General features: G+C 45.0%; 2 protein-coding genes across 3 annotated transcripts; both read left to right on the top strand.

The window, feature by feature from the left end:
- Window positions 1–16,299: 16,299 nt before the first annotated feature.
- On the top strand, window positions 16,300–39,067 carry LOC133375419 (cytochrome P450 2C18-like). The gene is made up of 9 exons (XM_061606998.1): window positions 16,300–16,516; window positions 17,303–17,465; window positions 18,629–18,778; window positions 19,764–19,924; window positions 30,172–30,348; window positions 31,443–31,584; window positions 34,466–34,653; window positions 35,728–35,869; window positions 36,982–39,067. The coding sequence occupies exons 1-9, from the start codon at window positions 16,337–16,339 to the stop codon at window positions 37,161–37,163; spliced, it is 1,485 nt and encodes a 494-aa protein (XP_061462982.1). The 5' UTR covers window positions 16,300–16,336; the 3' UTR covers window positions 37,164–39,067.
- Window positions 39,068–53,714: 14,647 nt separating this feature from the next.
- LOC133375428 (cytochrome P450 2C18-like) lies at window positions 53,715–70,161 on the top strand. Of its 2 annotated transcripts, XM_061607004.1 has the most exons (9): window positions 53,715–53,931; window positions 54,717–54,879; window positions 56,043–56,192; window positions 57,212–57,372; window positions 59,426–59,602; window positions 61,019–61,160; window positions 63,800–63,987; window positions 65,157–65,298; window positions 67,249–70,161. In XM_061607004.1, the coding sequence occupies exons 1-9, from the start codon at window positions 53,752–53,754 to the stop codon at window positions 67,428–67,430; spliced, it is 1,485 nt and encodes a 494-aa protein (XP_061462988.1). In that variant the 5' UTR covers window positions 53,715–53,751; the 3' UTR covers window positions 67,431–70,161. The 2 variants fall into 2 exon arrangements, with proteins under 2 accessions (XP_061462988.1, XP_061462993.1); XM_061607009.1 differs by lacking the exon at window positions 65,157–65,298 and having other exon boundaries at window positions 67,249–67,380.
- Window positions 70,162–71,659: the final 1,498 nt, after the last annotated feature.

The following is a 71,659-nucleotide window of genomic DNA, read 5'->3' on the forward strand; positions in this document are numbered from 1 at the left end:
CAGAACTGTACACAGTATTCCAAATGCGGCCGCACCATAGATTTATACAACGGCATTATGATATCGGCTGTTTTATTTTCAATACCTTTCCTAATTATCGCTAGCATGGAATTTGCCTTTTTCACAGCTGCCGCACACTGGGTCGACATTTTCATCGTGCTGTCCACTACAACCCCGAGGTCTCTCTCCTGGTCGGTCACCACCAGTTCAGACCCCATGAGCGTATTTTAAGGTACTTACATTTTGATTATGAAGAGTTTTATGTGTGGTTTTATTGTAATAGAACCGACTGAACTGAAAGTCCAATTATTACAATGAGGCCTGCCTGGCACCTACATTAAAATGCTTTTCAGTGCCTGATGAAGATCTTCTCTGTTTTGTTTTGTTTTAATTCTCCCAGGCTTTTTACGGTTATCTTTCAACCCCAGGAACAGATCATCATGCTGGGTTTTTGTGCCACTTTGTGGCCTTTTATATGGACAATTGAATGGACTTCTATGTTTTGTTTTGTACTTTATTGATGGTATATTTTATTGTTTGAACTCTGTGTGAGCTGCCCAAGAAACCTGCTTAACTGGGTGGACAACAAATGTTCTAAATAAATAATAGACAACAACATGACATTTTGCTGAGCACATCTTACCATGTCAGGACGGGAAAAGCTCTAGGACAGTGGTCCCCAAATTTTATGGGTACAGGACCCCCTTTGTAAGCTCATAAAATTTCATGACCAACCCCCACCCCACACTAATTGTAATTATAGACTCTGTTAATTGAAAAAAAATGGTGCATACATCTCCAAATATCCCTTTCCATAAAACATTTCCTGCAGACAGGGAGGTGTTGCTTTCTTTTCTTAATGCAAAGGTCTGATCAAAATGATATACCCCTCCCCCTCATAATCTAAAGATGTACTGTCCTCTCTTCCAACACCAGTGGTTTACAATGTTGAGCAAAGATCTAGGTTCAAATCCCCACCCAGCCATGAAGCCCACAGGGCGATCTTGGGACAGACACAGTCTCTTAGCCTGACCTATCTCACAGGGTTGGTGTAAGGAGAAAATGGAAAGGGGGAGGGACCATGTGCACCACCTTGAGCAACTTGGAAGAAAGGCGGGATATAAATGCAATAATAATTAAATAAATAAATGCATTTCAGCTGCAGTATATGGAGCCTAGCCTCAGCCAACCTGCTGAGCTTTTTAAAAATATAATCCTAATCAAGAAGCAGCAATGTGGTAGTGCTGGGGATGCCAGATTGTGAAGGCGAAAGGGTGGATAGATTGAGGAGGGGAGTTAGTGCTTTTAGGCCTTAGGATGATCATCAGAACTGATGACTTGGTTAGTGTGCACTTGGGGAATGAGTGCGGAACAGAAGACAGATCAGTGCATGCACGAACACAAACACACCTGCCTCTCCTAGAAGCATCTGCAGGCATGCAGGAATCTGGGCACATGGGAGGGGGGAATCCCTCAACTGCCACAGCATCTTGGAGAGAGATTGTGGGGGTGGTGTAGGTGGAAGAAAGGGGGGCACTGGCATGCATACTTAGCCCCAGAGATAGGAGGGCTAGCAAATCCTAAGCTCCCTCACTGCTTCTTGGCTCCATCTGGGCTGAAGGCAAGATCTGGGTGGTCTTGCAAATAAGCATAATTTTTAAAAGGAGGTGGCAGCGAAGCAGGAGCCAAGAAAAGCAGGCAAGCAGGGTGCCAGGAACAAAGGGGGAAAAACAGCCTTTCCTTGAAGCTGCTTCTTTTTGCTTCATGAAAAGCCCTCTCCTCTCATTATGAGTAAGGGCGTCATGAGCAGCAGCAGTGCGAGGAGACGGGAGTCGGCAATAGTAATCCCCTCTTTTTCCTGGTAGCTCCACCTTCAGCCTCCTCTAGCACCTGTCATGTGTTTTATAGGCAGATGCCTGCCCTTGGCATGCCTGAAAGATGCTCTGCAGCTTCAGCAAAAGTCCTCTCCTCTCATTTGGAGGAAGGGGGAGGTGTCATCTCCAGCAGCAGTGGGGAGCAGATAACATCCAAGGAGTGAAGACTTTTTTAAAAATATTAATAAATAATTCATTTCTTTACTCTTTGTGCCCTATCTGGATTACTTCATGCCCCCCCTGGGAGTCATGGCCCCCAGGTTGGGAACCACTGCTCTAGGAATTCCCTTTTCTGTGCAGGAATGAAATGTGAAGGAGACCTGTCCTCTTTTGCATCTAGTCTACTGCATACAGAACTTATGATCAACCAAACCAATCGCACCCTCTCTGTGGCTGGCTAAAATGTCTTGCTTATGTTACCTGCCTAGGACTACAAAAACAGAGCTGAGAGGTAGCTTGAAGGCCACCTCCATGGCTTGTGGGCTATGCTCAATGTAGCAGGTGCCATGTTGGGCAGGCTACTTTGTTTATAAAAGGTATGGGAACTACTGCCCCCAAAGCATCCCATTTATGGATGTAAGAAGAGTAATCATGGATCGGATCAAATTCCATTTGGTCCAACATCCTGTTTCCAACAAGATGCCTGTAGGACAAATGTATGCCACTATATTTCTTTCAATAGCGTGATGCTAAGTCTGGGCACATGAAGATAGAAGTGGAGAGTGAGAGGAAGTTCTAGCTCTTATGAAATGGAAATTGACTGCCTTCAAGTCGATTCCAACTTATGGCAACCCTACAAATAGGGTTTTCATGGTAAGTGGTATTCAGAGGTGGTTTACCATTGCCTTCCTGTGAGGCTGAGAGGCAATGACTGGCCCCAGGTCACCCAGTAAGCTTCATGGCTATCTGGGGATTCGATCCCTGGTCTCCCAGGTTGTAGTCCAACACCTTAACCACTACACCACTCTGGCTCTCTTATGACAGGAAATATAGCTTGTTGCTAGGCTTGTGGTTGGGCCAAAGCAAGAATGGGAAAAGAGGAACAAGCAGATATATGTTCTATGTGAAATGCACAGATAGAAATGGGAAATGAATACCTAGGGACTTGCTGGAACATTTGACTCCTGGCAGTATCTTACACAAACCATAGATAATAGGCATGGAGGACCACATAGGCTAGCAATGTCCCTGACACGATTGTGTCAGTAGCCATGCTCCCCCTATATACACGCATTTGACATGCATTCCTCTTCGTGTGGAGGAGCTCTATGCGTGTACATCAGTCCAAGCACAGAATGGAATATGGCATGCGTATGTTGAGCTAGACCATTGGGGAAGCTAGCCTATGTGTCTTATTGCGGCTGCCATATTTCACCATTTTTGAAACCTTTCTCTGACAGATAGATTTCTGCCCTTCTAGTGTCTCACAAATGCTGCCCTTAAGTCATTTCCTATATCAGCGGTTTTTATACAGTTGAGACAGAGGTATGTCATTGGAATCCTCTTGATCTTATGTGCATCACAAGAATGGCATCTCGGCTATGGAGATTTATTCAAAAGCTCTGTAGCAACTGATTCTCCCATTGTTTGCTCTTGGTGCCATCAGCAGCTGTAGGGCTCACTGTGAATATGGATGCTTCAGATTTCTGCATTTTCCAGCAACACTTTACAATAAGTGACATGTTGCAATTGCTTCCTTTGCAAATCACTGTAAGGATGTTAATCACACTGAATTCATTTGCTCTGGGGATGTGGTGTGTAAAGGGGATTTTCTGAGTTTTTTTATAGAAGTGAATGCTCAGTGTGCAAATCATTCTATCAAGGTATTTGTCAAAACTGTTCCTTTAAAAAAACACTTGGCCTTCAATGAGCCCTTGGAAGGTTTTCCTTTGTAAAAAAGCTATCTGAACTCCATGATCTGGACTGTTATCCTACACTACCACATACGTTCTTGTTGTCAAAGCTGATAAACCAGAGCAGGTATCAGTCTGAGTGTAGGCTGGTCTTCTCTCCACCAATTACTTATTTATTCATTAAATTTATATCCAGCCATTCCTCCCAGAAGGATCCCAGAGCAGATTAGTTAGCAAGAATTAGGAACCAGGACAGAGTTCAAGGCTTTATAGTAGGTGTGGTGGCTAACCTATGGCCCTTGGGATGTTGTTGGACAACAACTCCCATGAGCCCCAGTCAACATAGTCGATAATCAGGCATGATGGGAGTTGAAGTCCAAGCACATCTGGAGGCACCACATCGGCTATTTCTGGAATAGGGAATTTGGCATATTTCTCAAGGAAGATCAGACAGCTCTTCACTTTATGAACGACTCTTCTGTTTATGAACTACATGGAGGCACAAAACTATCCTGTTCAGAAATTAGCTCTTGGGCACAGAGGGTTAACACTAGTGCTGTGCTGAAAATTTCTCCTGCATTTTTGCATCTGTGTTGGAATTGCTTTTTAAGATGTTTTTAAAGCTTTTTCTAAAAGATGCTTTTAAAGATAGCTTGTTTTTAAAGATGTTTTTAAAGACATTTTGTTTAAATATATTTTAAAGTCTGTTTTTAAGATGTTTTAGAGTGTTTTTAGTGTTTTTGTTTGCTGCCCTGGGCTCCTGTTGGGAAGAAGGGTGGGATATAAATGTAATTACTACTACTACTACTACTAATTATTATTATTAATTATTAGTATTATTATTATTTCAACTATTCTCCATCAATTAATGGGTAACCTGTGGCGCTCAGTATCTTGTTGAACTCCAGCTGCCATCAACCTTAGCCACCATGGCCACTGATCAAGGATGACGGGAGTTGGAGTCCAAAAATATCTGGAGGGCTACAGGCTAGCTACCCCTGGTGGAATTATATTGGCTGCTTTGTGTCACCTGATAACTGCTGAACTGGAAGCTGCAGTACTGGTCAACTGCTAGCGGTACCTAAAGGCATGCAAACTGCCATGACTCAGCAAGTAGAGTTCCTTTGACTGGTTGCCAGAAGTTTCTCATTTGGGATGATGGCACCCTTAGAACTGCGTGGATTCAACTGCTTCTGAAGTGAAGAGCAGCAAAGTGTTAATAGCAAAGGGATATCACCAGTGGAGAAAACTTTAGCAACACCTTTCAAAGAAGCAAGTTCATAGGATGTGGCATGATGACTGTTGCATCTGTGCAAGCTTGTACCATGTGAATCAATGATTTGTTTACTTCTTTTAAATGCCACCTTTCTGCCAATGCACTCAAGGCAATCTGTGTTTTATAATAATGGCTCACAGACTAAAAGAAAAAAGGTGTCTGGGAGGGGGGAGATCAGATGTATATCTCAACTCTTCTATATCGTGTAGCTCTGCACAAGGTTTTATTTGGTTTTTTCCCCTTTCTTTTCATAATTCCATCCCTTTTTGTTATTGAAGATTTCATTTGTTTAATTACTAGTTTGTCACATTCAGTTTTACTTTGCTGTTCATTTATTACATTCACCTTTCTGAATGTGTAACTCACATTTGTTGACTTTCTTTTGTGCTGCTGTAATTTCTGGGAGCAGCAGGGCAAATTTCAGTGACCACCTCCTAGAGGCTGCCATTTTCTTGTCCCAGAATGCCCTGGGCACTGCATCATTCTGTGGGAGGGGGGAGGGAATAATGGCAGGCACAATTTCTGGTGGCAGCTGCCATTTACCCCTCCCCCCATGCCACGGAACAGTGCAACATCTGGAACATTGGCGGGGGGAGGCCAATAGTTCTGCCTTTATATGCAGGTGAAAGGCAAATCAATCTGCTTGCCATCTCTGAGTCTCAGCAGTCCCTATAAACAGAAAAGTGGGGATGGGAGCTGCTGGCAGGCTAGTTGACCACTGTTATTCAGTTGAGGCTGATCTGTTAGGGTGAATGGGGCCCTGCCCCACCGACTTCAGCCTGCCCTCAGCCAGCCCCCACTTGTCTTCTTACTTACAACCAGTCAAAGGGGTGGCCCTGCCTGTCACCTTCCTCCGCCGTACTCTCAGCGTTTGTCCTTGTAGAACATGGCAGTGAGGAGGATGAGGACAAAACTAGAAGGAGTTGGCTCTCCCTATCATCAGTTGTAGCGCCCCCTGCTGTTGATCTCCCTGCTTTCTGCCCTAACTGTCCTGATGTGCACCAGCCACCACAGCTCTTATTTGAGCCCTTGCCTGTGTCCTGAGCTGTTTGGGGTTTTCTGCAGCTTCCTCCGCCTTGACCTGCTCTGGATCCTGCCAGGACTGTTTCCCTACCCCCGGTTCTTTGCCCTCAGCCTTCCTGATCTTGCCTGAACCTCACCTTTTACCTCCAATCCATCAACTCTTCCCATGTCTTAGCTTGCTTTAACAATATGCAGTTTTCAAAAGCTAGAAGCCAAGCATTTAATGCTGTTTAATCAGTAGTATAGTGGCAAATTCAGAAGTGCAGGGTCCCTTCATGATAGTCACAGCCCCTCCCCTCCCCCTCCTTTTTTGCCAATGGGTTGAGAATGAGATCCTTGTTAATGCCTTTGTCCACCACAACAGATGTTCCTAGGAGCCAATGAGCATGAAAGAAGAGTGTGTTAGCTGAAGAAAAGTCTTCTCAGTGGCTGACTCACCTCCTTTCACTCTGATTGGCTCCAATCAGCAGGAAACGACAAGAAAGCATGTTAGAAGACTCTTCTCAGTGGCTAACACTCTCCCTTTTCATGCTGATTGGCTCATAGGATGCTGGAGACATAGAGACCATTTTGGGACCCTGCTCCTAAAATGTAAGGGGTCTAAGACCCTCTGAGACCCTGGACAACTGTACCCCTGTGTTTAATACTATTAGGGTGTTCATACTTTATACTCAATGAGAGTATGATCAATCTGTGTAGCTGCGCACAAGCAGTGTACACTTGTACATTTATTCACATGCAGGACCGGTTCCAAGGGGCAGCCAGGTGGGGCACTGGCCTGAGGGCCCCTGAGGTTACAGGAGCCCCTGAGGGGCCCCTCTGCTCCCCTTCCACGATTTGCTGTAGGATCGCTGCCGCAGATCACTTGCCAAGAGCTCCAGGGCTCCGCCATTCCCTTGCTTAACTTACCTTTCTCTGTGGTTGCGCACACAGCAGTGCCCTTAAGAAAGATGGTGGCTGAGGTTTTCCTAAGGGGCTGAAGCTTCTGCCACCATCTTCACTGATGGCACGCATGTGCGCTGCACGCTCGCATCCCTGCCATGAAGCAAGATGGCGGCAGAGGCTTCATCTCCTTAGGGAAACCTCAGCTGCCATCTTTCTTAAGGGCAGCACCACGTGTGCAACCGCAGAACAAGGTAAGTTAAGCAAGGGAATGGTGGAGTCCCAAAGCTCTTGCCGTGCGCAAATCGTGGAAGGGGAGCGCTGGGGCCTGGGGCAGGCTTTTGCCCAAGGGCTCCAGCATGTCTGGGGCTGGTCCTGGGCGCACGCACGCATGTATGTGTCCATGAGCACATTCTTGCCAGGGCCCAGGGCAAGCTGGTGCCCAAGGGCCCCGGCATGTCTGGCGCCGGCCCTGTTCACATGTAACATTCAACAAGCGTGTAGCCTGTGGACCTGTGTACACAATAGTTAAGCTGTACAAATTGGAAAGTGTCCACTCTATCACATAACCACTTATTATTTATTTATTTATTTGATTCATATCCAGCCCTTCCTCCCAGTAGGCACGCAGGACGGCAAACAAAAGCATTAAAAACACTTTAAAACATCATAAAAGCAGACTTCAAAATATATTAAGACAACCATTAAAAATATTTAAACGAAACATCTTTAAAAACATTGTTAAAAGCCTTAAAAAAATTAAAAAAGGTTAAAAAATATATTAAAAACCACTTGTAGATGTGTAGAGACAACTCGTTCCTGTGTGTAGAGACAACATGTACCTGTAAAGTATGAACAAGCCTTTCATTGCAAACCGATGCAGAATGTTGGCCCGAGTGTGTACAGCTCAAAGGTTATTTTACTGATTAAACTTTGAATTTTGAACGCATTAAAAGTAACTCTTTATTTAGACAAATGAATAGCATTTGCAAGATATTTTCAACAGATGCTATCTTTGCTCTCTGTCTCTCACTTCAACTTGTTTGAAGGTCACATTTGCATATCACTTCCAATTGCCTGCTCATCCAATGAAGAGCAATTTCAATGGAAGTGATCACTTTATGGTGCCCAAAATCTCCCTCTACGCCTTATAAAAATATTAGCCAGAGGGATTTATTTTGACACTTAAAAATAAAGTGTGCCAACATTTATTGCTCCCCCCAGAATGAGGGCATGAGGTGCTTGATGGTTTCCAGGTATTAAGCGCAATGGGAAAACATCACTTGCTACTTCCCCTCCGCAATGAAGTTCAATAGAAAAATGGATGGAAATGATGCCATAAATTTATCTCAGGTCAAAGTGTGTAAAATACAGAAAGGCCTGTCCAGTGCATCTTCACCCTTCTTTCAACAACTGTGAAGGGCAAAAGTAGAGCCAGCGAATGAGCGAATGGGCAAAAACAGCGACTAACTACATTTCTTTCTCCCCCCCTTTTTTTGTTTTAAGAACTCATAAAATGTTTCTTCTTGATTGATTAGCAACTTTATATCTTATCCTTGTTGCATTCAATAACATGAAACCGGTCAATTTATCATTTGAATTAAATGTTCTGGCTCAAAGGATAAATAGCAGGAGCTCGGAGGAAGAAAGAAGATTCTCTACAGGAGGAATGAAAAGCTTTGTCAAAGCTGGGAGAGTGTTAAACATACTAAGACTTGCTGGGAGCTTTATCATCCAGTATCACCACCTTATAATACTGTATAAGACAGAGCAAAGCATAATTCTGCCTCGCAGCACAAAAGTAATGGGAACTGTTCAAACACAGATCTACCTGGTAAAAATTAATGGGCCGAATTTGTCCCTGAGATCACCCACTGACCTCCTTAAAACACACACACTCAACACTATTCACTGCTGGAGACAAAGAAGGAATGCAAGACCAACTAGGTAGAACAGCTCCAAATATTCTCCAGTCCGGTGTTGAGCCTCTGCTCCCCCACGAGGGTGAGGGGGGGGGAAGACATGAGTTTCAGGTTTCCCAGCTGTCAGAAGGCGCGGAAGACCCAGGAGTTGTTGAGTCTCAGCAAGACCTTGGGAGGGGGAGTGAGGTTGAGTCCAGGCCAGTTCCCACGGATGGCGCGGTCTCCAAAGAGGAGAGTGTGCCGCCCCCAGAAAGGTCGGATGAGTCGTTGGCAGATGTTTCAGAGCACGCGTTGACTCCCCCTTTACCAAGCAGCTCTTGGGATGTTTCAAATGCATCACCGCCCCATGACTTCGAGCCGGTTGCTAAGGAGACGGTTCTTTTGGACGAGCCATTAGAAGCGCGCTCCCTGTCACCCCGCTCTTGAGGCCATGAGAAACGGACGGGACAGAGGCAGGACTTGCGAAGAAGTCAGAGATTACGATCTAACACTTTTCCTACTTAAGACTGCAGCTGTCTGGTTTGAGCTGCTGAGTCAACTTTCTTCACACATTGCAGAGCATGTCTAGAGTGCAGTTAGGGAATTCTAGTGTGCTAGCTTAGAGGTTTCTATGAAGCGCAGTGCTTTTTATGTATCCATTACTTTAATAAAACAAGATTTAATTGCACCTGCATCTCAGCCTCGTGAATCCTGCTCTGAACAGGACATCCGGATGGTTTTATGTAAAAAGTTGAAACTAGTTTTTGTTTTTGTCTGAAGCTGATGAAAGGCATTCCTAGCCACCAAGGCCGCCTGTGCCTCAAATGCAGAGCTTGGAAAAGTTACTTTTTTGAACTACAACTCCCAACAGCCCCAGCCAGCACAGCCACTGGATTGGGCTGATGGGAGTTGTAGTTCAAAAAAGTAACTTTTCCAAGCTCTGCTCAAATGACAAAGATGGATCAACGAGCAACCCCAGACTTCATACCTGTCCCTTCAGAGGGAAGCAACCCTATCCAGAACAGGTAACTGACCTGTCTCTTGGATACAGCCATAGGTTCTCCATCTTGGGGTTTAAACACAGCTTACTGTCCTTCATCCAACCCGCCACTGTGCCCAGACATGGGTCTACAGCCTGCATAGCCACTCCTGATTCAGTTGTTATGGAACTGATTCAGTTGCACTTTACTCCATAGCTTCTAAGAAATGCTCCCAATGTCTTCATGTAGATGTTAATAACACTGGGGACAAAATAATGTCCTGGGTCACCCTGTAACATTAATGCCAAGCAGTCAAAGAACATTCCCCCGGTGCAGCTCTCTGGCATTGACCCTGCAGATAGGACTGATGGTATCAAAATCTGCAGAGAGATTGAGCAGAAGAAGCAAGGTCACACACCCCTTGTCCTTTTGCCAATAAAGGTCATCCATCAGGGCAACAAAGGCTGATTTGATTCCAAAAATATGTCTGAACCCAGACTGAAATGGATCTAGATAATCAGTTTCATCCAAGAATACCTGAAACTGCTCCACCACAACCCTTTCAATCACTTTCACAAGAAAAGGTGTATTAGCAACTGGTCTGTAATTATCACAGACTAAATGGGTCCAGGATGGGCTTTTTAAAGGATTGGACACACTGCTTCTTTCACTGCAGTGGACATCAACCCATCACATAATGATGCGTCACCACACTCTAGATGCATCCAGCCATGCCCTGCTGGCTAGATTTCATTAATCAGGAGGAAGAAGAATCAAGATAACATGTGGTTGGATGCACAGGTGAAAGCAATATGTCAATGTCCTCAGGCCACATCCACTTAAAGAGATCCCATAAAGCTTGGCCCGATGTGGCATTGGACACCCCAAATGCTTATGCACCAACGCCAGCATCATGATCACCAACCCAAATTGTGTTTGCATTTTAACACATTTGTAGGGCAGTACAATATCTCAGAGAAGTGGTCAGCTCTCCTGGTCCCCTAGTGCATTTACTATAGGTGCCCAATTTCCCTGTTTGTTAAAGTTTGATAGAACTATCTGTTGCCTATAGGTACACCCTTAAACTGCAAGGTTTTTTTGCCTGTTAATTTTTTGCCTATATGTATAAGAAATATGAAGTAATACAAACTTGAATAATGGAGCAAATACAAGGGATTTGAGTATAGCACATTCTATCATGCATTAACAAAAGGCATATTACTATTTCTCTTTTTTAAATATTTACCTAGGAAAAACTTCATTATAAGTAAGTAAAAAAGTAAGTAAGTAAAATTTAATTTTTGTGTCGCCTATCTGGCCGAAGCTACTCTAGGCAACGTACACATTAAAAATTGATAGAATACAATATAAATACAGAATAAAATACAATGCAGTCAACCATAACCATTTTAAATAGCAGCTGTATAGAACAATGTAGGGCAATCAATAAACAATTTAAAACAATCATAGAAAAATTGGCCCACCCCGGAGATCCCAAAGGCCTGTCCAAAGAGCCAAGTTTTTAAGGCTATGTGAAATGTATCCAGGGAAGGGGCATGGTGGAGATCGAATGGGAGGGAGTTCCAGAGAGTGGGGGCCGCCACTGAGAATGCCCTCTCTCTAGTCCCCACCTTTCAAAAACTTGTTTGGAGTTCCAGATACTGTCTGTATACCATTATTTACAACCAGGATGAAGCTGTGTCACAAATTCGAAAAGGTGTCCTTTTTTATTTATCCTCAACTCAGTCTTAATTTCGTTTATTTATTATTTGATTTATATCCTGCCCTTCCTCCCAGCAGGAGCCCAGGGTGGCAAACAAAAGCTCTAAAAACACATCAAAACATCATAAAAACAGACCTTAAAATACATTAAAACAAAACAACTTTAAAAACATTTTTTTAAAAAAAGCTTAAAAACTTCTTTAAAAAAGGTTTAAAACATATTGTTTGGAAGAAAAACATATTAAAAGCTATACCAACTCAGATGCAGACTGGGAGTCATTTTTCCCCACTACAGCAAAATACCATATTTGATTACAAGAAGGCTGTTTAGTCACTCCCACATAAATGGCCCCACTTTTTAGCAATAACCATTCCAGCTGCCACCAAGAGAAACCAAATCAGCTCTTTCTCTGTTCCATGTTCATTTAGCCCACCTTAGATATCCTGCAATGCTAGAGAAGGTATTGGCATGAGGAATCTAGTGATTCTGTGATTAATTTCCTGAAACACCATTTCCCCAAATTCTGCGATTGGGACCTCTGTGTAACCCTTGACATGACACCTTCAGTGTAAACTTTATAAACTTTTATAAACATTTACTATTTCTAAACATTTACTGTTCATGTTTTTTATAAACTTTTACTATTAATCTTCTTTAGTCAGAGTCTCTGGACTCACACAACAAAGGACCGAAGCCTAGACAAATGGCATTGAACTCACATACATCAAACAGCAACCTGTTTTAATCACAAATAATTGGGTGTTAGAACAAATTAAACCAGAACTGTCACTAGAAGCTAAAATGATGAAATGGAGGTTATCATACCTTGGGCACATCATGAGAAGACATGATTCCCTAGAAAAGACAATAATGCTGGGAAAAACAGAAGGGAGTAGAAAAAAGGAAGACCAAACAAGAGATGGATTGATTCCATAAAGGAAGCCACAGACCTGAACTTACAAGATCTGAGCAGGGTGGTTCTTGACAGATGCTCTTGGAGGTCACTGATTCAGAGGGTTGCCACAAGTCGTAATCGACTTGAAGGCACATAACAACAAATAAATATAGAGTGCCACAATACAATGATGAAGCATTTGAGTACTGTGCCAGCTGGTCTTCCCTAGCAGTCTGACTGACGTTGAGGCCAGGAAGGGGTGAGGGACACCAGCTGTGACTTATGGCCATTCTCTTTTTTCTTCTGTGTTTGTTTTTTGCTCTGTTCTTAATTTGGAGAAGGAGTGGGAAGTTTTTCTGTGGGTGCCTGTGGGCAACAATGCATACCACTCAGGGTGAGAGCCTGCATGGGTTGAAAGGTGGGGCTGAAAGGCGTTAAGTTGCTCAAAAGCCACAGAACGGGGACTTCTTTGTGTGAGAGACAGAGCAGGAGTGAAAGGGCCGCCATAGCTGAAAAATGGAATGAGAGCTGTTGTTAAGACCACTGAGTTGTTTAAACCGTTTGAATATCCTGTGCTTGTTTTTACCCAGTTTAAATTGGAAGCTTTAGTTTTTGTCCTTATTGCAGTTTTGCTTTTCTGCCTTCTGACAGAATTGTCAGGTGGTTTACTGGACCTGATTTTGTAATTGTTTTGCATATGTTTTCAGTTTATTATTTTGTTCCCCGCTCTGGGATTGAAATTATTCAATGAAGAGCGGGCTATAAATACTGTAAATAAATAAGCAAAATTAAGTACTGTTCTTTGACAGTTCTTTCTTCATTCTTACCACAGAATAGGGATGGGTGAGAAATTCAATTCAGTTCACATTTAAAGCCAAATTGATCAAACTTGCACTTCCCAGAACAATATGAGAACTGAAACACAGCCATCCTTCAAAATTCACATTTATCTGAATTTTGCAATGCAGTTTCCACTCAAACAATGTTAATAAAAATGAATATATATAATCTCAGATTGCTGCAGAAATGTGGGAAACTGAGTTTAAGCCTGGAAAAATGAGACACGCTCTGAGAGAACGGAAATGGGCAGATCTTTCCATCCCTAGCACAGAATCTCTGTACTTGGTTTGCTCTCAGTATCAAAAGTTCTCTTTTGAAGCTGGGTCTTGCTGGCCACAAAGAGGGAAAACTGTCTGACTTTCACTGGCTGCCTTTCCAAGCAGTCATCTTAAACTGGCTACAAGTGCCAATAGCTCCATGGAAACTTAGAAGCCCCTTTAAAACAGATAAGGAACTTGTAATGTTAGGAACTTCAGCACTCCTTTTAGAACTTGTCAAGAAAACTTCAATGCCAGCTTGTTCCTTGGGGGCTCAAGGCTTTACAGAAAGGAGGTAACGGGACATCCCTCTTGTCTAACCACCAATTTCTAGCAGCACTGTAGAGCTAAATGATCTCCGTTTCTTACTCTAGACTCATCATGGTGGCTGCTGAGCAATGGTGACAATTCTCTACAGAGCATGAGCCGAAATATTGACCCTCTAGAAGTCTTGATAAAACATACACAAGTGGGTTACACAGGCACTCCCCATTTACACGCAAAATACCGGTTATCCACAAGTACAGCAGCAGGCATTTAGCCTTTTACTCATTCTGTGGACCGGCGTCCTTGTCTCTTTCTGCTGTGGACTAAAGTAACTGCGAATGGCTTAGTCTCTAGATCACAGTCTGAAGTGGAGTGCATGAACTCACCAACTGTCCTGGCAATAACACTGAGTTGGATGCATGATTGGACTGGAAAGAAACCAAGAAGTTCAAGCCACAAAAACTCAAAGGTGTGCAAAGTCCATGCAATTCATCTGAGTTCAAGCAAAGAGCTTTGGGTGTTTACAAACGGATGCCAGATCTGCAACCCACACCCGTTTATCGGGGAGAAAGCTCCACTGACCATAAAGCACAGGATTGCAATAGGATTCCAAGCCATGTATAGGACTGCACGGCAAAATGCTTTCTCCACATCCTCCCCCCCCCTTTCTTTTGCATTCCCAGCAGAGCTTGGAAAAGTTACTTTTTTGAACTACAACTCCCATCAGCCCAATCCAGTGGCCATGTAACTTTTCCAAGCTCTGATTCCCATATTCGGTAATGCCCTACTGGCTCGCTGGGTGGGGTAGGGTTGCTGTGCTAGCTTCCCAGCAGGCGGTCCCTGTTGCATACAGGGAGGGAGAACAAGGGAAGCAAGGCATTGGGGGCTTGGCACGGTGCCAATTTGGCGCTCCTGCTGGTGTGTTTGCAGCATGCCTAGGCTGGCATAGGGTGGTTCTTTAAAAAATGTAATATACAGTGTCTGTGAATATAGTTTTATGTTCTTTTAAGGGCCATGTTTAGGACAGGAAGATCTGGGTGGAGGTGGCATGGATGAATGGAAAAAACCCTGTGCTTGAAATAACATTTATTCTAGACCCTATGCATTTTGGAAGAAAGCATTCCTTGAATTTATGTATTTCAAAGCATTTGTAAACTGCTTAAACATTTGAAAAATCCCTAAGTGGAGTACTATAAAAAACAATATAGGGTTTCAGTAAAGCAAAAATGCATCATAAATGAGCAGTATAGCTGAAGCAACTCACAGGAGCATGGGAAGAGCATCCTTATACTGAGCTAGACCATTAGCCCACCTAGTGCAGTAGGTGTCTACCCTGACAGGCAGTGGCTCTCTAGGGGTCTCTCTCAGCCTTACCTGGGATTGAACCTTCTGCATGCCAAACAGATGTGCTAGCTATGACAGTACAGAGTATTTGAAAAAAGAAGGGCCCGGGGCCAGTGGGGGGGTCTCCCTAAAGATCCCAGCTCAGCTCCACAGGCAGTGGGTGGAACAGGTCCCACTTATGGGGAAGAAAGAACAGATGGGGGCACACACCTGTCCTGTGATTGGCCAATTGGACTGTTCATTCTGGCTTGAAGGGCGAGGTAGGCGGGGGGGGAACTCTCCCGCTGCCGAAGCACAGTATGTAAAAAGTCCATCCTCCTGCCAGTGCTCAGGGAACCCACATGAAAAGCTGAACTATTTGAGGACGGGCAGTGGCTCAGCAGTAGAGCAACTACTTGGCATGCAGAAGGTCCTTAGTTCAGCCCCCGGCATCTCCAAGTAGGACTGGGAAAGGCTCCTTCCTGAAACCTGGGAGAGCCACTGCCAGTCAGTGCCAACTAGGGTTGCCAGGATCAGGGCCTGAGACTGATCCTGTATCTTTAGGAGAAGAGAAAGTCAGCCAAGTGCAGGTGTTCTGGCAACCCTGTAATGGGAAAAACCACAAGGTGGAATTCTCCCTTCTCCCTGCACAACTTTTAAAGATACAGAAGACCTCTTGGAGGCTGGGCCTGGCAACCATGAGGTCTTCTGTATCTTTAAAAGTTGTGCAGGTGGAAGGGAGAATTCCAACTTGTGGTTTTTCCCATTACAGGGTTGCAAGAACACCTGCACTTGGCTGACTTTCCCTTCTCCTAAAGTACAGGATCAGTCTCAGGCCCTGAACCTGGCAACTCTAGTGCCAAAGTACTAAGCTAGGTGGACTGATTCAGTATAAGTCAGCACCCTGCGTCCCTCTCTGCCAGCAGTCCTTGGCAGCTTGTCACCTCAAAGCTGCCATGCAAAGTTTCTCAGAACAAACAGGTCATGCACTTTCCCCCCTGAGTTTGTACATCAGAATGTGGGCAACTGGTCATTTGCAAATAAGAGACATGGAGTTCAGAAAAGTTCATACTGAATGACCTGAGCTACTTAATGGCTCATCTTGTTTACTCAGAGAAATCTAGGATCCTCATTGGTTCACTTGCACATGTAGCTGGGCTATAAAAGGTTCACATCGTGGATCGTTGATTAAATCCATCGCATTTCAGCCCAGAGAAGCTGCGCTCACGGGTGGCCGCTGCTATGGAGCCTCTGGGAACAGCAACCATTTTCCTGGCAATCTGCTTCTCCTGCCTTGTCTTCTTTGTGATCAGGCGCAGCAGGCCAGGGGATAAGAAGCTGCCCCCTGGCCCAGTTCCTCTGCCCATTATAGGGAATGCTCTGCAGTTGAAGATGAACAGCTTGCCTCAGACTCTCCACAAGGTAAGCTGAATTCCCCCCTCAAAGGCTCTTTGTGATATGGCTTACAGATATTAGCTGGCGGCTAGTTTGCTTTCATTTGGCTGTTTGGGCCAGAGGTGATCCATGGAGCAGTCCTGCTCTTCAATCACGAAGGGCTAGCAGTGTAACTTACAGATACAAAAAAGGTAGTCCCTGCCCTCAAGTTTACAATCTAAACAGACATGACACGTAAGGAACATGAATGGGGATGGCAGAGGAGATAAGCAAACTCAGATACAAGTTCTTAGTTACAAGCACTCAACAACAGGGCAGAGCAGGGCTTGTGAAAGGTGCGTTCCGGAGAGGGGTATGGCTGGAGGAGAGTCCCAAGGGCCAGAGAGAGGACTGGGGGGTTGCTTTTGGCCCCTGGGTCTGAGTTTCTCTGTCCTTGTATTATACAGGGTCAGAGGCAGCATATCTCTGAAAATCAGCCACTGGGGAACAACAGCAGCAGGAGAATATTTCCTGTCCTGCTTGGGAGCATCGTATCGGCATCTGCTTGGCCACTGTGGAAAACAGGGTGCTGAGCTAGATAGGCCTCTGATCTGATCCAGCAGGGCTCCTCTTATGTTCTTAGGGTACACTTTATGCACCCCTTTATCTTGAATAGCTGATCAACTGGATGCAGAAGCCAGGTAGAAGATACTCCATGAGTCACCCAGTCCACCTGCCTGCTGGGAACCTGGAGAGTTCTCTGCACCAACGACATGACCATCTCAGAGCCTGCAGACCCACCTAAACGCATCTCCTTCTTTTATCTTTCACCAGCTCAGTGAAAAGTACGGCCCTGTCTTCACGCTGTATTTTGGAGCGGAACGTGTCGTGGCTCTGTACGGCTATGAAGCAGTCAAAGAAGCCCTAATTGACCACGCAGATGAATTTGCTGCAAGGGGAAGCCTGCCATTTTTTGAAAAAATCAATAAGGGGCAAGGTATTTTTTTCATACTGGTTCACTGTACTGGGGGGATGGGGAAGCAGCCATTTTTCTTCTAATGAAAAGGAGAACCACTGAGATAAAGTTGGGGAATAGATTAGCTTTGGGAGAATGGTGTGCAAGGGAGGACGTTAGTGCCAATGAAGAAAGCCATAATATGGTCATTTATAGTGGCGGTTGGTGGTTCCATATCAGTGGGGCAGTGGAATCTGCTCTGGGTTTTAGTCTGAACTTTCAAGGAGCTGTCGAAGGTGGAAGCACTGACATGGAGCCACCACTGATGTTGGAGCCACCAGCCACGGCTGGTCACATACCAAAGTCCCCCTCTCACCCCCACTCCCCCAAAATCTTGCTTGGATACCTTGGATAAAAATAACATTTTTGAATTAACCATCTCTGGACAAGGTGACAGAACAAGTGGTGGCAGGTCTAGAAGATAGTGATTTTCTGGACCTATTTCAATCTCCTTTTAGGCCAATTTTGGTGAAATGAACTTTCTTGATCACACCATGGCTGAAATAGATGTGTGCGACTGCATGTGTGTGTCCATGTCTGGACTCCCCAGCATGACACCTGTACGCACCACTATGCCTACAAACACCCACCCCTTGGTGCCAAGAACCCCTTTCCCTCCCAATTGTTTATTGGAAATTAGGTTTTGCAGGGTTGTTTTGTGGAGATGGTTGCCTATTTTTTGGGGGGGTGTACTTTGTGGGCCTTTTGCCTGTTTTATTTGACTTGGAATGTGTGTAGGTATTTCATCTGATGTATGGGGGTGGTGTCTGGGTCTGACCATCACCCCTAGTCCATGCCAATCTGCCTAGACCAGTGGGTCCTAATTTTTTTCCCCATGGAACACTTGAAAATTGCTGAGGGTCGTGGTGGGCTACTTAATGGTTTTTCTGTCTTCTGCAGCAATTGTACCATGCTGTGCTAGACACGATATGACTTTTTAACCATATTTTTACAGACACTCTGCAGTCATCTGAATTAAGCTCGCAGGCCACCACTGGTTTATAGACCACAGTTTGGGAACCCCTAACCTAGTCCACATGCAGAGCATGTACCACTGCCCCCAAATGCTTCTTCTCTAAATACAATGCAAATTCTTGACCTCAAAAGACCAAGAACAGTACATGGCCTCTTCTTTTCCTTTCCAGGAATTATATTCAGCAATGGGGAGAAATGGAAAGAGATCAGGCGTTTTGTCCTCACCACCCTGCGCAATTATGGAATGGGAAAGAAAAGCATTGAGGAGAGGATCCAGGAGGAAGGCCAGAGGTTGCTGGAAAAGCTCCGAGATACCCAGGGTGGGTAGCTTGTCCTCATCAACTCTGTACGATTCTTTTAGCAAGTAGGCTGCCTTAAAACCACTCCAGAGTTGCTCTCCGCTGCACTGCATCCATCCCTACAGACAATTTCAGATTCAATATTAAAAACAGATTAAAATAAATTATAATCACAGGCATAATGTGGGTCCTGAGAAGGTATATCTCAGATGCCAAGTGGTGCATCTTTGGCATCCGGTGGAAACTACACAATTAAGGTGCCTAACACACCTCTCTGTGTGAGGGAGAGGTTTCCACAACTTAGGGGATGCCACAGCGAATGCCTTTTCCCAGGCCACCACCCCTCCAACTCCTGAGGGTGAAAGAACTACCAAAAAGGGCCCCCTCTGCTGATCTTAATACCCAAAAGAGTCTGTAGGGAAAGAGGTGGTCTTTCAGATATTTGGGGCCTGAGTCATTTTGGACTTCAAACACTCATGTGAGCATCTTGAATTGGGTCTGAAGACAAACTGGCAACCAATGCAGATGTTTTAAAATGGTGTGTATATGAGATCTAAATGGAACACCAGTCAGTAATCTGGCTGCTGCATTTTGGACCAGTTGAAGTTTCTGAGTCATCTTCAAGGGCAGGTCCATGTAGAGTGTATTGCAATAATCCTCTCTGGAAGTTACCAGTGCATCTCTGTCCAAAATGGTCCGTAGCTGGTGAACCATACAAAGGATGTTAAGGAAGGCACCCTGGAGGGCACCCTGTTGGCTATCCCTGCTAGAGGTTGAGAGGGCCAGAAATTTGTTGACTGGAATGTTCAGAACTCTATCATAATCTTAGTTTGCACAGAAGAGATGAAGGCCCACAGAACACAATATTATCCACAATGGTCTACGAAACATTAATGTGAGTTTTCTGCCTGACTGAGATTGGTATCAAATGCCAACTCAGAATTTATAGGCAAGATAATTGCCTAAAAGCGGGATTGGGGATGGATTCATTTTTTTGCATTTCTAGAAAAGCCCTTTGATCCAACGTTTCTGCTCAGCTGTGCTCTCTCCAATATCATCTGTGCCATTATCTTTGGGAAGCGATTCGAATATGACAACAAGAGGTTTATGTATGCTATGGACTTATTCAATTACAACTTCAAGGTTCTGAGCTCTGCTTGGGGACAGGTAGGTTGATTCTCCACCCAAAGGCTCATTCCCAGGTCACCTAAGTTTATTTTTTGTATGGAACATCGTTATGTTATGCCTCTGCCCACATACTTTCTCTCTTAGTATGTAAGCGGAGGAGCATTGTAATCTTTTAGCTTGAGGGATCATCCAAACGGAGCAGAATAATTCATGTTTTTCATATCCACTTTGTCATCTGGCAGTCCCCTGTTTGTTTGCTCTTTCCCGATGTAAAAAACCCCACTTTTTTCATGCCCGTACACACAGTGGGAGGACCCCCACATTCTTTTTGCTTTTTCCCAGCTCTGCCTCCGACTCAACCCACTACAATTGGTGCGCAAAATCTGACATGTGCTCCTCCTCCCATTCACCCACAATCAGCAACACGCATACACTTGAAAGTAAGAGCGTGGAAGTTTGAATTTCCTGTGTCAGTAATGGAGTTCCTTGCCGCTTGCCACTCTTCTATTTTCAATATTATGCAAAAACGAATGTATGTGTTTTTGCTGAGCTTTTCTACAGTGCAGTGCTCGGCTGTGGCTCCCAAATCCTCCCCAGGAATGCTGCCCCCGAGGGAAGCAAGCAGCACCCCCCCACAGGTGGCCACTTTTGGCTCGGGCAGGGAATGCGGGCAAAGAGCCCCGCGCGCTGCTGTGCAAAGCTTGAGAGATCCAGGCAATTCTGTGAGGTATTGGGGGGGGTTAGAGAGAGAATGGGGCAAGCCATTGTCATGTCGACTTTGTGTGGGGTTAACGTGCTATTTTTAAAAGGGATTTTTTAAAAACAAAACAAAAATCTCCCCTCTGAAATTGACAAGAGAGCAGGGAACAGGCTAGTCAGTTTCACAGGAGGGCAGCTCAAAACATCCCTGCAGATGATGAGGGCACCCTAGTTACACAACTCACTCCCTCCTCCCATAAATCCATATTAAAATTGCAGAAAAGAGCCCCGTGCGCTGCCGTGCAAAGCTGCGCTGAAGCGGCCACCATAGGCTTGTGGTGTTCTCACTGATAAAAGAAATGTGCAAACCACTTATATGCCAATAATACCTGTATTTCTGTTAGTTTGTATTTGCAATATTTTGCAAAATTGACTGTATGCGTTTCCACCTTTACACATATTAACATTTCTGGAGATACACATGGCTGGCAATTCCACTTATTTCTCCAGAAACGCAGCGCGATGCTCTAGCAAACCACTTACAGGAATACCCCGCTATACAGACCTTCACTTAACGTACACAAATCAGCTGGGAGGCACGATCACAATCAGCTGAGAGGTACGGCAGCGCAGCAGCAGAGGCTTTAGCATGTGGGGGTGGAAATAGATGCGATCGCGCCACTGCAAATCAGCTGGGAGGCATGATCAGCTGAGAGGTATGGCAGCAGAGCAGCAGAAGCTTTAGCGCGGGGCTTTTAGGCTCTGCATGAAGGAGAGGTTAAAAAAGTTTTAAAAGGTAGTGCTTCATTTTAAGGACATTTTTGGTTTACATACTCGCTGTGGTCCCATTGAGTACATTATTGCGAGGTATTTCTGTGCCAATATTCCCTGTATCTGCGCAGTAGAAGTTGCAGAGCCCCCACCACCACCACTGGACCATTGCTCTGATTGGTTCCCTTTTCCCAGGCTTTCCCCGGACATTTGCGCACATGCACAAAAGTGGAAATACGTGATTGGCTGGGAATGAGCGAAGGAAATGCCCCAAAACCGCCCACAGCTGTAAAGTCCACGGTATTGCATCCAAGCAGCTGAAGGCACAGCGGATGTTTTCCGATTTAAAAAAGCAAATCGCATTTTTCACGGTTATGCCAAAGTGGATTTAACCGTGTGAAAATGCGCAAAAGTGCGCGAGGTCATCTGGACGACCAAAAAATAATGAGAACACAAAGCGAACATGTCACACATTATACAGTTGTCTGGATGAGCCCTAAGAGTGGGGTACAAATGTTCTAAATAAATAACATTAAATAGTACATGAAGAACAGAATTAATCTTGGAGAACAGGAATTAAATATGAGTGAAAGTGGGAGGGGAGGAGTCTTGGGAAAGCCTTTTCCAAGCCTCCCTGCACTTCCCTTTTAATCCCCCCCATTCCCCTTTAAATCTCCAATCATGGATAAATAAAAGGAAGATGCAAGGAGACTTGGAAAAGGCTTTAAGACAGACCCTGCTCTCCCATTTGAGCAAATGGGAGTTCAGGAGCTGTCTTAAACCCTTTTCAAAAGCCTTTTTGAAGTAGTGCACAGAAAAGAGCTGCTTCAAAGGGTGCTTTTGCATTGGCCTTTAATCCCTCAGTTGATGAGCAGGGATTAAATCCTATGCCTTGGCTGTGGCTATTGGGAACAGGATCACACAGCCAAGGCAGGATTAAACTCTCTCAGCTGGGTGGGTGTGGTTTAGGGAAAATGACATTTAGGACCAAAGGGGATCCCCCGAAGGGCCACAATTGGCTCAAAGGCTGGAGGTTCCACACCCCTGCCATAAATGTATACACAAACTGAGGCAGCATCTGCTTCTGTGTCTGCTTGGAGTGGAAATATCTACCATCCATAGTCTCAAAAGAGTGTTCTGTACCCAGAGAAAGTCTACAGGTCCTTCTTTGCATGACACTTCTTGCTTGCCATATGCAAACCTGAACTTTGGACTGTTTTTTACTGATTGACTGGGAGATTTGTGTCTCATCCTACTAGAGAAATAAGTCACCAATAAGGTCCTTCTTTGCATGACACTTCTTGCTTGCCATATGCAAACCTGAACTTTGGACTGTTTTTTACTGATTGACTGGAAGATTTGTGTCTCATCCTACTAGAGAAATAAGTGACCAATGGATGGTCAGATGAGTCTATTTTTGGTCCATGCCAATTTCACATACGCTCATTCATATGTCACCAAAGTGAGCACCTTGAATTGGGGCCACAGACAAACTGGCAACCAGAAGAAAAAAGAAATGGGCAATTTTTTAAAAGACAGGAATAGAGATGAGTGAATCTGTCAATTTCAGCTCCTCTCTGTTTCTCACTTTCTCAATCTTAAATGCAGTTCTCAACATTTTCATATCAGTTGGCTTATAAAACGTCCTCATAAACAGCTGTCAGCAATTTATTTATTTATTATCTATTTATTATTTTATTGCTATATCCCACCCTTCCTTCCAGCAGGGGCCCAGGGCGGCAAACAAAAGCACTAAAAACACTATAAAACATCATTTAAAAGACATTAAGATACATTAAAACAAAACAACTTTAAAAACATTTTCTTAAAAAGCTTTGAAGACTTTTTTTAAAAGAAAAGTTAAACATTTTTTTTTTAAAAAGGTTTAAAAGCATATTAGAAAGCAATTCCAACAGAGAAGCAGACTGGGATAAGGTCTCAACTTAAAAGGTTTCTTGAAAGAGGCAGGTCTTCAATAGGCGCTGAAAAGATAACAGAGATGGCATCTGTCTAATATTTAGTACAAATTTCTTCTAATATACTCATTTGTATGCAATTTTGACTAATATACATATCTTTGCAAAGCAATTTCCCCTAATATAATGTATTTTTGTATACTATTTTCACTAATATATGCATTTTTGTACACATTCCTTGGCTTGAGTACTGCAAAAACGGAAGAAGTGCAAATTTCAAAGGATGGCTGAGAATTAGAAAGGTTCACCTTTAAATGTGAAGAGAATTGAGCCCCCCACTCCTAGACAGGATGAGGATTCTGATAGCTCCATCCACAATCTGTGGGACAGAGATGAGTGGCAGTCTAGGAGGGCAGTTTTGGGGAGAGCTACATCATATCTCAATATAGATGCGTAATATTATACATGTGACGTCTGAAATAAGGAATTCCCCATTGTGTCCTTGTTTTAGGATAGCTGTGCATGCTTGCTCCTTCAAAAGAAGGAACCTCTGGTAATCTGTCAGCTCTACACTGAGGCAGCAGAGCTGGTGGGGGCTGGAAATTCCTGGGCTGTTGGCAGGGAATGAAAGTCCTTTAGCCGGCAGTCCGGCCGTAAATCTGCCAGGTCTAGGAGGAGGCAGCCTGATAAGGGCCAGGCCTGTCCGGAGCGTACTTGCCGAGTCAGAAGTCCAGAAGCGAGGTCAGTAGAGGTCCGGGATCAAGTGCCAAGGGGTCAGTCCAAGAGAAGTTACATGGAAACTAGGGATATACAAAGCCACGCCTGACGTTGCAGTCAGCAGCAAGCTGAAGCCTAGGTGTGCCTTATAAAGAGCAGGTTGAGCAGCAGGTGTGGGGCCTCAGCGTTTGGGCCTTAAGGGAACACGCCTGCCTCTCTTCTGCCTGATCTTCTGCTGTCTACATTCTGCAGGTGAGGGGGAAGTATCCTGTTCACTTCTGCGTCTGGCTGCAGGGCCTCTGCTGTATCGGGGGGGCTCTGCAGCTGAGGGGGAGAAGGAGCTGGATTCTCAGGAGGCTCCTCTGTGTCTCCTTCTGGGTCTGCTGCTCCTGGGTCTGCTGCTGTTACTCCCAAGTCGTCCTCATCTGAGGAGTCCTCTGACGGGGCCATGACACTATCCCCCACCCCATGACCACCCCTCCTCCTCCCACCGGGGCCCGGTTTATCCGGGTAGCGCTGGTGGAAGCGCCGGACCAGACGAGGGGCATGCACCTGCGTTGCCTCTTCCCACGAGCGTTCCTCAGGTCCGTACCCCTGCCAGTCTATGAGGTACTGGAGGCGGCCACGGTGCCTCCGGGAGTCCAGGATCTGGGCCACTTCAAATTCCTCTTCCCCGTTGACTTGTATCGGCGGCGGGGGCGGCGGTTTACTACTCAAGGGGTGAGGTGGGAGAGCGGGAGTCAGCAGTGATCTATGGAAGACAGGGTGAATGTGGAAGGAGGCAGGGAGTTGGAGCCGGAACGCCACCGGGTTAATTTGCTGGGTGATCCGGAAGGGACCCAAGTTCCGAGCCTCCAGCTTATGTGACGGACGTTGCGACAGTAGGAATTTGGTCGAGAGCCATACCTGGTCCCCTACCTGCAGCGGCGGGCCTGGTTGGCGGTGGCGATCCGCAAAGCGCTTATACGTGTCCTTTGCCTGCTCCAGCTGCTCCTTCAGGACTGCCTGCAGGACCTGCAACTCCTGCAGCATGACATCCGCAGCGGGGACCGGCGACGGGGGTCGCACTGAGGGGAAGAATCGGGGGTGGTAGCCGTAGGAGGCAAAGAACGGGGTCTGGCGTGTGGAGGCATGCACAGAGTTATTATATGCGAACTCCGCCAGAGGTAACAGATCCACCCAATTGTCCTGTTGGAAGCAGGTGTAGCACCGCAGGTATTGTTCGACGGTGGCGTTGGTACGTTCCGTTTGTCCATCTGATTGCGGGTGGTGGGTGGAGGACAAGTGGATCTGGACGTTCAGGGCCTGGAACAGGGCCTGCCAGAACCGGGCTGTGAACTGGGCTCCTTGGTCAGAGATCAGGTGGTCGGGAAGGCCGTGCAAATGGAAAACCTGGGTCAAAAACAGTTGCACAGTTTCTGGGGCAGAGGGTAGTCCAGCACAGGGGAGGAAATGGGCCATCTTGGTGAACAGGTCGATGACTACAAGGATGGTGGTCATTCCCCAGCAGGCCGGTAAGTCCGTGATAAAATCCAGGGAGACTGAGCGCCAGGGTCCTGGGGGGGTAGGCAGTGGGAGCAGGAGCTCTTGGATCGCTGGCAGGTATCACAGGCCGCTACATAGTCCTTGACGTCCGCTTGGACCCGGGGCCACCAGAAATCCCGTAGGACCAGGTGGAGGGTTTTATACGTTCCGAAATGCCCTGCAGTCTGGCTGTCATGGCAGAGGTGGAGCACCTCTCCCTGCAGAGCTCCCGGGGGAACGTACAACCAGTTCCGGTGGTACAAGAGGCCCTGTTGCAAGGAAAAGGGGCTGTCCCAGGCGGGCATCCCTGACTGGAGCTCTCACTGCTGGGCCAGGGCGTAGGGGTCCTTTTGCTGCTGTTCCTGCACCCGGTCCAGTAGGGGTTGTGGCTGGTGGGTAGCGGCGAAGTTCTCTGGGTGGAGGATTGGGCGAAGGGGGCAATCGACCTGCTCGGCTCTGTATTCCAGCTTGCGGGAGAGCGTGTCTGCTTGGGTGTTTTGGCGGCCAGGGAGGTAGGTGACTGTGAACTGAAACCAGGAGAAAAACAGGGACCACCGGATCTGGCGTTGGTTCAGCCATCGGGCGCTTTGCAGGTGCTCCAGGTTTCAATGGTCCGTTCGTACCTGTACCGGATGGCGTGCCCCTTCCAAGAGATGACGCCAGGTCTCGAAGGCTACTTTGATGGCCAGTAACTCCTTCTCCCAGATGGTGTAGTTCTGTTCCGAAGAGTTGAGTTTCCGGGAGTGGAACGCACAGGGGAGCAGGGACTGCATGCTCCCCACTGGCTGTAGTAGGACCGCTGCCACTGCCTTATCAGATGCATTGGCCTCTACTATGAAAGGTCAGGTGGGGTCAGGTTGCTGGAGAATGGGTTCAGATGTAAAGGCGTGTTGGAGGTGCCGGAAGGCCTGTTGAGTGGCCTCCATCCAAACAAACTTCTCTTTGCCTCGAAGCAGGTCTGATATAGGTGTGGTGAGTTCGGAGAAGTGGGAGATGAACCGGCGGTAATAGTTGGCGAAGCCCAAGAAGTGCTGCACATCTTTGGGGCTTCGCGGAGCTGCCCAGTGGAGGATGGTCTCAATTTTGGCAGGGTCCATCTGGATACCCGAGGGCGAGATCCGATGGCCTAGGAAATCCACGGTCGTGAGGTCAAAGGTGCATTTTTCTAGCTTGGCGAAAAGGTGGTTCTCCCACAGGCACTGCAGCACTGCCTGAACGTGCTCCTTATGTTCTGAGGGGTTCCACGAGTAGATCAGGATGTCATCCAAGTAGATCACCAGGAAGCGGTCTAGGAGGTCCCGGAAAATGTCGTTCATGAAGTGCTGGAAGATGGCAGGAGAGTTGCACAAGCCAAAAGGCATTACGGTATACTCAAAGTGCCCATAACGGGTGTGGAAGGCCGTCTTCCACTCATCGCCCTCCTGCATGTGCATCAGGTTGTAGGCCCCTCTCAGGTCCAGTTTGGTGAATATGCGAGCGCCCTGCAGCCGCTCTAATAGTTCTGGGATCAGGGGCAAAGGGTATCGATTCCGAACTGTAATCTGGTTGAGGGCTCAGTAGTCATTGCACAGCTGGAGTTCCCCACATTTCTTTTTGACAAAGAGGACAGGGGCGGCTGCAGGGGACGTGGAAGGGCAGATGAACCCTTGGCGCAGGTTCTTATCTAGGAACTCTCTGAGGGCTGCCAGTTCAGGTTCCAACAGGGAGTAAAGCCGGCTCACAGGAATCTTGGCTCCGGGGAGCAGGTCAATGGGGCAGTCGTAAGGACGATGAGGTGGCAACTGGTCTGCCTCTTGCTTCCCAAAAACATCTGCAAACTCCCGGTACTGTTCCAGTAAGGCCTCTAGCGTGGAGCTTGCCTCCCGGGTCATCAGGATGCGCTCCTTCGGCCTCCAGCAGTTGGCTTGGCAATAGGGGGATCCGAGGGTCAGTCGGGCCGTGGACCACTGGATGATGGGGTCATGCCACTGGAACCACGCCAGGCCCAGCATGACCGGGAAGTGGGGCGCGGCAGCCAGGTAGAACTGGAGGCTTTCCTGGTGCTCCCCCAGGGCCATGTTGAGCGGCACTGTCTCCTCTACTACAGGGCCCGAGGCGAGAAGCTGGCCATCAATAGTCTCCACCAGGAGGGGGCAGCGAATGGGTTGACTAGGAACCCGGTGGAGATTGGCAAAGGACACATCCATAAAATTGCTGGTGGATCCTGAGTCCAGCATGGCTGGTACTTGTAGGGTACCCCTTCCGGGAACTGTCAGCGAGATCAACACAGTCAAATGCTTGGGCTGTGAGGAACTGAGGTGGCAGGCCCCTTGAACCACGAGGTTGCCCCAGCTCAAGGGCCTGTGAAGGCTGGGGCATGGGCGTTTCCCAAGGCAGGGGCTGTGGGTCGTTTCGCAGAACACTGGGCTGCAAAATGTCCCGGGACCCCGCAATACAGGCAGAGGCCCTGGTGCAGCGTCGCAACTTTTCGGCTGCAGAGAGACGTGGCCGAACCCCTCCCAGCTGTATAGGTTCTGCCGGGGGTGTAGGATCCTTGCCGGCGGGCTCCGAGGGCCCAGCCCCTGGGGCTGATGCTCTGTAGACTGGCCGGGGTTGGTTGGCAGCACGCCTGCTTTCCAGCCTCCCGTCAATCTGGAGACACAGGCGTATGAGGGCTTGCAGGGTTCCAGGGCGTTCCACCCTAGCTAATTCATCCAGGAGCTCATCCGAGAGCCCCTCCTGAAACTGGTCCATGAGAGCGGCTTCGTTCCAGCCCAGGGTTTGTTGCAATAGATGAAAGTCTGTTACATATTCCCCCAAGGGGTGTCGGCATTGTCACAGCCTGCGTATACAGCGGTGGGCCGTGGCTGCTTGGACGGGGTCCTCGAACATAGCCTTCAGTTCTCTGGTGAAGGCAGCTAGGTCGTTGAGCACGGGGCTCCGCTCGAGGAGCAGGGGCGTGGCCCATCTAGCTGCGGCCCCGGTGCATAGGTTAATCAAGAATCCCACCCGGGTCTTATCATCTGGGGAGGCCTCTGGTCGTAACTCCATGAAAAGCTGGGCCTGGGCCAAGAAGGCTGAGAGCTGGTCGGAAGCCCCAGTAAATTTATCTGGGAGGGTCACAGGGCACTTGGCTCTCCCTGTAGGGAGAGGGGGTGGGGCTGCTGCTGGCTGGGTTTGCAAGCCTTGGACAGCCAACAGCAGCTGGTCTACTTGTGAGCGCAGGAGCAAGTTTTCCTGCTGGAGCTGCTCCATGGTCAGCACTTCCCCCACTCCTTCATTGCCTGCTTTGTTTTGGGCTGACTGCAAACTGTCAGCTCTACACTGAGGCAGCAGGGCTGGTGGGGGCTGGAAATTCCTGGGCTGTTGGCAGGGAATGAAAGTCCTTTAGCCGGCAGTCCGGCCGTAAATCTGCCAGGTCTAGGAGAAGGGAGCCTGATAAGGGCCAGGCCTGTCCAGAGCGTACTTGCCAAGTCAGAAGTACAGAAGCGAGGTCAGTAGAGGTCTGGGATCAAGTGCCAAGAGGTCAGTCCAAGAGAGGTTACATGGAAACTATACAAAGCCACGCCTGACGTTGCAGTCAGCAGCAAGCTGCAGCCAAGGTGTGCCTTATCAGGAGCAAGGTTGACAGCAGGTGTGAGTCCTCAGCGTTTGGGCCTTAAGGAGACAGGCCTGCCTCTCTTCTGCCTGACCTTCTGCTGTCTACGTTCTTCAGGTGAGGGGGGAGTATCAAGTTCACTGTCTGCGTCTGGCTGCAGGGCCTCTGCTGCATCGGGGGTGCTCTGCAGCTGAGGGGGAGAAGGAGCTGGATTCTCAGGAGGCTCCTCCATGTCTCCTTCTGGGTCTGCTGCTCCTGGGACTGCTGCTGTTACTCCCAAGTCGTCCTCATCTGAGGAGTCCTCTGACGGGGCCATGACATAATCTCACTACATTTATCTTATGGAGGGAATTGCCAGCTCCACTAATACCGCAGATCAATAAATCTTCATATTATTATTATTATTGATGATGATGATGATGATTTTCTCTCTATTTTTCCTTTTTCTTAAAGAAATTGCATTTTAATTTTTTTTTTTTAAATCCATAATTGTCTCTTCCAAAGGAGCCCAGGGCAGCACACATGTCAACACTACAACAACACAATGAAAACTTCCAAAAAACAGTTAAAAATAGCCTTCTAAAAATAATGAAAAACAGTTCTAAAAACAGGTAAAAAATCCTGAAAACAATCACCTATTGTCAAACTAAGAATTTCAAAGTCTCCAGGGGCAATAGGCTAAGTGTTAGCTATTTAAAAACAGGAATGTTTTTAAATTCTCCTGAAAGTTGGTAGTGAGGGAGATTGGTACACCTTACTAGGGAGGACATTCCACAGACAGGGGACCACCATCGAGAAGTCCCTGTCATGGGTCACCACCAACCAGACAGCCCCTAATAGTGGCACAACCAGCAAGGCCTCCCCTCCTGTTTGCAGGGCCTGAAGATGGTTGATATTGTGGAAAACACTCTTTTGGGTATTTGGGTCCCTAATTTAGCGCCTTGCATGTTAGACAATTACCTTGAACTGAGGTCAGTAGCTCACTGGAAGCCAGTGCAGTGCTCTCAGGATTGGTGACACATTATTCATGACATTGAGAGATTGACTGAAGTGTGATATGTTTCTTTTGTCATTCCTTTTAGCTCTACACTCTCTTCCCCTCTTTCATGGACTTCATTCCTGGGCCTCACCACAGAGCGATAAAAAATATGGCCAGCATAAAAGAGTTTGTTTTAGAGGAGATTGAGGAGCACAGAGCAACTCTGGACCCCAATGGACTTCGGGATTTTATTGACTGCTTCCTTATTAAGATGGACCAGGTAAGACAAAAATCACTGAATCCTTGAGAATTCTGCCCGTGAAGTTCCCCCCTAAAAACATCACCTGCTATTTTAAAGAATAAAAGAACGGCAAAGGAAGGAGTTTTCTTGGCCTCCCCTTTGGATAGGTTTTCCCACCACTGATCTTCCCTTATCATCAGGTAGATGAGAATCTAAAGTGGTGGTATCAGGTTGCCCCAAGGCACAGCCTCCAGCACCCTTAACCAACTCCAGCTCCCAGAATTCTTAGGGGAAAGCCATGACTGTTTAAAGTGGTATAACACTCCTTTAAATGCATGGTGTGAATGTAGTCTGGGTTTGCCCCAAAGCCCAGAAAGTGGCTGTACAACCTTTTAGGGGCTATATGATGAAGCAATCAAGGTGTTGCTGGCAAGGAGATGGAGGCTGTCAAAGTGTTAGCTATTGTTGGAGTGGTCCACCTGTGCATTCAGTCCTGGCAGAGAAGAGATGTGACATCTCTGCTTATACAGGATGGAGGACTACAGAAACTGGGCAATCTTAAGGGACAGCCTAAGGCACAGCAGAACTGTACGTCAAAAACAACTCTTGGCTAGTCAAAAATACTGCTCAAACATAGTGGGAGCTCTTCAATTCCAGGCATCCTTGAATGAGACTAATTATGTGGATCCATTTTAGTCTGGTTTCAGGCCAGGTTTTAGTACAGAAAAGATAAAGGCCTTTCTTTAAAAAAAAATCCCAGACCTTAACCCTGAGCTGATTGGTTATACCTCCTGTAATATTTTTCTGACATTATATTTTATATAGCACAGTGAAGTTAACTCCAGCAGGCAAGAGGTTCAGGTGCTGGTGGTCCAGGAGAGGGCAAGGTGTGTCTGGCTTTTGTCATAGGCTGAAGATGAACCTCTTCATCCAGGCTTTTGACACTTGAGAAGTATATTTTTAGGACCCTCTCTAGTTGTGACTGTAATTTGTTTTAAAATTGTTTTCAGTTGTGTATTTTTTATATTGTTGTGACCTGTGCTGGGACCTACTGTTGAAAGGTGGATGATGATGATGATGATAAATGTTTTAAATAAAAATAAGTAAATTGATTGTGCTGCATGTTTCTCCAGGAAAAACATAATGGCGGCTCTGTGTTCACTGTCGACAACTTGGCTATAACCACTTCTAACTTGTTTGCAGCAGGAACAGAGACTACCAGTACCACATTGAGATATGGGTTATTGATCCTCCTTAAACATTCAGAGGTACAAGGTAAAATAAACTCTTCTACTACATCCCATAAGACTCACTGCAGTCCTCATGTGACTTCTCAACTTCTCCGTGTGATAGCAAAGTCACTGGATCCTCAAGGATCGCTGCAACATAATATTAAGAAGTCTACAATTAGCAATTCAAAAAATACATACAAAGAAACTGTGAACGAAGATAATTAACCAACAGGTTAATTAACCCAAAGTAACTCCAAAGCAGATGGCATTACTACTAAGCAGTCACTACAATTTTTATTCCTTTACTACAAAGGCCAGAAAACCACAGCTGTCCTCACCACTGATACTTTATAAGGGCTTCTAGGGCAGGAGGGTGGGGCGTGGCAACTGGAAGCAGCCATCACCTAATGGCAAAAGGTGTTCACATTGCATTCAACGAAAGTTCAGTGACAAAAAAGCTGAGCTGTCCAAATCAATGTGTACACTTTTTCTCACAGACACTTGTACATGTGTAGAGACAGCTTCTACCTATGTTCAGTGTAACTTGTGGACAAACCTATAGGCTCACTCTCCCCAAAGGATGGGGGAGGAGTTTGGTCTAAGTTACACTTTCTGAATCAATACAAAGCACAGCTATCCTTTAAAATGCACACTTTTGTGATGCGGTTCCCCAACCAAACAACGTGTACAAAAAAACGTGTATGTCAGGGAAAGTTGCACTCAGAAATGTTTATATAATGTTTTGCATTATATTAGGGAGCATCACTTTCATATTAGATAAAATATGCATATTAGACAAAAGTGCATTAAAAGGTTTCTACTGAGTGAAATGCAGATGAAAATGTGGAGAAATTTTCAATGGCGTCACTAGGGTTGGTGTCACCCAGTGCGGTAACTCATGGTGTCACCCCATGGACCTCCTCCTGTACCAGAGCATACAGAATCCTTAGTAATGTTTTTTGTACTAATGTTACTTGTAAATCGTGATTCCCGTATATCACTGAATAGCAATAGTAGTGACATAAACAATTAGTAAAATTAAAATTACACCTTTAAATTACAATATCATACGCACAGCCTACACACACACACAGACACTTGTAAAAATACACCCCACATGATAATTTATTGTCAAACTAGTTGGTCATTGCAGAACTGCCCAATTGTTTTAAAAATAGGATTGGAGAGAGAGGGAAAGATTTACAACACAGACACAATTCTTTGTTATGTTTACTCAGAAGTCCCATTAATTTAAAGCACAATCCTAACCATGTCTACACAAAAGTAAGTCCTAATGAATTCAATGGGGTTTAGTCCAGGTACATGAGATCAGCATTCCTTTACTCCCAGAAAAGCAAGTATTGGATTAAAGCTTTCATATTGGAAAGGTTTTCAAAGCACCGCCCTCTCCAACAGCCCAGGGTCTGACTGTGTGCTACACACAAGAGAAAAAAAACTTTAACCCATATTTGTACTTACTCAAACTGAAGACCTCAAAACCACCATTTTGACATTGTAATAAAGCCTAAGCGCTGCCTTGGTCAACAAATCACAAGCCTGGCTCCCCTTATTGGCTACAATCCTGAAAGGGCAGGATTAGAGGCCAGAGCTTGGAAAAGTTATTTTTTGGAACTATAACTCCCATCAGCCCAATCCAGTGGCCATGCTGGCTGGGGCTGATGGGAGCTGTAGTTTAAAAAAGTAACTTTTCCAAGCTCTGGCTAAAAGCTGCTATACAGATCGGTTAAAAAACAGATTAAGCAAGGGGGTCTGTTGTTTTGGTGTATATCTTGGGAACCAGATGACCTAGAAACTTAGTTGTTGTTTTTTTAAAATTGAAGCTGAGAGTCCGGAGATTAAGGTAAGTTAGCTGGAGACCCGGAGGGGACCCCCCAAAACCAGAAACTCCAACCAAAAATCGGACACCTGGTAACTCTACTCCATCTTGCACCCCCTGATTGACTGCACCCCGAGTGCCCTTAGTACGCCACTGGTGCTGTCTCTGTAGACCCATTGCATAGAGCGGGTTTACAGAGGCAGCGCTTGCCTGGGCTGGAGGATTGAATCTCCTGCTCTTTGGCTGCAGAGTGGTTTTTCCCTCATCCTGCCTGAGAAGCCACTCAGGCACGCGGCCCAAGAGCAGGCAGGGGATTCAAACCTCCCACCTTAAATTCACAGCTGATGAGCAGGCTGGCCAGGCAGGATGAGGGGAAAAACCACTCTGCAGGTGAAGAGCAGGAGATTCCCCAAGAGGGAAGTGGCTGGCGAGATGGCCACTGCAGGGCTGAAGATAGAGGAAAAACCCCACCGCAGCCCAGCTTCTCTATATGGCAAAGCGCAGGACCCTCCAAAGTGCGGGGCCCGGGGCAACTGCCCCACTTCCCAGTGCCTATGGGCAGCTCTGGGTGTCACCCCCTCTGGTGGTGTCACCCGGTGGGTCCGCACCCCTCTAGTGACGCCGCTGGAAATTTTCATGAGGACTTAAAAATGACGTAAAAATGAAGCGAACTCATCTTAAGGTTGGGAAAGTGAGAAAGAGAGAAAGCCGATGTGAATAGACTCATCAAAACTCTCAGTTTTTCCTTCTGTGGAAAACAAGTGCTTTGGACAAAATGATGAACCTGCCAGAAAAGGTCTGTTGATTACTGAGGGGGACACAAATCTTTTGAATTTGCTTTTTATCTTTTATCTATCATAATGATTCCCTATTTACAGATGTATGAGTGAGGCTGAAGGACAGTGGTTTTGCCTATGGTGCTGGCCTGCACTGATTAACGAGCTAGGATCCAAACATTCAAACCACTTAATATGGGTGTGCCAATGTGATAAGTTGGTTGTACCTCCTCTGCACTTTGAATGGCTTGTTTGGTTTCCCAAATGTTTCAGCAGTGGTGTTGATTCAACTCTCATCCTTTCTGTTACAGAGAAAGTGCATGAAGAAATAGAGCGAGTGGTTGGCCGAACACGAAGTCCTTGCATGGCCGATCGTGGACAGATGCCTTACACAGATGCTGTCATCCACGAGATCCAGAGATTCATCTCTCTGATCCCACTGAATGTTCCACATGCAGTGGTCAAAGATACCCCATTCAGAGACTATGTCATCCCAAAGGTTAGTTCTCTGCCTCCTCTTCAAGAGCCTGAGTTCCTGAGTTTAATGGCTCGGGTGGATCTGATGAACATCTGAATCAGCATTAAAGTAAATCCTTTTTGATAAGCTTAGCAATATTTAATTGACTCCTGACAGAACAGCAGTGCTTGACTTCACACAGATTTCATGCAACTGCTATGTGAACCACAGTCTTCCATGCAGGTATCTGCTAGCAGGTTCAAATGAATGGCCACCTTAGGCTGTGGCGTCAGTGCCTCAGCTGTTCCTCTGAATCCATCTTTTGTTATCTTTGGTTTGGACTGGGAATTAGAAAAGCTTTTAAAACATATAATGGTTCTATCATGGACCTGAAGAGTCCAATCCCAGCACTTGTGGAATTGGACACCCAGGCTCCTGGGCGATGGGTCGGGAGGGCTGTGACTCATGGCTCAGCTTTGAAATCATCACCACCATGCTTGGAACATTCAGTGAGGGGTTAATGGCCCTCCACAGGGTATCCAGCCTAGGAATGGGGGAGAAATTTGGTTTGATTCAGATTTTAATGTGAACCTACCAAATTCACAATTGCCAAAACAGTATGTGAACTGAAACACAGCTAACCTTCAAAATTCACAGTACTCCAAATTTTGTAGCATAGTTCTCCAACCAAATAACAGGCACAAACATGTGAAAAAATCATATATTAGTGAAAATAACATATAAAATGCATTATATTAGATGAAATTGCTTGCAAAAATGGATATAGCAGGCAAAATTGTATAGAAAACGTGTATATTAGGAAAAATATGCACTAAAATGCTGATGAATTTTCATGAAGACTTTTAAAAAAGAAAGAACTCACAAACTGATGCAGAATTGTGGAGAACTGAAATTAAAGCTGAAAAGATGAGAAACTGAGAGACACCAAAACGGACGGATTTATCCATCCCAGGGTCATTCATAACAGATAATACTGGAGGTCGCTGATTCACAGGGTCGCCATAAGTCGTAATCGACTTGAAGGCACATAACACACACAACCCAGCCTCACACCTTGATAGCAGGGTTCCTAGCAGGATTCTTTACTCTCTGCAGGGCACCACCATCTATCCTATTCTGAGCTCCGTGCTTCATGACGACACAGAATTTCCAAACCCCAAAGAATTTGACCCACAACATTTCTTGCACAAAGATGGCACCTTCAGGAAGAGCAACTTCTTCATGCCGTTCTCAGCAGGTAAAACAATCCCTCCACCGTTATGAAGCATCCCAGAGTCTTCTGTTCTTGGCCAGTTCAGGTCTTTCCCAACTTTCTTATCTTCCTGTGTTGGGGCACTGAAGTATCATCTCCTTCCTGCTTAATCCCACATGGGAATGTCTCATTGACCATTTACGAGAAAAGAGACCCTCTTAAACAGCCACTATGTGGGGCCATTGCACATTGGCCAGGATGCAACACAGGTGAGGTTTTATTGTCCTTTTGTGGGTGCAGTGTGTATGCAGTGTCACATAGGCAAACATGAAGTTGGTTTATGTAACTTTTACCCCAGAAGTAGCTCGCCAGGTGCGGTGGAGCTACTACCCTAACTTCCCTGAAAGTGGGTCTCCCTTGCTTTCTGGGAGGGACAGGGGCAGAGGAAGAAGGTCAGTATGTCACTTACATCCCATCAGAAATGCTTCTGTTCCACACATTCAAACGTTCTGCCTTTGCCACCACACAGAGCCACAGCCAATTGTGCGTCCTTGCCACTGACAATAACTCATGTCCCTGTTCCAGGTGCAATGTAGTGTAAAGGACAGAGCTTGGAAAAGTTTCCTTTTTGAACTACAACTCCCATCAGCCCCAGCCAGCATGGCCACTGGATTCTGCTGATGGGAGTTGTAGTTCAAAAAAGTAACTTTTCCAAGCTCTGGTAAAGGAATGAATCAGTCTGAGTTGACTAGGGACAGATGAGGCCATCTCATGGCATTTGGAAAGCCATGGAGCTCAGAGCCAGTTGGCCTGGATTAAATTGCGTGTGCTGACACACAACCTTCATTTTCAGCGTGCGATGCTCTCCTACTCATGTTTACTCAGAAGTAAGAGTCCTATGACTTTCAAGACTTTCTGCTTCAGTGCTTACGTAGCAGACATCCCAGAGAGGCTCTTACAGACAGGAGAGGGGAGGGGGCTTCAATGTCCGGGAGAGATCTTTGCCCTTCTCCAGGCACCAGAAGAATCAGACAATGAGATGATCCTGGAGTGACACATTCACTGTATTTGGGCCTTCTGGCCTTGCCTCCTTCTTGTCCATAATGGTTGAAGAAACAGCTGTGAGTTACTTCTTAGCTTGTGTGTTTCCCTTCCAGGTAAGCGCATCTGTGCGGGAGAAGGTTTGGCTCGCATGACGCTCTTCTTGTTCCTCACCACCATATTGCAGAACTTCATGCTGAAGCCCCTCACTCACCCCAAGGACATCGATCTCACACCCCAGCTGAGCAGCCTTGGCAATGTACCCCAGTCCTATCGGCTCTGTGTTGTCCCTCGCTGAGAAGGGTGCAGGACTGGGGCGAGCTGGACACGTGTCCTGGGCATGGAGTTCAGTGGCTAAGCATTTATTGACTGTACTGTCTATAGGGAGCTAGTGTAAAACAAAAACAAAAACTGGTCATTTAATTTCCTTTTTTAAAATCAACAGGTTATTTGGGTACCAGCTACAAAATGATTTTCCACTAATTACCTTTAAAGTACCTTTCCTTTTCAGTTTGATGCCATTTCCCTAGATCAAAATCCGGGATCATGCCTTTACTTTGAAGCAATATTGCCTAGTATTGCAAACAGATACTAGAAATGCTATACATGATGAGGATGATGAATGAGAAATGATGATGATGAATTGGAAAAAGGTGAATGGGTATTTTTTTTATTTTTAGCATTTCTTTATTATTTTCAATGACAATGTTGCAATCATGGTGTCTAGAATTGGTGCAGGAGAATCCTGGCAGCAATGCTGCAAATTACTGAGAGGTACATGGGAGCATAGAAAGCTGCCTTATACTGAATCAGGCCATTGTCCCATTTAGCACAGCATTGTCTGCATTGACTGGCAACAGCCCTGCAGGGCTTTAGACACAGAGTCTTTCCTTGCCCAACATGGCAATCTCTGTACACACTTTCCTCTAAAATACACATTTTTGAATGCCTTGTCCATTCAGATGTTCATGACTGAACACATGCAGAACTGATATAGAACAGGAGGAGGCTGATCCATCCATCTTGAAAAGGCTGTTGTTTTAGCAAGCATTTAAAGACATGACGAAGTTTGAACTTGGGGCCTTCTGCACCCAAAGCAGATGCTCTACCACTGAGCTACGGCCCTTTCCATGGACTTTGCTGGGAAAGTCTCTGGGGTCTGTAACACTGCTCAGTTTTGCAATCCTGCACAAGCCACACCACTTAGCAACGCTGAAAAACCTCCAAGGAGATAGCTCCAGCTCCATTTTATATAAGCTTTGTTTATTCAAACGGATGCTTCATGTGTATCCCTCCCCCCACACACACACACAGTTTTAGGCTGCAATCTTATGCGGGTATAGCCGGGAATAAATTTGATCTCAGTGGGACTTACTTCTGAGTATGCATGTATAAAGTTGCACTGTTAATTGTTTTTCTGATGATTTAGTCCTGCTTTATTGTCTTGGTGGTTTAAAACCTGATTTTTTGAAAATGTTTGTTTTTATATATTTATGCGCTGCTTTGAATCCATTGTTAAAAAGGAGGGGAAAATGAATGGTACTGTGATGTCCCTGTATATATATGACTGTAAATATGGTAAGTGCACGGTAGTAGTGTTAACTTTCCATGGGAAGGGCTAGTTTTTTCATAGGAGTAGATTTGTTCCTCCACGTAGTCCATTAGAAGAATCACTGGAGGAGGGTGTCTTGTTTTCCCCGAGACGGATGTCAAATTCTCTATAAAAGAGATCACCAATCCTGTGCCCTCCAGATGTTGCCAGACTGCAACTCCCATCATCCATGACCATTGACCATGCTGGCTGGTGCTGATGGGAGATGGAGTCCAAGAACATCTCAAGGGTACCCCATTGTCTACCCTATACCTTCACCTCTCACCTGTTCAACGGTACCTCTTCTGTCCATCTTGGCAAACTGATTCAGGAGAAGAAACTTTGTGAACAGGACCAGGAATGGGGCATTATTCTCTAAGATTCTTCAGGTCCAGGAGGGATTTTTATTAGTAACGCTTGTAAATTAATTTATTTTATGCTTCCATAGGTTTCATTTGGTTTCTTTAACATTATGGCAGGTTGTGCACATAATGCTTAATTATCAAGTGCATGAATGAGTTATGACAACTACACAAGGCCATAGTACTACACAGTCTCGTACCAAAAGGCAGCAGTTGATCAACTCTCAATAAAGTGGCTTGAATAGTTAATTGGTCTTGATTCACTTCATAATTAGTAGTAAATTGTTAGTAACCATCTGCATATTAGATGATACCCAAGTTCTTTTTTAACAGTTCTTGGAGAAGCCTATGGAAGGGCAAAACATAGTGGTTTTGTGCCCAAATAATGTAGCATTAAATCCAACATCCATTGCAGTTCCTACCCCGGCAACACTCACAGGGGATTTTGAACACTCAGACATGGTGTAGCATTTCATACAACAGTGGATTATGGAGGCAACATTGGAACTCTGCAGTAACTAATCTGGGAAATTACTCACTGGGTCCCATATATGGCAGATCTGGCTCAAGTTCCATTTTCTCTGCACCATAAAAGGCTAATAGGATTACACTGAATGTGCAACAGCGCATAAGAGTAAGTCTCTCTTTGGTTTGAGAAAGCCAAGCTCCGGGTTCATGGAGCAGTGTCCTATTTGCCCTAGTGGACCAGTCTCCACCCCATTTTTGCCATCCCAGTCATTCCTAGGGATTTCCCCACCACCACTAGGGAAGTTGATAGAGACAATAAAATATTAAAAATGAATCCCCTGGATGTATCTGTGTACTATTTGACACATTTAGCATTCTCTGGAGGGCTTCTGTGCCTCAAACTTTCATCCACTTTGGCCATATGTTGTAGCCATTTTTATATTTCCCATTCCATTTTATACACAGTGGCCCAGAATCGAAATCCCAGATCGAAATAGAGAGAGAACACTGAGCAGCCCTTCCACAAACACACACCCAATACACTGCAGTGTGCTTTATGTGGGGCTGCCTTTGAAAACAGTTTGGAAGATTCAATTAGTAAAGAATGCAGCTGCCCAATTGTTGATGGGTTCAAACTGATCATATAACACCAATTCTTTTCCAATTACACTGGCTGGCTGCATGCTTCTGAGCCCAATTCACAGTGCTGAGTTTGACCTATAATGTTCTTTACGGCTCAGGACCCCAGTATCTTCTAGAACATCTCTCTCAATATGAACCTACCTGGACCCTTAGATCTTCTGAGGCCCTCCCCTACTAAGAGACGCTTGGAGGGTGGTGACAAGGGAGAGTGCCTTTTCAGTTGTGGCTCCCCATCAGTGGAATACACTCCCCAGTGGGGTCCACCTGGTGCCTCTACTGACATCTTGTTGGCACGGGTAAATAACTTACATTTCCCCCCAGGCATTTGATAGCTTCAGATGATGGTGACTGCATTAGTGAGCTGCCAAAACTTTCTGTGGCTGTATGGGGGTGGTGGTTGCTTTATTATTTTGTTTTCATGGTATGGTATATTTACTTTTGTTTTTAACAATGGTATAAGTTGTTTTGGAGACTAGTAAACCTAAACAACAACAACAACAGCAACAATACATAGCAAATATGCTATTTTCATTTTTCATGGGTTCCTGCAGCTTCCCTGTGTTCAGTGAACGTATTGGCACTGGGTGAATTCCTCTATTTACAGACCATGCTACTTTCATAGATTTTTGTCCATAGTCCAATTCCTTTTCTACATTCATCTGTGACTAAAACAAAACAAAACATTCAAGCATTTTTGTTTGGAAAACAAAACATTTTTATGTGGACAAACCTAGCCAGACATGTAGATGTTGATGTATTTTACTCTCTTTTTAGTTTACTGTTATTGTAATTATCATTTAAGTGCTTTTAATTACTGGTTTTCAACTCATTTATTGATAATTTTAATGCTTCTTGTAAACAGCTTAAATATTTTTTTTAAAAAAGCAATCAAGTGGCATATACATTTTGTTAAATAAAATAAAGTAAAAATAAACACTGTTTAATCTGTATTTAAATATACATCTCTCAAAATACATATTTGAATGTGTATTTTTCACTCAGAATACAAATGGCGATGCATATTTTGATATGATTAAACTGCTGAAAATGGTGTCATAACATATGGAAATGTGTGAAATCCAGTGGATAGATCAGGTCTGATCTGCATTTTAGTCTGCGAGGTGCAGATCACACCATTTTCACATAATGTTCAGTTGAACTAGTAAAGTTTGTAAGAATGGGGAATTCCTTTCAGCCTTTATTTTAAAGTGAAGTGATCTAAAATGGGGAAGGGCGATAGATCAGTGGTACAGCAACTACCTTGCATGCAGAAGGCCCTGGGTTCAATTCCCAGCATCTCCAGGTAAGGCTGGGAGAGAGAGAGAGAGAGAGAGACTCCCTGCCCCAAACCCTGGAGAGCCACTGTCAGTCCGTGTGGGCAATACTGAACGAGATGGACCCTGGTCTGACTCAGTATAAGGCAGCGTTCTAGGTTCCTAATACATAGTTCCTGGACATATGGAACAAAATATAGTTAACAATCAGATGTCACTGACTATTGGGCACTTCTTCACACTTTGTGATGTAGTTCTGGTTCAAAATGGGTAGAAAAAGGTGGATTTTATTAGAAAAAGCGCAGATAAAATGCCTACTTTGGGAGGAGCAATGCATGCAAAATGTATATTTTCAGAGAAATGTGTATACAAAAATGCATACAATTTAAGTGCATTTTGTTCCTTTTTTAAAAAGCACATACAAAGGCATTTAAACGATATGAATCTCTGTACACACTTTCCTCTAAAATACACATTAAAATGTTCATGACTGAAACATGCAAAACTGATATAGAACAGGAGGAGGCTGATCCATCCATCTTGAAAAGGTCGTTGTTTTAGCAAGCATTTAAAGACACTATGCTAGAATTTCAATCCCAGAACAGCATGGTTATGAGAGGGTGTCTTTCTCTCATTCCATCACAGACTCCGTCCTCAACAGGTAGTTTTATTGATGTTCCTGTTTTCAAAGGGAGAAGGCAACATTTCCCTTACAGGCCTGGAAAATCAAGCACTTTTTGAAAGCTACCTCTTATTTTGCTTCCAAGCGATGCTGCATAAATTATTTCAACGCTTAAACTCAAAGGGTATTAAACTACCACTAACCCTAGACTGCCCCATATTGATATGAGAAGCTTTTTTTTTCTTAAGTGCCACTAAATCAATGGTGTTTTTTCTTAAGATCTTTTAGAAGTTAGTTGTCATTCTGGTGCAAATGTTACAGAAATGAATTGTTCTAAAGTGCCACAAAAATGACAGTTCTTCAGAGATTTGTCCTTGCACGTGATATTATTTCTGTGGGAGAAGAAGATACTTGCAGTTTCATTTTGTTATTTGATCTTGTGGCTGAACAAAGCTCACAACATGGCTAATAGGTTCATGCAAGGAAATGGCATTTTGGGCTCAAGTTGCCCTATTTATTTATTACATTTATACCCTACCTTTCTTTCCATGATAGAAAGCCAAGGTGGCTTACATATGGTTCCCAGGCGGTCTCCCATCCAGGCACTGACCAGACCCTGCTTAGCTTCAGCAGGGTGCTGGCCTCATGTGCCTTCAGACCATAGCCTGGGACCACTATCAGGACCAGTTCAGAGCCTGCAAGAGAAACAAAGGCATTTCCCCCTTGTTGTACAAGAGGGGATTGTTTGCATCCCCGATCCTTTATTTGGAAGGTGACACCCTCCATGAGCCAAAAAACACAGATCTCTTCATAGCATTGAACAGGACCTGTCACACAGTTGCAGTACACCTGCTTTGCATTCAGAAGCTCTCAGGTTCGAAACATTTCATGGATCTCAGGCACAAAGGCTGGGAAAAGCCACTGGGACGTGTGACACCTGGGAAGAACAAAGCAAATTAGGATAGGTCGTAGAATCGTAGAATTGGAAGGGGCCTATAAAGCCATTGAGTCCAACCCTCTGCTCAATGCAGGAACCTAAATTAAAACACACCCGACAGGTAGCTGTCCAGCTACCTCCTGGATGCCTCCAGCGTTGGAGAGGCCACTGCCTCCCTAGGGCGTTGGTTCCATTGCTGTACTGCTCTAACAGTTAGGAAGTTTTTCTGATGTTCAGCAGAAATCTGGCTTCCTGTATCTCGCTATTTATTATTTATTTATTCAATTTATTTATATACCACATCTTCCACAAATACATATGCCCTCAAAGCAGTTCACACAAACGACAAACAGTCCAAATACTGTAGCACAGTGATACATAACAACAAGTATAAACACTACAAACACTTTAAAAAAGTGAATATACATCAAAGTGGAAATGAGCATAAAGCTCAACAATGAAGCTAAAGCAAAAATATTGAAAAGTAACCCCCAAGCTGATATATAGAAATCTCTTCTAGCTCCCCGGGCTGGAGGACAGGGCAAGAAAGGCAGAAACGGCCATCCCCTGATGACAAACGGTGTCTGTTTCTTCACTTGAGCCCATTATTCTGTGTCCTGCACTTTGGGACGATCGAGAAGAAATCCTGGCTCTCCTCTGTGTGGCAACTTTTCAAGTACTTGACGAGTGCTATCATATCTCCCCTCAGTCTTCTTTTCTCAAGGTAAACATGCCCAGCTCTTTCAGTCTCTCCTCATAGGGCTTTGCTTCCAGGCCCCAGAGCATCCTTGTTGCCCTCCTCTGAACTAGATGTAATAAATAAATAAATAAAATATAAAATATGTAAATGGGGAGGTTTCCCACCATCACACAGAAACACCCCTATGTAGGTGCCCTGAAGATCCAGTCTTTGCAAATTCTAGCAAGAAATTACCTGGTCCATACCTCTAGCATGAATGAGAGGGTCAGAACATTTCTGTTCAGTGGAATTCATAATTCTCTCAATGTTGGGATACAGAGTTGGACTAGGACGAAATCTCCACTCAACCACTGGGTAACCTTGGGCCATTCACTATCTCTCAGTCTAAGCTACCTCACAGGGCTGTTGTGAGGAGAAGATGCAAAGGGGTAAGAGCCACATATGTCACCATGAGCTTCTTGGTGGGATCTAAATGTTGTAAATACACATTTGGGTAGAAAACACATATTTAAATACATGTGGGGAATTGGTTGGCACCAGTTTCTATGCTGTGTCACAGCTGAGCCAGCAGTGACGTGACACAGTGGCGGATGGTCATTTAACACCCTCCCCACGCTGGCAGGGGAGAGGGCAACAGCAATGTCATGCCTCTTCCCCACAAAGACACAGATTGGGATGGGGGCATGAGATAGGATTGTTCACACTTTCCATTGAATACAGGTACAATCTGTCTCTACCCATGCAGAAGCGTTTGTGTGAAAGAGTGTACACTTGTTGATCGGTACAGCTCAACGACTGTGTACATGGATGGTGCCCAGACTCTACACGTTACATGTGAAAAACCACATGAGCATATAGGTCCCCTAGGAACAGATATGCATGTGCACAGACTCCTTGTACATGCATACAGCAGAATGTGTGCACTGTCCTGTTCTGTACACAGGTCCATAGACTGCACACACATTGAATATAATTTGTGCACATTCCTAAGGAGAAGCAGGAGTGAGGGGAAACTGGGTGCTCCCATCCATTGGCAAGCTGGGGCTCCGAGGACAATGAGGGAAGTCTATGATGTATCCTGAAAGGGGATAATGCATTTGTGGGCTCGCCATTGCTCTGAATGTCCCTATGGTTGTCTGAGTATCTAAAGTCTGATGAAAAGAGGAAAGGACTTACCACACCTTCTCTGAAGCAAGAGGAAGCCTGGGGATTCAGAGGGCTTTCCACATTCACTTAATCTCTCTCTCCCCGCCGCCACAAGTCTTAGCACATTGTGTGTGTGTGCGTGCGTGTGTTTAAGGGGCTGCCACCTCTGCTTACTTTGCTTTGCTCACTCACCCACCTGGCCACCTAACCCCTTCACCCAGACTACCACCCCGCCTCTTAGAGCTTGCCAAAAGTCCTTTACCATCCTCCCCCTGCTTCTTCCTCTTTTCCCCCCAATGCCAGAGGTGCAAAGGAATGCCAACCTCACCTACCCCCCTGCCAAATCTCCACTGCCCCCAGGCCGTGCAAAGTTCCCCCTCTCTACAGCCTCCTTTCCCGCTCCCTTTACAGGTCACAGAGGAGGGAGGCTGCTGGCCAAGGCAAGCTGCCCAGGAATACTTATGACAGGCCAGGTCAGCTCCTCAACAGCCGTCCTGTTCTCCGACTGCCCACTGCTTCCCTTCTCCTTGCCCTCCAGCACTCAGGCTGAAACAGCGTTATCAATGAGGCGGGTGGCAGTGGCGGCAGAGCAGGATGGGTGCTGAGGAGCTGCCCCAGCCTGTTGTGACTGTTCCTCTGAGGCTCGTCTGGGCCAGCTACCCACTGTCACTGCCTCTGCCGCCCTTTGATATTGCTGTGATGGCCTGCCAGCATTTCAAAGGCTCTCTTCACACTGTAGTTCACTGAGGTTCCCTGGCTGGGAGTCCAGAGTCTGTGAGTTCAAATCCCCACTCGTGTCTCCTGGGTGTCAAGCGCCAGCTAAAAATCACCCCCACAGTGAGTGGCTCAGGGCTTACGTGCCCTGCCACCTGTGCAGCCGTGGGCAAGCCCCAGGGAGCCCAGTTGCCCCCAAGCTGGCAGTTGCATCTGTGGCAAAGCTGAGCAGGCCCTAGTCAGCTGGGGAGGACTAGCCTCAGAGGGAGGCAATGGTAAACCCCCTCTGAATACCACTTACCATGAAAACCCTAGCATCGCTATAGTGTCATAGGGTCGCCATTTTGAGTTGTTTAAAAAATTTTATTCTTGCGGTCAGAGACCAGTAGAAAACATCAAAGATCATATAAAACTAATTAAAAGATCATACATTTGCTAACTAGGATCAAGACTGTGTAGGCGGTTGAGCTAACAATGTTCTACGGAGGGTAATTGCCATGGCACAGAATCTTGCAATGCTGTATATAGTTTGAGGATGCTGCTCCAATAAAAGATAGCTGGTATAAAATGAAGAGTCCCGGCCCAGAATCAATTGGATAATTGGAGTTATGTTAGAAAGACGAAGATTGTGATAAAAAGGACAGGTTAAAAGTAGATGGGTTACTGTTTCAACTTTTCCCATCCCACAAGGGCATAGTCTCTCCACACAAGGAATTCCACGATATCTGCCCTTGAGGAGAGCAGACGGAAGCACATCAAGCTTCGCCAGTGTAAATGCTTTTCTGAATCTGGCATTGGAGAGAGAGCTGAAGTAGTGCGCAGGAACAAAACCCCAGAGCTTGGAAAAGTTACTTTTTAAAACTACAACTCCCATCAGCCCCAGCCACCATGGCCACTGGATTGGGCTGATGGGAATTGTAGTTCAAAAAAGTAACTTTTCCAAACTCTGCAAAACCCCTAGTAAGGGAGGTAGAATCAGACTTGAATGTTGCCAAAGATAGATGGTTTTGGAGTTCTACATCCAAGATTTGTTGTGAAATAGCCAGCCACACTTTAGAGAAGCCCAGCATAGAGATAGCAGGGAGAGAAAAGCCGAGGTTTGCAAATTTCCTGATCAGAGAGTTATGCCAGTTGGATTGATATGAATCAGAAAGTACTAGGGGGGCCAGAGTCCAGACCCACGGGGAAGAACCACAATTTTAACCAAAACCTCGCTTTAAGTTTCCAAATGCGAGCCTCGATTGTGGGAAGACCTGCTTCCAGTCTTAAGGTGTTATTGGAGACACATGTCGGTGTCCCGAAAATAGACCTCAAAAATTTGGTTTGGACAGGTTCAAAATAAAAGGATTTGGAATAGACCAGTGCCTGAGAGCCATAAAGCATTTGAGAGATGACTTTCGCCACGAAGACTTGTATGGCGGAGGGGATACGTTGCCCTCCCTTGGTGTAGAAGAATGACAGAAGAGCCTTCGAGTTCCTCCGGGCGTTAGTGATGGCGTTCTTTGCATGGAGATGCCATGCTCCAGAGGAGTATGAGGAAACCTGTTCAATTGGGAGACCATTAAGTTGCCAGCTGTGCCCCACCTTTTTCCTGGCCAACACTAGTACTTTCGTCTTTCCGTGGTTAATAACTAGCCATTCCTTGGAGCAGTAGTCTGCCAGTGCCCGGAGTAGTCGACGCAGGGCAATGCTTGTCAACGACAGCAACACTGCATCATCGGCATAGAGTAATATAGATAAGGGTTTGTTGGCAAGAGTAGGAGGATGTGATGAAATCTGCGCCAAAGAACTAACCAAGGAATTTACGTAGAAATTGAATAGAGTTGGAGCTAGGATGCAGCCCTGCTTGACGCCCTCATAGGTGGGGATTGGCTTAGTCAGATGGCCCACGTTGTTACACCTAATCCAAAGTTTAGTGTTCTCATAGAGACATCGTATGAGAACTAGAAGGCGTCCGTCGATGTTAGTTGACTCAAATTTTCCCCAGAGCTTAACTCTGGGTATTGTCAGCTCTACACTGCATCAGCAGTGTCAGGGGGGACCTGGAAATTCCTGGGTCTTTGGCAGGGAAGGAAAGTCCTTAGCCAGCAGTCGGGTTGTAAATCTGCCAGGCCTATCCGAAGCGTACTTGCCGAGTCAGAAGTCCAGAAGCGAGGTCAGTGGAGGTCTGGGATCAATTGCCAAGGAGGTCAGTCAAAGAGATGCTGCAGGGAAACTAGGTCTACACAAGCCACGCCTGACGTTGCAGTCAGCAACAAGCTGCAGCCAAGGTGTGCCTTATAAAGAGCAGGATGGACAGCAGGTGTGAGCCCTCAGCGTTTGGGCCTTAAGGAGACAGGCCTGCCTCTCTTCTGCCTGACCTTCTGCTGTCTACATTCTGCAGGTGAGGGGGGAGTATCCTGTTCACTGTCTGTGTCTGGCTGCAGGGGCTCTGCTGTCCCTGGGGTGCTCTGCAGCTGAGGGGCAGAAGGAGCTGGATTCTCAGGAGGCTCCTCCGTGTCTCCTGCTGCTCCTGGGTCTGCTGCTGTTACTCCCGAGTTGTCCTCATCTGAGGAGTCCTCTGACGGGGCCATGACAGGTATAAGATCAAAGGCAGTTTTAAAATCTATAAAAACCGTATAAAGAGACCCCCCCTTTTCGGATGAATATTTCTCTACTAGATGATGAAGGACTAATATATGGTCCATGGTAGAACATTCCACTCTAAACCCTGCTTGTTCCTCGGCCAAAATATTCTCCTGAACCAGCCAGGTTTGTAATTTATCAAGCAAATGAGAGGCATATAACTTGCTAACTATATTGAGTAAGCTAATTGGCCTGTAGTTGGCTGGATCAGAATGAGGGCCTCTTTTGTAGATTGGAATGATAGTGGCTAGACCCCAGTCTTCAGGAATACGAACCGTACGGTCAGTGGTCATAAAGAGTGCTGCTAAAACTGAAGCCCACCACTCAATGTTATGCTTGAATATTTCAGGAGGGATATTATCGGGTCCAGGTGCCTTGCCCTCTTTCAGCCTTGCAATAAGAGAAGAGATTTCCTTGGGAGATACCGAAGGCCAGACAGGAAGATCTTCTGGGATGCTCATAGTATGTTAGAATCGCTCCTGCCCCCTTGAGCGGATGTTGTAAAAATATAATTCCCATGTTTGCATGGAAATATGATATTCAGGACTAGGGGGTGGTTTGGGCCAACCCCTGGCTACAAGTTGCCAAAGGTGGCCGCATCTTTGGCCTTTGAGGCCTGAATTAGAGATTTCCATTGCTGTATCTGTGCCAACTTTTTTTTTCTTAATCAGTAGTTTATAATTCTTCTTCAGCACTAGATATTCTGTAGGCAGTGCTGAAAGGTCAAGGGCTCTGTATATTCTGTACTTAGCAGCTAAACGTTTTTTCATGGCTAAACACTCTTGGTCAAACCAAGGTTTGGAGTTGAACAAAGAGGCACGAGGCCTTACTGCATGGTTTAAGGTTAAACATTTTTGGAGTTCCGTAGATATTTTTTGATACAACGTTAGTATATTTACCCCAGGAGTCGCTGCCATAATATTCTTGCTTATGCTAATATTTCTGTCTGAGTATAGTATTCCCTTTATTTCTAGCTCTATTTTGGGCAACCATTTGGTGTGGGCAATTTCCGTTGGTAAATCTATGCCCACAACTGGAGACCAGTCAGCCTGGGGGTGCATATTGTCACAGTAAAATGTTACAACTAATGGGAGATGGTCGCTCTCCATGCGATTCCCAACCATGCATCTGGGAACTGATCTTAAAAAATCAGATGATACTATAAAAAAGTCAATTACAGAGGCACCGGATCCAGAAAAAAAGGTGTACTCACCGCTCTTACCACCGTCCACAGAGCCGTTCAACGTGGTCAGTTCAGGTTGTGGAGCATTTGAAGGAGACAATTGTAGTGAAAGCGGGGAGCCTTCCCCTTCTGCTCTCACTGTCCCAGGAGTCAATCCCCAGCCTTGGGCAATTGATCCCAGCAAATCCTGCTTTGCTAAGGTTGTGCGTGCTCACACCAACCCTGCAAGGTAGTAACTGCCACCACCCTTCTGACTGGTTAGCTACGCTGGGGCGAAGGGAACCTCAGAGCCCAGTTAAACACCAGAGCTTCTCAGGACAAGAGTATCAATACACTCCTTGCCCTTTCCAAAGCCTCAGGCAAAAAGTTCCTTTTGTTACGTGGTAGTTGTAGTCGAATGGCAAGGACTGAATTTAGGAACTGACCCCCTCTCTCTGGAATGAACGCACGTTGGTTAAAATAATTAAAGTTTATTAAAAAGAAAAATAAGAAAAGCATAAAAATGTTACAAATAACAAAGAGGTGCACTAAGTAAGGTTTAGCAGCAAATTGAATCCTGTTACCATACACCCAAACAGGGCAAGATTTGGTAAGAAATACAAGTAAGATAGTTTTTGGCACAAATCAAAATAACAAAGCTTTCTTGCCTAAGCTATACTTACAGACCATAGGATCTATAGATGGATAGCCTTCTCCCCTCCGGGATTTGCGAGTCAGGATGGAAATGGAGCCACAACAGAACATCACCTAAGAGACAAGGTGGTGCTCCGAAGTGCGACACAAAACCCCAAAGTTCTGAGCTCCTTCTTATGGAAGAAATCTTCCACCCAGCCGGAAACAATTAACCAATTAGGATTTTATCAAAAGGATGAAAAACTATGTTCCCACAACACCAGGCGCCTCCTCTTGGTTTCCCAAGGCAGTTCCTTGAATTTTATGGCCTTGACGGAACCAGGCCCCTTCTACTGATAACAAGGTGTGAAGCTAGCTTGTAATCTCATACAGCTGGGGTTGTAAATTGCCAAGTCACAGCGATGAGGCAAAACAAAACATTTAACTGCTCACTGGCAGGTTACAGAAAAAGATGTCAAGGGGAAAAAATCCCCACAAGGCTTTGGTGTACAGCCATTTTAAATACAGGCCAGGGCAAGGCTGGCAAGCTGGCACTGCAACAATAGCCTGCATAATTGCATCCTGAATCTTTAGACAGTCTTTCAGTAGGTTGAGCGTCTCATCTATAGGCGGAGGGATTTTATGAAAATAAGCGTATAACGCTCTATCATTCGCACCAATTCTAGCATTGAAATCACCAGCTATCACTAGCACCGCTTCTGGGAATGATACTGTCAAGTTAGTGATAAAGTGCTCAGGTTTCTGACTGTTGGCTTTTACCATGCTTTTTTGACGGAGTGGAGGTAAGTAAACATTTATAAGAACAAATCGCACTCGATTGGATTCGAGGAGTAGCAACATATTCAAATGGATATAGTTGACTTCCCCCCCAATAATCTCGTCCTTGAGTTAGAGCAGGCTGAAAATTTGGCTGAGCAGCCAGCATCCAATATTCCAGCCAATTATTCTGTTCTCGAAAAAAACAATGAGGACGTGAAGCTGTTTAACCAACCGACTTGCAACTATCTCTCTCCTACAAATTCAAAAGCAAGAACTGATACATTAATTCAACCAGACGGCCAACAATACATCGATCGCATATCATTGGAATGGTGGATCCATATGCTCTCCAGGGATATATCTTGTATTAAAAATTTCTTAACCGAATCTAACAAATTGCTAACTACCCTGGTGGAAATTTATAAGATATTTGACGGTCATCAAGAAATGGAGTCTAGATCCAGCGGCCAAGCTACCGGCCTTGTGTAACTCTCAAAGTCTAGGAAGCATAAACGGAAGACAACTTTGGAACATAAAAGAACCTCCACGAATAAAATAATTACAAGCACCAAGAAGAGCAAGAATATTAAAAACTTCAAGCTCCATCGCAGCAGAAAAATGAACTTTACAAAAAAATTTAAGATATTAGAATCTATACTTAAAATGAGGAGCAGTCAAGAGAATAAAGCTATAAGACAGGATGATTGCTCAAAGAGTGTTAAAGCAAGTGTGATTGCCCCGCAGTAATGGTAACTTCTTCATAACTGCCTCTTCCTATCGATAGTCTGCCACAACTTCACTCTTCTGAGCCACAGGACCTGCACTCTTTAGCACGCTAGGATTCTAATTCTTCCCAGAATCTGACGAAAGAGACTAGATGGAGTTTAAAACTCATTCCACAAAAATTAGTTTTATCTAATTATCCTAGAACATATACTTGTCTCACCCAGCTTGCACATAAAGCTCATCTTGTGAATTTTTTTACAAATGATCATCCCAGTCCTTTTTACCATAGCTGATTTTAATCATATAGAGTACTTGTATTGTAACTCCATAAATGCTCGGATAGGGTCGCCATAAGTCAGGATTGACTTGAAGGCAGTCCATCTTTCATTTTCAGATAGATAGATAGATAGATGGATTGAAACTACTTCTTTTTAAAATAATGTATCTTTATATATTGCAATCTTCCCAGAGAACTCTGGGAATTGTAGCTTTGTGCAGGGAATAGGGATCTCTTAAAAACTTTCAGCATCCTTAACAAGCTACAGTTCCCAGGATTCTTTGGGGCAACCCATGTCTGTTAAAAGTGGAATAATACTGCTTTAAATGTATAGTGAGTAGGTGGTCTCTAGTCTCTAGATCACAGTCTGAAGTGGAGTGCATGAACTCACCAACTGTCCTGGCAATAACACTAAGTTGTTGACCTGGCTTGGCCCACTCAGAGCAGCCACAAATAAAAGAGGAATGCCCAGGCCATGAAATTGCTGAACTGGGCTGGCAGGCCCTTTATCAGACGTGCAGAGCAGCAAAAGTTGTTGGCTTCTTGACAAGGGAACGGATGCATGATTGGACTGGAATGAAACCAAGAAGTTCAAGCCACAAAAACTCAAAGGTGTGCAAAGTCCATGCAATTCATCTGAGTTCAAGCAAAGAGCTTTGGGTGTTTGCAAACGGATGTCAGATCTGCAACCCACACCCGTTTATCGGGGAGAAAGCTCCACTGACCATAAAGCACAGGATTGCAATAGGATTCCAAGCCACGTATAGGATTAAACAGCAAAATGCTTTCTCCACATCCTCCTCCTCCCCTTTCTTTTGCATCCCCACCAGAGCTTGGAAAAGTTACTTTTTTAAACTACAACTCCCATCAGCCCAATCCAGTGGCCATGTAACTTTTCCAAGCTCTGATTCCCACATTCGGTAATGCCCTACAGGCTTGCTGGGTGGTGTAGGGTTGCTATGCTAGCTTCCCAGCAGGCGGGTTCCTGTTGCATACCGGGAGGGAGAGCAAGGGAAGCGAGGCATTGGGGGCTTGGTGCGATGCCAATCTGGCGCTCCTGCTGGTGTGTTTGCAGCATGCCAGCCTCTCCACTATGCTCTGAAACATCAGAAGGGCACTGCATTCTCAGAAACATCTGGAAAGCACTGTGTTGTCAAAGGCTGATCTAACATATGGCAGGTGGCTAGGCAATGAAGGGACTTCTGTCTTCCTTCCTTTATAGCTAAAGCAGACCAGATTAGGAAAGCCTGTGTTTATATGTTTTCCCCCTTCCAAAATGGACTCCCTCTCCTTGCTCGCTTGGGCCTTTTTATCTATTGTGCTTTGCTCTTTGACAATAATAAATTTATTTGCTTCTGAATTGTTACATTTATATCCTGCCTTTTCACCCAGGGGTGCTTGTACACTCACTGAGTATAACGTAAGAACACCCCAATAGTAGTAAACAGGGGTGTAGTCATCTAGGGTCTCAGGGGGTCTTAGACCCCTTACTTTTTTAGGAGCAGGGTTCCAATAGGATCTCTATGTCTCCAGCATCCTATGAGCCAATCTGCATGAAAAGAGAGAGCGTTAGCCACTGAGAAGAGTCTTCTAACATGCTTCCTTGTCCTTTCCTGCTGAAGCCAATCAGAGTGAAAGGAGGTGAGACAGCCATTGAGAAGATTGAGGCTGGGCCTGGCAACCAAGAGGTCTTCTGTTTCTTTAAACATTGTGCAGGGGGAAGGGAGAATTCCACCTTGTGGTTTTTCCCATTACAGAGTTGCAAGAACACCTGCACTTGGCTGACTTTCCCGTCTCCTAAAGTACAGGATCAGTCTCAGGCCCTGAACCTGGCAACCCTAGTGCCAAAGGACTAAGCTAGGTGGACTGATTAAGTATAAGTCAGCACCCTGTGTCCCTCTCTGCCAGCAGTCCTTGGCAGCTTGTCACCTCAAAGATGCCGTGCAAAGTTTCTCAGAACAAACAGGTCATGCACTTTCCCCCCGAGTTTGTACACCAGAATGTGGGCAACTGGTCGCTTTGCAAATAAGAGACATGGAGTTCAGAAAAGTTCATACTGAATGACCTGAGCTACTTAATGGCTCATCTTGTTTACTCAGAGAAATCTAGGATCCTCATTGGTTCACTTGCACATGTAGCTGGGCTATAAAAGGTTCACATTGTGGATCGTTGATTAAATCCATCGCATTTGAGCCCAGAGAAGCTGCGCTCACGGGTGGCCGCTGCTATGGAGCCTCTGGGAACAGCAACCATTTTCCTGGCAATCTGCTTCTCCTGCCTTGTCTTCTTTGTGGTCAGGCGCAGCAGGCCAGGGGATAAGAAGCTGCCCCCTGGCCCAGTTCCTCTGCCCATTATAGGGAATGCTCTGCAGTTGAAGATGAACAGCTTGCCTCAGACTCTCCACAAGGTAAGCTGAATTCCCCCCTCAAAGGCTCTTTGTGATATGGCTTACAGATATTGGCTGGCGGCTAGTTTGCTTTCATTTGGCTGTTTGGGCCAGAGGTGATCCATGGAGCAGTCCTGCTCTTCAATCACGAAGGGCTAGCAGTGTAACTTACAGATACAAAAAAGGTAGTCCCTGCCCTCAAGTTTACAATCTAAACAGACATGACACGTAAGGAACATGAATGGGGATGGCAGAGGAGATAAGCAAACTCAGATACAAGTTGTTAGTTATAAGCACTCAACAACAGGGCAGAGCAGGGCTTGTGAAAGGTGCGTTCCGGAGAGGGGTATGGCTGGAGGAGAGTCCCAAGGGCCAGAGAGAGGACTGGGGGTTGCTTTTGGCCCCTGGGTCTGGGTTTCTCTGTCCTTGTATTATACAGGGTCAGAGGCAGCATATCTCTGAAAATCAGCCACTGGGGAACAACAGCAGCAGGAGAATATTTCCTGTCCTGCTTGGGAGCATCGTATCGGCATCTGCTTGGTCACTGTGGAAAACAGGGTGCTGAGCTAGATAGGCCTCTGATCTGATCCAGCAGGGCTCCTCTTATGTTCTTAGGGTACACTTTATGCACCCCTTTATCTTGAATAGCTGATCAACTGGATGCAGAAGCCAGGTAGAAGATACTCCATGAGTCACCCAGTCCACCTGCCTGCTGGGAACCTGGAGAGTTCTCTGCACCAACGACATGACCATCTCAGAGCCTGCAGACCCACCTAAATGCATCTCCTTCTTTTATCTTTCACCAGCTCAGTGAAAAGTACGGCCCTGTCTTCACGCTGTATTTTGGAGCGGAACGTGTCGTGGCTCTGTACGGCTATGAAGCAGTCAAAGAAGCCCTAATTGACCACGCAGATGAATTTGCTGCAAGGGGAAGCCTGCCAATTTCTGAAAAAATCAATAAGGGGCAAGGTATTTTTTTCATACTGGTTCACTGTACTGGGGGGATGGGGAAGCAGCCATTTTTCTTCTAATGAAAAGGAGAACCACTGAGATAAAGTTGGGGAATAGATTAGCTTTGGGAGAATGGTGTGCAAGGGAGGATGCTAGTGCCAATGAAGAAAGCCACAATATGGTCATTTATAGTGGCAGTTGGTGGTTCCATATCAGTGGGGCAGTGGAATCTGCTCTGGGTTTTAGTCTGAACTTTCAAGGAGCTGTCGAAGGTGGAAGCACTGACATGGAGCCACCACTGATGTTGGAGCCACCAGCCACGGCTGGTCACATACCAAAGTCCCCCTCTCACCCCCCCTCCCCCAAAATCTTGCTTGGATACCTTGGATAAAAATAACATTTTTGAATTAACCATCTCTGGACAAGGTGACAGAACAAGTGGTGGCAGGTCTAGAAGATAGTGATTTTCTGGACCTATTTCAATCTCCTTTTAGGGCAGTTTTGGTGAAATGAACTTTCTTGATCACACCATGGCCGAAATAGATGTGTGCGACTGCATGTGTGTGTCCATGTCTGGACTCCCCAGCATGACACCTGTACGCACCACTATGCCTACAAACACCCACCCCTTGGTGCCAAGAACCCCTTTCCCTCCCAATTGTTTATTGGAAATTAGGTTTTGCAGGGTTGTTTTGTGGAGATGGTTGCCTATTTTTGGGGGGGGTGTACTTTGTGGGCCTTTTGCCTGTTTTATTTGACTTGGAATGTGTGTAGGTATTTCATCTGATGTATGGGGGTGGTGTCTGGGTCTGACCATCACCCCTAGTCCATGCCAATCTGCCTAGACCAGTTGGTCCTAATTTTTTTCCCCATGGAACACTTGAAAATTGCTGAGGGTCGTGGTGGGCTACTTAATAGTTTTTCTGTCTTCTGCAGCAATTGTACCATGCTGTGCTAGACGCGATATGACTTTTTAACCATATTTTTACAGACACTCTGCAGTCATCTGAATTAAGCTCGCAGGCCACCACTGGTTTATAGACCACAGTTTGGGAACCCCTAACCTAGTCCACATGCAGAGCATGTACCACTGCCCCCAAATGCTTCTTCTCTAAATACAATGCAAATTCTTGACCTCAAAAGACCAAGAACAGTACATGACCTCTTCTTTTCCTTTCCAGGAATTATATTCAGCAATGGGGAGAAATGGAAAGAGATCAGGCGTTTTGTCCTCACCACCCTGCGCAATTATGGAATGGGAAAGAAAAGCATTGAGGAGAGGATCCAGGAGGAAGGCCAGAGGTTGCTGGAGAAGCTCCGAGATACCCAGGGTGGGTAGCTTGTCCTCATCAACTCTGTACGATTCTTTTAGCAAGTAGGCTGCCTTAAAACCACTCCAGAGTTGCTCTCCGCTGCACTGCATCCATCCCTACAGACAGATCCCAAGATGAGTTGCAACAATTTCAAATTCAATATTAAAAACTGTTTAAAATAAATTATAATCACAGACATAATGTGGGTCCTGAAAAGGTATATCTCAGATGCCAAAGGCCAGGGCCATCCAGTGAAATTACACGATTAAGGTGCCAGACACACCTTTGTGTGAGAGAGATAGGTTTCCACAACTTAGGGGATGCCACAGCGAATGCCTTTTCCCAGGCCACCACCCCTCCAACTCCTGAGGGTGGCAGAACTACCAAAAAGGGCCCCCTCTGCTGATCTTAATACCCAAAAGGGTCTGTAGGGAAGGAGTTGGTCTTTCAGATATTTGGGGCCTGAGTCATTTTGGACTTCAAACACTAATGTGCGCACCTTGGATTGGGTCTGAAAACAAATTGGCAACCAATGCAGCTGTTTTAAAATGGGGGTGGTATATGAAATCTAAATGGAACACCAGCCAGTAATTTGGTTGTTGCATTTTGGACCAGTTGAAGTTTCTGAGTTATCTTCAAGGGCAGGTCCATGTAGAGTGCATTGCAATAATCCACTCTGGAAGTTACCAGTGCATCTCTGTCCAAAATGGTCCGTAGCTGGTGAACCATACAAAGGATGTTAAGGAAGATGAATTTCAGAAACAACTGGAGGGCACCCTGTTGGCTATCCCTGCTAGAGGTTGAGAGGGCCAGCAATTTGTTGACTGGAATGTGCACAACCTTGTCATTATCTTAGTTTGCACAGAAGAGATCAAGGCCCACAGAACACAAGATTATCCACAACTGTCTACAAAACATTAATGTGAGAGAGATTTCTGCCTGACTGAGACTGGTATCAAATGCCAACTCAGAATTTATAGGCAAGATAATTGCCTAAAAGTGGGACTGGGGATGGATTCATTTTTTTGCACTTCTAGAGAAGCCATTTGATCCAAAGTTTCTGCTCAGCTGTGCTGTCTCCAATATCATCTGTGCCATTATCTTTGGGAAGCGATTTGAATATGACAACAAGAGGTTTATGTATGCTATGGACTTATTCAATGACAACTTCAAGGTTCTGAGCTCTGCTTGGGGACAGGTAGGTTGATTCTCCACCCAAAGGCTCTTTCCCAGGTCACCTAAGTTTATTTTTTGTATGGAACATCATTATGTTATGCCTCTGCCCACATACTTTTTCTTTTAGTATGTAAGCAGAACAGCATTGTAATCTTTTAGTTTAAGAGTGGGGAACTAATGCTCTAAATAAATAAATAATATTAAATAGTACACGAAGAACAGAATTAATCCTTGGAGAACAGGAATTAAATATGAGTTGAAGTGGGAGGGGGGGGTCTTGGAAAAGCCTTTCCCAAGTCTCCTTGCACTTCCCTTTTATCTATCCATGATTGGAGACGTAAAGGGGAATAGAGCAGGGATTAAATCCTCTGCCTTGGCTGTGCAATCTTGTTTCCTATTGGGAACGGGATCACACAGCCAAGGCAGGATTAACCCTCTCAGCTGGGCTGGTGTGGTTTAGGGAAAATGACATTTAGGACCAAAGGGGACCTCCTGAAGGGCCATGATTGGCTCAAAGGCTGGAGGTTCCACATCCCTGCCATAAATGAATACACAAACTGAGGCAACATCTGCTTCTGTGTCTGCTAGAAGTGGAATTATCTACCACCCATAGTCTCAAAAGAGTGTTCTGTACCCATAGAAAGTCTACAGGTCCTTCTTTGCATGACACTCCTTGCTTGCCATATGCAAACCTGAACTTTGGACTGTTTTTTTAAAAATGATTGACAGGAAGATCTGTGTCTCATCCTACTAGAGAAATAAGTCACTGTCTTGACAATGGATGGTCAGATGAGTCTATTTTTGGTCCATGCCAATTTCACATACGCTCATTCATAAGCCACCAAAGTGAGCACCTTGAATTGGGGCCACAGACAAACTGGCAACCAGAAGAAAAAGGAAATGGGCAATTTTTTAAAAGACAGGAATAGAGATGAGTGAATCTGTCAATTTCAGTTCCTCTCTATTTCTCACTTTCTCAATCTTAAATGCAGTTCTCAACATTTTCATATCAGTTGGCTTATAAAAAGTCCTCATAAACAGCCATCAGCAATTTATTTATTTATTATCTATTTATTATTTTATTGCTATATCCCACCCTTCCTTCCAGCAGGGGCCCAGGGTGGTAAACAAAAGCAATAAAAACACTATAAAACATCATAAAAAACAGACATTAAAATACATTAAAACAAAACAACTATAAAAACATTTTTAAAAGCTTTGAAGACTTTTTTTTTAAAAAAAAGGTTACAAAAAATATTGCGTCCTTGTTTTAGGATAGCTGTGCATGCTTGCTCCTTCAAAGGAAGGTACCTCTGGTAATCTCACTACATTTATGTTATGGAGGGAATTGCCAGCTCCACTAATACCGCAGATCAATAAATCTGCATCTTATTATTATTATTATATTATATTATTATTATTATTATTATTATTATTATTATCTCTCTAATTTTTTTTCTTAAAGAAATTGCATTTTAAAAATCATTTTTTTAAAAAATCCGTAATCATCTCTTCCAAAGGAGCCCAGGGCAGCGCACATGTCAACACTACAACAGCACAAAGAAAACTTCCAAAAACAGTTAAAAATAGCCTTCTAAAAATAATTAAAAACAGTTCTAAAAACAATCACCTATTGTCAAACTAAGAATTTCAAAGTTGCCAGGGGCAATAGGCTAAGTGTTAGCTATATAAAAACAGGAATGTTTTTAAATTCTCCTGAACGTTGGTAGTGAGGGAGATTGGCACACCTTACTAGGGAGGACATTCCACAGACAGGGGACCACCATTGAGAAGGCCCTGTCATGGGTCACCACCAACCAGACAGCCCCTAATGGTGGCACAACCATCAAGGCCTCCCCTATTTGCAGGGCCTGAAGATGGTTCATATTGTGGAAGACACTCTTTTGGGTATTTGGGTCCCTAATTTATGGCCTTGTATGCTAGAACAAATAGCTTGAACTGAGGTCAGTAGCTCACTGGAAGCCAGTGCAGTGCTCTCAGGATTGGTGACACATTATTCATGACATTGAGAGAATGACTGAAGTGTGATACGTTTCTTTTGTCATTCCTTTTAGCTCTACACTCTCTTCCCCTCTTTCATGGACTTCATTCCTGGGCCTCACCACAGAGCGATAAAAAATATGGCCAGCATAAAAGAGTTTGTTTTAGAGGAGATTGAGGAGCACAGAGCAACTCTGGACCCCAATGGACTTCGGGATTTTATTGACTGCTTCCTTATTAAGATGGGCCAGGTAAGACAAAAATCACTGAATCCTTGAGAATTCTGCCCCTGAAGTTCCCCCCTAAAAACATCACCTGCTATTTTAAAGAATAAAAGAACGGCAAAGGAAGGAGTTTTCTTGGCCTCCCCTTTGGATAGGTTTTCCCACCACTGATCTTCCCTTATCATCAGGTAGATGAGAATCTAAAGTGGTGGTATCAGGTTGCCCCAAGGCACAGCCTCCAGCACCCTTAACCAACTCCAGCTCCCAGAATTCTTAGGGGAAAGCCATGACTGTTTAAAGTGGTATAACACTCCTTTAAATGCATGGTGTGAATGTAGTCTGGGTTTGCCCCAGAGGCCAGAAAGTGGCTGTACAACCTTTTAGGGGCTATATGATGAAGCAATCAAGGCGTTGCTGGCAAGGAGATGGAGGCTGTCAAAGTGTTAGCTATTGTTGGAGTGGTCCACCTGTGCATTCAGTCCTGGCAGAGAAGAGATGTGACATCTCTGCTTATACAGGATGGAGGACTACAGAAACTGGGCAATCTTAAGGGACAGCCTAGGGCACAGCAGAACTGTACGTCAATAACAACTCTTGGCTAGTCAAAAATACTCCATTCCTGAGTAAGTGGCTGCTCTTCAATTCCAGGCATCCTTGAATGAGACTAATTATGTGGATCCATTTTAGTTTGATTTCAGGCCAGGTTTTAGTACAGAAAAGGTAAAGACCTTTTTTTAAAAAACATATCCCAGACCTTAACCCTGAGCTGATTGGTTATACCTCCTGTAATATTTTTCTGACATTATATTTTATTGAGGACAGTGAAGTTAACTCCAGCAGACAAGAGGTTCAGGTGCTGGTGGTCCAGGAGAAGACAAAGTGTGTCTGGCATCTTCTCTGTCCAGCTTTTGTCATATGCTGAAGATTGATTGATTGATGTTTTATTTACAGTCATAGACCAAACTGAATATATACAAATACACAACAATAGTTAAGAGAAGCATTAAACATAATCACTCTTGTGAGATACCCTCTTACTGCATACTAAAACAATAACATTAAAATATTAATATTAAAAGGAGAATTGTTTAATCATTGCTTTTCGACAATCAATAGCTGCAGCAAAAAAGCTGGCTACTTTTATTGCGTCCTGGGGGTTCCGGTCAGGTATCACATACTCCAAATAAAATAAATCTGATCTACCTGGGATTTTTATTAACCTCTTCATCCAAGCTTTTGACACTTGATATGTATATTTTTAGGACTCTCTCTAGTTGTGACAATTTGCTTTAAAATTGTTTTCCGTTGTGTGTTTTTTATATTGTTGTGACCTGCACTGGGACCTACTGATGAAAGTTGGTTGATGATGATGATGATGTTGATAATGATGATAACTGTTTTAAATAAAAATAAGTAAATTGATTGTGCTCTATGTTTCTCCAGGAAAAAGGTAACGGTGGGTCTGTGTTCACTGTCGACAGCTTGGCTATAACCACTTCTGACTTGTTTGCAGCAGGAACAGAGACTACCAGCTCCACATTGAGATATGGGTTATTGATCCTCCTTAAACATTCAGAGGTACAAGGTAAAACAAACGCTTCTACTACATCCCATAAGACTCACTGCAGTCCTCTTCTGACTTCTCAGCTTCTCCGTGTGATAGCAAAGTCACTGGATCCTCATGGATTGCTGCAACATAATATTAAGAAGTCTACAATTAGCAATTCAAAAAATACATACAAAGAAAATTGTGAACTAAGTTAATTAACTAATAGGTTAATTAACCCAAAGTAACTCCAAAGCTGATGGCATTACTACTAAGCAGTCACTACAATTTTTATTCCTTTACTACAAAGGCCAGAAAACCCTTCACAGCTGTCCTTATGACTGCTGATCCTTTATAAAGGCTTCTAGGGCAGCAGGGTGGGGCGTGGCAACTGGAAGCAGCCATCACCTAATGGCAAAAGGTGTTCACATATTGCATTCAATGAAAGTTCAGTGACAAAAAAGCTGAGCTGTCCAAATCAATAAGTGTACACTTTTTCACACAGACACTTGCACATGTGTAGAGACAGCTTCTACCTATGTTCAGTGTAACTTGTGGACAAACCTATAGGCTCACTCTCCCCAAAGGATGGGGGAGGAGTTTGGTCTAAGTCACACTTTCTGAATCAATACAAAGCACAGCTATCCTTTAAAATGCACACTTTTGTGATGCGGTTCCCCAACCAAACAATGTGTACAAAAAAAAAGTGATTCCCGTATATCACTGAATGGCAATAGTAGTGACATAAACAATTAGTAAAATTAAAATTACACCTTTAAATCACAATATCATACGAACAGCCTACACACCACGCACGCACGCGCACACACACACACACAGAGACACTTGTAAAAATACACCCCACATGATAATTTATTGTCAAACTAGTTGGTCACTGCAGAACTGCCTAATTGTTTTAAAAATAGGATTGGAGAGAGAGGGAAAGATTTACAACACAGACACAATTCTTTGTTATGTTTACTCAGAAGTCCCATTAATTTACAGCACAATCCTAACCATGTCTACTCAAAAGTAAGTCCTAATGAATTCAATGGGGTTTACTCCAGGTACATGGGATCAGCATTCCTTTACTCCCAGAAAAGCAAGTATTGGATTAAAGCTTTCATATTGGAAAGGTTTTCAAAGCACTGCCCTCTCCAACAGCCCAGGGTCTGACTGCGTGCTACACACAAGAGAAAAAAAACTTTAACCCATATTCGTACTTACTCAAACTGAAGACCTCAAAACCACCATTTTGACATTGTAATAAAGCCTAAGCGCTGCCTGGGTCAACAAATCACAAACCTGGCTCCCCTTATTGGCTACAATCCTGAAAGGGCAGGATTAGAGGCCAGAGCTTGGAAAAGTTTTTTTGGAACTATAACTCCCATCAGCCCAATCCAGTGGCCATGCTGGCTGGGGCTGATGGGAGCTGTAGTTTAAAAAAGTAACTTTTCCAAGCTCTGGCTAAAAGCTGCTATACAGATCGGTTAAAAAACAGATTAAGCAGTCGCAAGGGGGTCTGTTGTTTTGCTGTATATCTTGGGAACCAGATGACCTAGAAACTTAGTTGTTGTTTTTTTAAAATTGAAGCTGAGAGTCCGGAGATTAAGGTAAGTTAGCTGGAGACCCGGAGGGGACCCCCCAAAACCGGAAACTCCAGCCAAAAATCGGACACCTGGTAACTCTACTCCATCTTGTACCCCCTGATTGACTGCACCCCGACTCCCCTTGGTATGCCACTGGTGCTGTCTCTGTAGACCCATTGCATAGAGCGGGTTTACAAAGGCAGCGCTTGCCTGGGCTGGAGGTTTGAATCTCCTGCTCTTTGGCTGCAGAGTGGTTTTTCCCTCATCCTGCCTGGGAAGCCACTCAGGCACACGGCCCAAGAGCAGGCAGGGGATTCAAACCTCCCACTTTAAATTCACAGCTGATGAGCGGGCTTGCCAGGCAGGATGAGGGGAAAAACCACTCTGCAGGTGAAGAGCAGGAGATTCCCCAAGAGGGAAGTGGCTGGCGAGATGGCTGCTGCAGGGCTGAAGATAGAGGAAAAACCCCACCGCAGCCCAGCTTCTCTATATGGCAAAGCGCAGGACCCTCCAAAGTGCGGGGCCCGGGGCAACTGCCCCACTTCCCAGTGCCTATGGGCAGCTCTGGGTGTCACCCCCTCTGGTGGTGTCACCCGGTGGGTCTGCACCCCTCTAGTGACGCCCCTGCAAATTTTCATGAGGACTTAAAAATGACATAAAAATGAAGCGAACTCAACTTAAGGTTGGGAAAGTGAGAAAGAGAGAAAGCCGATGTGAATAGACTCATCAAAACTCTCAGTTTTTCCTTCTGTGGAAAACAAGTATTTTGGACAAAATGATGAACCTGCCAGAAAAGGTCTGTTGATTACTGAGGGGGACACAAATCTTTTGAATTTGCTTTTTATCTTTTATCTATCATAATGATTTCCTATTTACAGATGTATAACTGAGGCTGAAGGACAGTGGTTTTGCCTATGGTGCTGGCCTGCACTGATTAATGAGCTAGGATCCAAACATTCAAACCACTTAATATGGGTGTGCCAATGTGATAAGTTGGTTGTATCTCCTCTGCACGTTGAATGGCTTTTGTTTGGTTTCCCGAATGTTTCAGCAGTGGTGTTGATTCAACTCTCATCCTTTCTGTTACAGAGAAAGTGCATGAAGAAATAGAGCGAGTGGTTGGCCGAACACGAAGTCCTTGCATGGCCGATCGTGGACAGATGCCTTACACAGATGCTGTCATCCACGAGATCCAGAGATTCATCTCTCTGATCCCACTGAGTCTCCCACATGCAGTGGTCAAAGATACCCCATTCAGAGACTATGTCATCCCAAAGGTTAGTTCTCTGCCTCCTCTTCAAGAGCCTGAGTTCCTGAGTTTAATGGCTCGGGTGGATCTGATGAACATCTGAATCAGCATTAAAGTAAATCCTTTTTGATAAGCTTAGCAATATTTAATAGACTCCTGACAGAACAGCAGTGCTTGGCTTCACACAGATTTCATGCAACTGCTATGTGAACCACAGTCTTCCATGCAGGTATCTGCTAGCGGGTTCAAATGAATGGCCACCTTAGGCTGTGGCGTCAGTGCCTCAGCTGTTCCTCTGAATCCATCTTTTGTTATCTTTGGTTTGGACTGGGAATTAGAAAAGCTTTTAAAACATATAATGGTTCTATCATGAACCTGAAGAGTCCAATCCCAGCACTTGTGGAATTGGACACCCAGGCTCCTGGGCGATGGGTCGGGAGGGCTGTGACTCATGGCTCAGCTTTGAAATCACCACCACCATGCTTGGAACGTTCAATGAGGGGTTAATGGCCCTCCACAGGGTATCCAGCCTAGGAATGGGGGAGAAATTTGGTTTGATTCAGATTTTAATGTGAACCTACCAAATTCACAATTGCCAAAACAGTATGTGAACTGAAACACAGCTATCCTTCAAAATTCACAGTACTCCAAATTTTGTAGCATAGTTCTCCAACCAAATAACAGGCACAAACATGTGAAAAAATCATATATTAATGAACATAACATATAAAATGCATTATATTAGATGAAATTGCTTTGATTATGTTGATGTATATGGATTGTTTTTATTCTTGTTGTTCGTCGCCTAGAGCGTCCCTAACCCGGACAGATAGGCGGCTGAAAAATAAAATTTATTATTATTTATTTATTATTAAAATTGCATAGAAAACGTGTATATTAGGAAAAATATGCTCTAAAATGCTGATGAATTTTCATGAAGACTTTTAAAAAAGAAAGAACCCACAAACTAATGCAGAAGTGTGGAGAACTGAACTTAAAGCTGAAAAGATGAGAAACTGAGAGACACCGAAACGGACGGATTTATCCATCCCAGGGTCATTCATAACAGATGATACTGGAGGTTGCTGATTCACAGGGTCGCCATAAGTCGTAATCGACTTGAAGGCACATAACACACACAACCCAGCCTCACACCTTGATAGCAGGGTTCCTAGCAGGATTCTTTACTCTCTGCAGGGCACCACCATCTATCCTATTCTGAGCTCCGTGCTTCATGACAACACAGAATTTCCAAACCCCAAAGAATTTGACCCACAACATTTCTTGCACAAAGATGGCACCTTCAGGAAGAGCAACTTCTTCATGCCGTTCTCAGCAGGTAAAACAATCCCTCCACCGTTATGAAGCATCCCAGAGTCTTCTGTTCTTGGCCAGTTCAGGTCTTTCCCAACTTTCTTATCTTCCTGTGTTGGGGCACTGAAGTATCATCTCCTTCCTGCTTAATCCCACATGGGAATATCTCATTGACCATTTACGAGAAAAGAGACCCTCTTAAACAGCCACTATGTGAGGCCATTGCACATTGGCCAGGATGCAACACAGGTGAGGTTTTATTGTCCTTTTGTGGGTGCAGTGTGTATGCAGTGTCACATAGGCAAACATGAAGTTGGTTTATGTAACTTTTACCCCAGAAGTAGCTCGCCAGGTGCGGTGAAGCTACTACCCTAACTTCCCTGAAAGTGGGTCTCCCTTGCTTTCTGGGAGGGACAGGGGCAGAGGAAGAAGGTCAGTATGTCACTTACATCCCATCAGAAATGCTTCTGTTCCACACATTCAAACGTTCTGCCTTTGCCACCACACAGAGCCACAGCCAATTGTGCGTCCTTGCCACTGACAATAACTCATTTATTTATTTATTTTATTTCTATACTGCCCAAAGCCAAAAAGCTCTCTGGGCAGTGTACATAAGAGTAAAACAGCAACATAAAATACAAAAATATAGAAATAAATAGCAAACTCAACAGAACAAATAATTAAATAGCATTAAAATACAATAAAATACAATTAAAGTGTAGTTAAAACAAGCAAAGACTCACATACATACACACACCAATCTCATTCACACCACACAGCATACATCCAGCAACAATGTCCCACGCCGAAGACTCTCCTCACACAGTGCAGCGGCAACGATGAAATAGGCTGGGACCTGGTCCTGCAGGGCGTGGCAGCTGTTAACAGCAGCAGTCCAGCAGGAAGGGTGGTGGCGGTGACAGCCAGGGGAAGCAGCACAGCAGCAGCAGATGACGAGGGGCTCTCCCTCCCCGGCAGCGCAATGTTCCCCCTCCCGCAGGCAGAAGGTCTCCCAGGCCTCTCAGCCAGCCAGCCTATATATCCCTCCAAGGAGGGACAGATGGAAAAGGTTAGCCACAGCTGGCTGAGTACCTGGGACCTGGTCCTGCAGGGCGTGGCAGCTGCCAACAGCAGCAGTCCAGCAGGAAGGGTGGTGGTGGTGACAGCCAGGGGAAGCAGCACAGCAACAGCAGATGACGAGGGGCTCTCCCTCCCTGGCAGCGCAATGTTCCTCTTCCTGCAGGCAGAAGGTTTTCCAGGCCTCTCAGCCAGCCAGCCCATATATCCCTCCAAGGAGGGACAGGTGGAAAAGGTTAGCCACAGCTGGCTGAGTACCTGGGACCTGGTCCTGCAGGGCGTGGCAGCCGCCAACAGCAGCAGTCCAGCAGGAAGGGTGGTGGTGGTGCGATGTAGTGTAAAGGACAGAGCTTGGAAAAGTTTCCTTTTTGAACTACAACTCCCATCAGCCCCAGCCAGTATGGCCACTGGATTCCGCTGATGGGAGTTGTAGTTCAAAAAAAGTAACTTTTCCAAGCTCTGGTAAAGGAATGAATCAGTCTGAGTTGACTAGGGACAGATGAGGCCATCTCATGGCATTTGGAAAGCCATGGAGCTCAGAGCCAGTTGGCCTGGATTAAATTGCGTGTACTGACACACAACCTTCATTTTCAGCGTGCGATGCTCTCCTACTCATGTTTACTCAGAAGTAAGAGTCCTATGACTTTCAAGAGTTTCTGCTTCAGTGCTTACATAGCAGACATCCCAGAGAGGCTCTTGCACACAGGAGAGGGGAGGGGGCTTCAATGTCTGGGAGAGATCTTTGCCCTTCTCCAGGCACCAGAAGAATCAGACAATGAGATGTTCCTGGAGTGACACATTCACTGTATTTGGGCCTTCTGGTCTTGCCTCCTTCTTGTCCATAATGGTTGAAGAAACAGCTGTGAGTTACTTCTTAGCTTGTGTGTTTCCCTTCCAGGTAAGCGCATCTGTGCGGGAGAAGGTTTGGCTCGCATGACGCTCTTCTTGTTCCTCACCACCATATTGCAGAACTTCATGCTGAAGCCCCTCACTCACCCCAAGGACATCGATCTCACGCCCCAGCTGAGCAGCTTTGGCAACGTACCCCAGTCCTATCGGCTCTCTGTTGTCCCTCGCTGAGAAGGGTGCAGGACTGGGGCGAGCTGGACACGTGTCCTGGGCATGGAGTTCAGTGGCTAAGCATTTATTGACTGTACTGTCTATATGGAGCTAGTGTAAAACAAAAACAAAAACTGGTCATTTAATTTCCTTTTTTAAAATCAACAGGTTATTTGGGTACCAGCTACAAAATGATTTTCCACTAATTACCTTTAAAGTACCTTTCCTTTTCAGTTTGATGTCATTTCCCTAGATCAAAATCCGGGATCATGCCTTTACTTTGAAGCAATATTGCCTAGCATTGCAAACGGATACTAGAAATGCTATACATGATGAGGATGATGAATGAGAAATGATGATGATGAATTGGAAAAAGGTGAATGGGTATTTTTTTTTTATTTTTAGCATTTCTTTATTATTTTCAACGACAATGTTGCAATCATGGTGTCTAGAATTGGTGCAGGAGAAACCTGGCAGCAATGCTGCGAATTACTGAGAGGTACATGGGAGCATAGAAAGCTGCCTTATACTGAATCAGGCCATTGCCCCATTTAGCTCAGTATTGTCTGCATTGACTGGCAGCAGCCCTCCAGGGCTTTAGACACAGAGTCTTTCCTTGCCCGACATGGCAATCTCTGTACACACTTTCCTCTAAAATACACATTTTTGAATGCCTTGTCCATTCAGATGTTCATGACTGAACACATGCAGAACTGATATAGAACAGGAGGAGGCTGATCCATCCATCTTGAAAAGGCTGTTGTTTTAGCAAGCATTTAAAGACATGACGAAGTTTGAACTTGGGGCCTTCTGCACCCAAAGCAGATGCTCTACCACTGAGCTACGGCCCTTTCCATGGACTTTTCTGGGAAAGTCTCTGGGGTCTGTAACACTGCTCTGTTTTGCAATCCTGCACAAGCCACACCACTTAGCAACGCTGAAAAACCTCCTCCTCCAAGGAGATAGCTTCAGCTCCATTTTATATAAGCTTTGTTTATTCAAACGGATGCTTCATATGCATCCCTCCCCCCCACACACACACACTGTTTTAGGCTGCAATCTTATGCGGGTATAGCTGGGAATAAATTTGATCTCAGTGGGACTTATGTTACGACAAGACCTTGAACTTCCTCATGAGCATAGCTCACTAGAAATCCAAGTTCCCCTATTAAGAGAGCAGCAGGATCTTTTGCTGGAGTTACCCGCACGTCACCCCCAGAGCATGTATAAATTTACCCTTAACCCAATAACACATACACTGAAAGCAGAGCTTGGAAAAGTTACTTTTTGAACTACAACTCCCATCAGCCCAATCCAGTGGCCATGCTGTCTGAGGCTGATGGGAGTTGTAGTTCAAAAAAGTAACTTTTCCAAGCTGTGACTGAAAGTAAAATAAAGAGTTGCAGTTAACAATGAGCAACTTTCTAACTATTATTCATTCATTCAGCAACACTGGATAGACTAAAGCAAAGAGACTAACCCTGTAAACACTTTCACATTAAGCTCACCCACACAGAAAGAAAAAAAAAGGAAAGAAAAAGGCCCAGATAGTCACATATACCTTTCCTGGAGAGTTGCTGCGAGGCTAAGGCTAAGAGAGAGAGACTTTCATATCTAGCCCAATGAGCAAAAGCTCCGCCCTTTGTAACCAGCGCCAGATTTGAAATTTCTCACCCAAATCCATAGCTCTGAAATTGTCCCAAAGATGCTAGTGTGCGTTGGTAAGAAAAGCAGCGGTTGGAGCCCTCCAGAAGAGGAACTTACTTCCTCTTCTCACTCCTCATGTTTTATACCTTTTCCTAACTAAACTGACCCCAAAGTAAACCCAATGTAAAAGTCTCCAGGAGGATGTGGACGTGATAAATAAGAACAAGGAAAGAATTTAGGATAATCCTGTCAGGGAATGTGCTGTTTTTCCAGAAACCATTCCTTGAGGGATTCCCAGATAACGACTGCAATCCTGTCTCCTCCAAAGGCTTAGATTATCATAAACATTTCCTTTGTTTGAAAGGAGCGCCTAATCTTACTGGGTGACAAATCCCAAATTTTCATAGGAGTCAGGAAGTCTATACCTTCAGGATTGCAAGATATGTACTCAGAGGTCACAGAGGGGCTGTCTCCCAGGAATCCTTGCTGTTGCCGGCTTTCCAAACTCTGGTTCACTGAGATGAATCAAAGATTAAAAATTCCCAATATTTGATTCCTCATAACACTTACTTCTGAGTATGCATGCATAAAGTTGCACTATTAATTGTTTTTCTGATGATTTAGTCCTGCTTTATTGTTTTGGTGGTTTAAAACCTGATTTTTTGAAAATGTTTGTTTTTATGTATTTATGTGCTGCTTTGAATGCATTGTTAAAAATGAGGGGGAAATGAATGGTACTGTGATGTCCCTGTATATATATGACTGTAAATATGGTAAGTGTGGGTTTATTAGAGTGTATATGGTAAGTCGATTGAGTGGGCTGGAATGCTGGAGAATATTGTATTATGATTGGCTGAGCGTTTGAGTGTCTGAAGGTATAAATGAGAGGATGACAGTTGGTTGAGAGTTCTGTTGGTGGGAGTTCTGAGGGAGGCTGTTGGTTGGTTTTGTGGGTTGGATTGGATTAGGCTGGTAGTGAGGCAGGTTATTGATGACTAGTAACATAAAGAGTAACATCTGATGAAACCATACGCTTGTTCAACTATACCTTTAAGTAATTTTGTTATTCCTGTGTATATAAATAAATATTTCTTGGTTTACCTAACACCTGATCCTTGGCTGAGTTTACATAGACCAGAAGGGTGGGCAGGGCATATACCAAGGTTGGGAAACAGTATCAATGGTGGCAGCGGTGAAGGGATAGTGTAACATCATCAAGTATCCAGAGCAACCCAGGGCTGTATGCTTTATAGGCATAAAGATACAGGGGGGTTGTGGCCTGCAAGTGCACCCAGACACAAAGTATCAATAGGCCAGGAGGAGACTAAGGCACAGTCTCAAGGCAATATTGAATTACTGGGAGTGATTGGTGGTGCTGCCTAGCAGTGGGATCTTGAGAGATCTTTGCTAGAGCCTGTGACAGAACCATTTAAAAACCTGGACTGTGAGGTGGGACCGTGACAAGGCAGTAGCCACAGGCGGGATCCTAGCAGGTGGTGGTCTGAGGTGAGATCCTGACAGGAAGGGTCCTGATAGGTACATACTCATAAAAAATATGGCAACTGCCCGTAATAAGCGGGAGACTTTCTTAAATCTTTGCTTTGTGTGTAGATTGCTAGTCATGCAAATAGGGCTGAGATGAGAGTGTAGAGATTGGGGTAATGATGGTTGATGCCATAAGGAAGGAGGTACTTCATGATGTTTTCCCCTGGTCTTTAACTGAAGCTTGGGGCACTTGAGCAGTGGAGACCACTGGTAAGATGATTTGCAGAATAAAAGATTTGCAGATTATTCTAAAAAACTAAGATAAGCACCAGAACAAAACAAATCCTTTCACCCAACCCATGAAAATTTCACTGAAATTTTATCTCTCCTTCAATAATTTTTTAATGCATTAATTGCATTAGTTAATGGAGAACGGTTGGGAAAAAATGCAGGAGAACTTTCTAGCATGGCAGCAGTGTTAACTTTCCATGGGAAGGGCTAGTTTTTTAATAGGAGTAGATTTGTTCCTCCACGTAGTCCATAGAAGAGTCACTGGAGGAGGGTGTCTTGTTTTCCCCAAGACGGATGTCAAATTCTCTATAAAAGAGATCACCATTCCTGTGCCCTCCAGATGTTGCCAGACTGCAACTCCCATCATCCATGACCATTGACCATGCTGGCTGGTGCTGATGGGAGATGGAGTCCAAGAACATCTCAAGGGTACCCCATTGTCTACCCTATACCTTCACCTCTCACCTGTTCAACGGTACCTCTTCTGTCCATCTTGGCAAACTGATTCAGGAGAAGAAACTTTGTGAACAGGACCAGGAATGGGGCATTATTCTCTAAGATTCTTCAGGTCCAGGAGGGATTTTTATTAGTAACGCTTGTAAATTAATTTATTTTATGCTTCCATAGGTTTCATTTGGTTTCTTTAACATTATGGCAGGTTGTGCACATAATGCTTAATTATCAAGTGCATGAATGAGTTATGACAACTACACAAGGCCATAGTACTACACAGTCTCGTACCAAAAGGCAGCAGTTGATTAACTCTCAGTAAAGCGGCTTGAATAATTAATTGGTCTTGATTCACTTCATAATTAGTAGTAAATTGT

This window comes from Rhineura floridana, chromosome 1, assembly GCF_030035675.1.
Source record: "Rhineura floridana isolate rRhiFlo1 chromosome 1, rRhiFlo1.hap2, whole genome shotgun sequence".
NCBI lineage: Eukaryota > Metazoa > Chordata > Lepidosauria > Squamata > Rhineuridae > Rhineura > Rhineura floridana.

Bases quoted from the DNA above. Each gene is read 5' to 3' on its own strand.
- LOC133375428 (XM_061607004.1), top strand. From the start codon at position 53,752: ATGGAGCCTCTGGGAACAGCAACCATTTTCCTGGCAATCTGCTTCTCC. The intron at 54,880-56,042 runs GTATTTTTTTCA...TTTCCTTTCCAG, and splicing joins AAAAATCAATAAGGGGCAAG to GAATTATATTCAGCAATGGG. The intron at 56,193-57,211 runs GTGGGTAGCTTG...TTGCACTTCTAG, and splicing joins GAAGCTCCGAGATACCCAGG to AGAAGCCATTTGATCCAAAG.
- LOC133375419 (XM_061606998.1), top strand. From the start codon at position 16,337: ATGGAGCCTCTGGGAACAGCAACCATTTTCCTGGCAATCTGCTTCTCC. The intron at 31,585-34,465 runs GTAAAATAAACT...TTTCTGTTACAG, and splicing joins TAAACATTCAGAGGTACAAG to AGAAAGTGCATGAAGAAATA. The intron at 34,654-35,727 runs GTTAGTTCTCTG...TACTCTCTGCAG, and splicing joins GAGACTATGTCATCCCAAAG to GGCACCACCATCTATCCTAT.